The sequence below is a fragment of the Aplidium turbinatum genome, chromosome 1, assembly GCF_918807975.1.
Source record: "Aplidium turbinatum chromosome 1, kaAplTurb1.1, whole genome shotgun sequence".
Taxonomy (NCBI): domain Eukaryota; kingdom Metazoa; phylum Chordata; class Ascidiacea; order Aplousobranchia; family Polyclinidae; genus Aplidium; species Aplidium turbinatum.
In genome coordinates, this window is record NC_137472.1 from 11,376,708 (window position 1) to 11,438,729 (window position 62,022).

At 36.8% G+C, this 62,022-nt stretch overlaps 1 protein-coding gene across 1 annotated transcript; it reads right to left on the reverse strand.

Moving 5' to 3' along the window:
- Positions 1-34,786: 34,786 nt before the first annotated feature.
- Positions 34,787-55,498, reverse strand: LOC145776476 (atlastin-2-like). Its single transcript, XM_082587820.1, has 11 exons — positions 55,366-55,498; positions 53,711-53,913; positions 50,773-50,913; positions 49,105-49,260; positions 48,494-48,559; positions 44,288-44,522; positions 43,302-43,492; positions 38,810-38,890; positions 38,058-38,222; positions 37,599-37,664; positions 34,787-36,636 (listed from the first exon to the last, which is right to left on the reverse strand). The coding sequence occupies exons 1-11, from the start codon at positions 55,409-55,411 to the stop codon at positions 36,124-36,126; spliced, it is 1,863 nt and encodes a 620-aa protein (XP_082443946.1). The 5' UTR covers positions 55,412-55,498; the 3' UTR covers positions 34,787-36,123.
- Positions 55,499-62,022: the final 6,524 nt, after the last annotated feature.

Below are 62,022 nucleotides of genomic sequence, written 5' to 3' on the forward strand. Positions count from 1 at the left end.
CAATGGTTTTGTTGCACTGAAGATGACAACCTTATATTTTACTGATCTCCGGAGCTGACGTAAACCTTAAGGCATAGATCTGTTGACTCAATGCAAACCCTTTGAAGGTTGGGGAGGGGGGCTGTCAATTCAACTTTTTGTATCAACAGTTGTATCTCTAAAACCACTGAGGCTGCGACTACGAGATTTCTTGACTTTTCTTAACTTTTATTCACCTCTATTGAGCTGAAATTTTGAGCGAATAAAGGTTATAAATTGAAAGATATAAGGCATTTCTCAGCACATCCTCTGAAGTACTTCATATTCTATTGTGAAACATTTTCCCATCAGCTGGATGAAAGTAATTAATTTGGCCCATGTCTCGTTAATCCTAACTGTTTCACAGCGTAAAGGGCATTGGCTGTATGTAAAATAATGTAAAAAAAATTAATCACAACATTACTATGCACGTTCTTCATTACTCTACCAAAAAATAATGTGTAAACTCACGCTACAAATTTCACTCATAAGTGACCTCAACATTTCAACGTATATGAGCAGTTCTAAAATTCACATAGTTTTAATTTTCGGATATGCTCAGCGTGAATAATTTAACAAAGTGAATCCCAAGTTTTGAAACCGTGCCAAAATAACAGAGATATCACTCCTAAAGCATAAAAAGAATTGACAGCCCCCCCAAACTGAGCAAGACTCCAGGAGCCCAACCTTCTAAGGGTTAAAAGTCATGTCGACTTATTCTTGATGCCCCCCTTATCGAAAACTGTTCTTTGTAGTACCGCTTTGAAGGAGGATTACGACTATGAACAAAAGAATAAATTTTAAACTTCATATTTGTATTGAAAATACATGACGTAATGTCTTCCAACCTTATCACATTTTTTTCATTACGTAATATTTACCACCACTAAACCATTTTTAACGATCGAATTTGTTAATTTATTATTCGGTAAAATGTTTAGATGATGTCACGTCATTACGGCGATTTGAGATATAATTTCATTCATGACGTCGTATGGATGAAAAACTTTTACAAGTTTTATACTCTGATGAGATTAAAGAAGAAACATAAATGATAAATATTGGATAAATTGAGTCTTCTTTACAACTTAAGAATCGAACAACTCAAAACTGCTGAAACAAAACGTTTTGTTTAAGTGAAAGAATCACTGCAAGCAACCAATGCCAAAATGCGCGCGGAAGAAGTCATGGGAGTGTGAGATATCAAAAATTTAACAGGTTGTTATTTTTCTACATCAATGTGACGTTAGTTAAAACTTTAAATTAGTTAGTTAACTCTTTGCTTCTGTAGAAAATCTTTTTATCTACTGTACAATTTAGTCATCAAGCTTTTTCATATTTTTTTTAAAGAGAGAGCTTTTACCTCCCCCCCCCCACTTGCAACTTGAGTTGACTTACTTGAGGTTGGAATCCAAATATTAAAAAAATAATATTAATATGTATTAATAAAAAAAAGAAAATTAAAAAGATGATGCCCAAAACATTGGGGGGGCAGCTGCCCCGCCTGCCCCTCCCCCCCCCCCTTGCCGGCGCCACTGAGCGAAAGCCATATTCAATACAAAAGGTCTTTCGTTTTAACACGACGCACAACCTTTATGATACGCACAACTTTTATAACATAGCCTATGACTCACAGTGTTCGAATGATTAAAAGAGTTTTCTTTCAAATACCGTACGTGCAAGTAGCGTTTTGGGCTCCTTCAAACGAAAAGAAGGAAGTTCTTTTCGATTGAACAGAAACAGAAACTGCCACAAACTCACCCCATAAACATAACCGTGTCGCTTAAACAAAGCGAAAGCATGACCCCTTAGCTTTGTTTTTACTCATCAATCTATATATATATCAAAAAAATCACGCTTTTTCGTACCGCATTAGAGATTTTAAAGTTTGTTTCTCTAGATTCTCTCATCTCCATTTAGATTTGATGTTTGTTAGCCCTTTCTTTTCTATTGTTAATCTTTATTTACTGCTTGCTATAGTTTATTTGCTTTCCGTTTTTATAGTTTGACGTTTTCTATTTTCACAAGTCTTCAATTTTTTATTATATTTTACTTCTTATTTCAAAAGACGTTTGTCTTAAATAAATCTGAATAATTATATTGGAACAAAAACATTGTCTTTCAATGTAATTATTTCTTCTAAGATAGCAACACATCGAGCACTTTCAACAACAAAAGTAAAATTTTCAATGGCTAATTAAATTGTAACCTATTTTGTTTTTTGTTCAAGAAAAAAAAAAGCATCGATGCTTACAAACCAGCAACATACAAAGGTTGTTAAGAATGAATCCGAAGTTAAAGTGGTTGTAACTTTTCTGGGTTGAACTAAACTTCCTAGCAGGTACCTGGTTCATAGATTCTGATTGTTATAATGTGTTATTATTTTTTTAACTATCTGATACTCCCTGTGCTACGCTAAGGCTAAGAGTGCGAAAACCCAACCCAAAGAAATGTGAGTGGGTCTTTGTTGTCCCGCCAAGAACATTGTTATTGGCTCTAAAGTAAATTTGTTACCCCTAGATTCTCTGGATGCTGTTCCCGGGATAGACGCCCCCCTTTCCCATACAGCTAATCTGACCTTGCCATGTTATCTGCTATCTATGCGAATCCGTCCTCTCAACTGTACAGTAGTAACAAAAAGAAACAACGTTCAAACTGATACTTTGAATGTTATGCTGTATTGAATGTAGCCTATGCTTGTCTCCAATCCACCATCGATTAAATCTCCTCATATCGAAATCAGATAAAACGCTTCAAAATGTCTCCTTCCATTCCTTGTCGTCACAATTCTGTTTTGTTGCATTATCTTATTGAAAATCCCCAATAATGTTTGAAGGAAAAAATCTTAAGTTGCAAAGATTGGAAACCACCCATACCCTATTATAGATGAACATTGCAAACAAAACCGTGTATAAGCTGCAGAAATTTTTAGCTGATTTAACATGCTTGATCATCTGTAACTTTCCGGTTAAAAAGATAAGTCAACACGGGTCACTAAATGACTCTTGTATGGGGAAGTTCCTGTTTTACCATAACTTATTTGAATGTCACAAATAAAGGAAAGACTACTTTCGTTTTAGTTTGTATCTAATATAACAATTACAATCTTTAAGTTATTTACTATTATTTTTGTCGAACAAACAAATATTTTGAGCTAATATTAAAAACAAAGAAAAAGTCCACACCCATAGCTCAGTTGGTTAGCGCGTGACTTCGTGAACGAAGAAGCTTCAAGATCAAGCGGCGCTGGTTCGACTCTCGGGTGTGCGCTTGAGCAACGCACGTTAAGGATTGCTCTCCATTCAGCGGCACCTAATGGATGGAATAATTCCCCGTCAACAACACTTCAACAATCGGCAACTTCACTCTGTCAATCTCGGTAACCGGCCCTGCGTCAAAAGCCTCTACAAGTATGCGAAACTACCAGGAAAAAATTATCAAGGCTTTGTCAGTCCGAGGATAAAGATTCAAAACCAAACCAACCAAAATACGTATTTCAACCCTGCAAAGTGGCTTTAGTTTAAGAATTTTTTCTTATTTGTGCATCGGATTTTGTCATCATCATCATCTTGTTTCGTAGCATCACACAAGCTCTTACTCAATTGTTGGACTCAGTTTAGCTTTTGCAAGGGATATTGATTGCAAACAAGGAATGGAGAGCAGTCCTTAAAATGCGAGTGCGTTGCGTGCACACCCTGATAGTCGAATCAGCGCTACTTGATCTTGAAGCATTTTGGTTCACGAAGTCACGCGCTAACTAACTGACCTATCGGGGCGTTTTTTTCCCTTCTTTTGTAGAACCTCGCTGGTAACAAATTCAAAACTAGGCTTTTTTATATATACATTTACAATAAAATTACAACAAAACAAGCAAATATTTACACAGAGCAAGCTCTTGATGATAATTGGATATAGCATCTCAGCTGAGGTAGGAAACCACATTAGCATAGAACATGGTCATAACCAAATCATAAAATGCAAATCATACCAAAAAGCATTGCCCAGCTAGCCAAACGCGTATTTTTGACATTGGTTCACCGTCTGTAGATGATGAATCAACGTAAAAAGCAAAAGTTTTTCGCGTTTGGTGCAATCGCAACACTTGTAGCAACCACTTTATGGAAAGTTTACTTCAAGTTACAACTCAATGTAGTTTCCACGTTATTTTTAGTTTTGTTGCGGGTTCCTGATTTGCGTATTGGAGCTGGGACAAAGGTTTAAGATCTGACCATGGAGCATAACGTCGGCTTACGTCAACAATGTAAGTAGAAACCTGCCGTCATGGTCAAACAAAGAACTGTAAAAGGAGAACAAAACACAGTTCCCAGAAACCCAAATACGTAGTACACTCTGGACAATGTACTCTTTGTTATCTTTCCATTGTAATTTTCGGAGTAAGAGAGACTAGTATTAAAATAATATATCACTCATAAAAATTAGAAGTAATTTAGACAGTCGAACGTTTTCGGCCAACGTTCTCACCAAGAATCTGAAAATTTGTGGAACAAATATGATAAAATTTTTGAACTTGAAAGTTCCAAACTATTGCTTGAGTAAAAACGTTACGCGTCTACCTCTACGATAAAACTGCTCTTGTAAATAACTTACAACCAGCGCTTTCCAACTGTGTTACTTTTCGTGCTTGTTGATGTTTCTTTAACATATTTTAGGAATTAATTTTGTTCTTTCTTTTCCTCCGTTTTGAATTTTACTTGAATCAAGTGCATTAAACAATTTTGTCCATTTTTGGGATTAAGTAAATTTTTGCTCAAGTTTTTTATTAATCAGTAAGCCATGGTTTGAATTATATATGACGCGTAAAGATTGAAACAGTTAAAGCACTCTGCATTATGCTTTGCAAGTTTTTGAACCCTTGCAAAGCTGCAATCTTAATCTGACCCCGAATATAGCCTACGTGAGTGGCTTAAACTTTACCACAGTGGAACAAAGTCGGCTGATTTGTTATGCTGATTGCTGATAATGTATTTAAACTTACTATTCCTACATTTTGTAATGTGACTGGATTACATTGAGTTAGAGTTTTGGGTTAGGGTACTCGAACTGGGTTAACCATTGACAGCACTGTTGATAACTTCGACCTGATATCCATAAAATTCCCGGGTCTCCAAACCACGACTCCGCTAAAAACAAGACAACCAGACAAGAAATCTGATCAACAATTATCGAAAAAAATCGGCATTTTTTTGTCTTAGTCGCCGAGAGTGGTCTTCAAAACATAGTAAACTGGTGTAAATGTAGGCTCCAATACAAAGAACAAATGACATTTTATTCAAGCTCCCAGAGCTTTTGAAATATTTCGGGGTGCCTAAAATTGCCCTTAGCCTGAGTCAAAATGTACCCCTGCGCTCTATGCCAACGGTACAGAACACAGCGTTTGATTTGTTGGGTCATATGCAGTTTACAAGTTGTCACAGTTGCGTTTGTGTGCATTGGTAGTTAGGTATTGCATTGGCTTAGAAGTGTTTGCTGAAGTGAAATGTTTGCAAATCAAAGAGCAAAAGTACAATAAACCTAATTTAACTACAGTTTGTATGCTGAGCCAGAAGTTCGCATACTTTTTGCATGTATTTTTATCCTTCCTGCTTTTTCGTTTGCAGCGTATAAACAGGTGGCTATGCAGCTGTCGGCTGCATAGCCGAGTGGTGAGAACACTGGAACGGCAATCGAAAGGGCGCCGGTTCGACACCACTCAAGAGCATGCGGCTGTGTCTGTGGCAGGACACTTGAAGACATGCCTGAAGGTGGACACGAAGATTGGCTTCCTTGCCTTCCCGTCCACTTAATCTAAATCTTCAACCACTGGGTGTAAGTCTGGATACGACAAAAAAAAAACATATGGCAGCACATTGCTGGAATGAATTGGAACCTAACGCGGTGGGAAAACATTTACAAATCTGTACACTACAGCATGCTAGAGAGCAAACTACGAGCATTCCAAATAAAGTTGTTGTTTGCGTTTGGTCTGAAGGAGAGCAACCTCTGTACATTTTGCAAAATTGCTACGGAGAATACCTTTGATTTGTTTTGTGAATGTCATATTGTAAAGAATTATTGGGAAGATGTTTTTTCTTGGATATCAGCAAAACTGAGATACCCTGTTATAGCTAATGACCAGTTGATTCTGTTTGGAACTGTGAATTCTAATTTATTGAATTGTTTACTTTTATGCGCACGATATGTTGTTTATCGATGCAAATATGCCGAAGCTAACCCGACAATTTCCCAGTTTATTCAAACGGTAAAAGAATCTCAGCAATCAGAGCGAGTGATCGCCGTGAAGTCTAAGAATTTGAAAAAACACCAATTGAAATGGAACCACATGACATGGATAGTTTGTGAACTAAAACTTGCATGCATCTTGCTGATGTGCTGATGAGTACAATATTTTTGTGTTTGTTATCTGTGTTGTTATTGTTGTGTAATAAAAAAAAAATTTACCTTTTTTCAAACTTTTGTCCGGTTGGTTAGTTTTTGAATTTTTTTTTCGTACTGTTTCTGGCAATTTCACATACTTGCAGAAGCCACTGACGCACGGCCGGTTACAAAAATTGGCAGAGTGAACTTTCCCTAAATGTTGAAGTGTTGTTCTATGCCGCTGAATGGAGAGCAGTCCTGAAATTCGTTGCTCAAGAGCACACCCCGAGAGCTGAACTATGACCGCTTGATCCTAAGTCGAGTGCTTAACTATTTAGCTTAGTGGTTCTCAACCTTTTTAGGCTTACGGCACCTTTCAGCAGAAAAAAAATATTTTGTGTCACCCCGTGGTAGACCAACGATCTTTTACTTCGAATGCAGCAGGTAGTTGAAACATACATCAACCGTTTCATATCAAAGACTATTCAAAAATGGTAATCTATTTATAGCTTCTCTACTTGACTTTCCGCTGTAATGCAATCTGCAGAAAAGCAGGCAAGTTCGCTTGTGCGTGCCCATTGGGAAAGGCAATTACAAGTAGTCCTCGCTTATTAATAATTAATAATAATTGTTTTTATCGTTCTGATTGCTTTCAATTCTTCCAACGCTCATTGTATGTAAATTTATAACAGTAGATAGCCTATTTAGTGACAAATTTCTGCCACTCTTATACGCATAATTGACTATGGCCGACTGAACTATGGTTAAAAGTTGCCAAATTTGTTAACAACTGTGCACAACGATCCGTTCTTTTCTATTATACGCCATCCATTTTTGGGGAGCGTCGAAAATTACGTTTTTTGCGAGTTGTGTCAGCAACAAGCATTGCTTTATACAACCCAACGATCAACATTAAGAACTGAGTTAGCAGCGTAGTAAAACGTGAAAGTGTGGAATGCAAGACAAAAATAGTAAATTGTGACGCTTTTTTACACAATTTCAAGCAAATACAATCGAAAATTGGGCTTATTAAGCGGAGTTTTGGGCTTACTAAATGTTTTTTTATTGTAAAAATAATTAAATGAATAGGAGTAATTCCGGACCGGACCAAATTTGGCTCAATAAGCTGTTAGAGAGGGGAGGGAGTTAATTTTAATTTCAACTTTAGGCCTGATTATAGGATGCAACAGTAGATTCTAAGACCTCTAGAATTTGGCTTAAATGATGTAACAAAAATTTCATTAACAAAAATGAAAATTTCATCAGCAACAATATCCTAGCTAACTAATTGAGACAGATAAAAAATGAATATGAAAAATAGCTGACGGCACCAAAGAGTATTGTAAATGGCACCCAAGGGTGTCGCGGCATCCCGGTTGAAAACCATTGATTTAGCTATACAGGGCAAACACTTTTAGTTATTTATGTTGACGTTGTTACATCCAGCCTTGTACCCCCTGGTTTGAAATAAGTGAGCTGGAATGCAAAGAACAACAGTTTTGTTCCGACCTTAAACGTCACATCGTGCTTGGCTTTTATCTTGTTCTGTATAAAAAGTTCCATTAATCCATCATTTGCCTAAGTACGACAAAAAACGTCCATGAAGTGCCTTGCTACAAAGATGTAGTGATTACATAGTAAATTTATTTGGTTGAGATTTTTTGCTTGTTAAACTACTCTGAAACTTTAAAGTGACCAATCCGCTGTTTAGTGATTACGTAATTGACCAAGGCTGGTTAAAATTTAACAAAAATCATTGAACATAGATGGAAAATTTTTTTTTTCTTCTAGCCGAAAAAGGAAGAATAGTCTAATCAATTAGAAGTGAAAACAGAAACATGTAAACTGATTATATTTTCATTGACCTTTTGTATAATGATTAGTAAGTTTATTTGTTTAATTGCTGAATAGAACTACTTGAAAACTGTGATCACTTACGATTACTCAGTAATAGAACAAGGCAAGGTCTTTTGCTCAACAAAGGTATCGAACCGATGTCTTTTGACAGCGATCGAGTTTTGCGTTATAAAACTGCTCGATTTTTTATTTTTAGTGAAATGATACTTAGTGTTTAGTGCTTAGTGCCTTGGAAACTTGGTGCTGATACCATGTTGGTACTTAATCTTTCTGAATTATTATTCAAATTTTATAACAAACCATTACAAAAGTGTTTTAAATATTTGTTTGAAAATAATCTGGATATTTATGTAACTAAAACTTACTTACTCATAAATTGACCTTAAAACAAACAGATGACGTTGCCAGCTTTGCAACGGCTTTCATCTTACTTATAAATTTTAGAAACTGAACAGTTAAATGTAAGTTCATTCTCCTCTTTACTTCAAAGTCTCAATAGTTTTTTTATTTTTGCAAAAACGTAAAATGTTAAATTAATTTCACGTGGTATATTATATAGAGATTGCTTTGTTTAAAGTTACAGTAATGCAATGGTCATTTGCGAGTTAAAATGCTGCTTTGACACAGTTTACACAATGTTATACAGAAACCACGCCTCTTTCTATAGAATAAACACAATGGTTTGTCGATAAAGTTACAGTAACGATATTACAGTACGTCGGATTTCACATCTCTGTGGTTACTCAATGGTGGAAAGGAAAACAATCATTTGAAGATTTTTTTGTTATTTAATGGATGCTACGTTGTTGTTTGTATGATGTTAACACAAAAAGTATAGTTTGAAGTGTTGCTGCTCTAGAATGTTTTTCACAAATCACTTTTTATGATACAACGTTACAAAAGAAAATTTCATGCTGTAAAAAAATTAGCCTAACCAGTTTTCAGAAGGTTTGATGAAAAATTGTTTGGATCAAGATATTTTACAGATGGAAGATTTGCTTATACTTTCTAAGCAAAGAAATATAAATGTGGCGCAAGGTGCAGGCCAGACAGCCCAGCAAACTCTGCTCAGAATTTCTGTAAAATTGACATGTGATTTACTAAAAATAAAATAAATAAAGTCTAGGATAATAAAAGTCGCATGAGTCGCATAGCCATGGGATTATTTGCTGAAAACAGTTATTTCTGAGGCTGTTTCAACGACCTCAACATAACATAAAGCAAAGGAGTGTGTGTTAGCTATTTCATTGCTGCGCAAAAGCTCTGCCAAAACTTTATTTATGGTTTTATTTTTTGAAATCAATCTGAAAACCTTTAAACTACGGCTTTTAAACGTTCAGTGACGTCGAGTTCATAATTATTCTGCGTCTGAATTAAACCCCATTCCTTCATGATGACATCACAACTTGAGACAATTGCTGAAAAAATGGAATACGAAACAAAAGAGAAAAAAAGAAACGTTTCAAGCAATTCGAGCAAAACTCTGCTAAACGCGAGACAACCTTTTTAGCTGCCATTCGGCACAGTTTAAAATTCAACTTAACCGCATTTAAGTGTAAAAATAGATAGCGAAATCATAGTTTTTTTTGTGAAAAGATTAGCTTATGCATGTTTCTTGAATACATTGAGGTAGATCATACAAATCTAAAGTTTGGTGAGAAGTTGTGAGTCGGATTATGTTGCTTTGCAGTCAAGTTACATCGTGTGCCATTTTTCTTTCATTTCATTCTGAAATAAATTTATGGTTGCTATTGACATTATGTTTGGATTGTGATAAGACAATCAAGGGAAAAAAACTAGAAGTTCTAACGTTGATTCGATTTGAATAAGATATGAAGATGATGAAGCCACCTTTTACGGTGGAGAAAGCTTTACCAGTGTATCATTTATGCTTAATTGTTTGGTTGCATTCTAGTTGATAGATTGCTAGTTACCAAACTTGGCTGAATTTATTACTTGATATGGTTAATCATTTGGTTGCATTCCATATCAGTTGATGGATTATTGCATAACTTGAAATTTTCTGTAATATTAAGAGAACGGAACAGAGGGCGCGAGAAATCAGTATACTTTATTATCAAAGTTTAATTTATCTCTTAATTTTTGTTTGAATTAATTGCACTGCAAAGGATGTGCAAGGAGACAAATTGTTGCAGCAGTTTTTTCGTAATGAGAAGAAAGGGAAAGTCTACAAAGTTGTTTTGGTCACTACTGAATGAGCATAAATGACGAGGAATCGGTTCCACAGCACAAAACCATGAAATAGCATTGACGGCTGTCACATTCCATTGCTAATGTAAAACTATAATTGCATGACTCAATTTCATCGTTTTCTGCTCAGCGCTCTAAATCGGCAAGCCATTTCGCCTTTTATTCCTTTTATTAAACGCTCAGCAACATAACCGCCTCCACAATAGATCGATCAAAATACCATTTAATCGGAGAAAAAACATACATGATCTCGCTTGCCTGGGGTGAGAATTCAACAAAGTAACAAATTAAATAGTTTTACGTAAATGTAATGTTTAGTAACATTACAGCACAACAGCGAAAAGTTTCTTTGTCTGCACAGGAAAGAGAAGTAGATTTAATCTTGTAAGCCGACCTACGCAAATTAACGTACAATTGTGCTTCCGTCTGAATAAATGTATGCCTATTATTTTGATCCAAAAGCAAAGTTCATATCAGACAAAAAATGTCGCAAGAAAAGTTATTCCTTGACCATATGTTATCAAACAACATAGTTTCATTTTTTTTTCTTAATTTAACATTACATTATAATGAAATGTTCTGAGGATTAAAAACAGAAAAACTTATTTTTAAAAAACAAGCTTAAGTATTTGATGTGGACTCAATTGCTACATGGTCCGCAAAAATACAAAACAAGGCAACTTCAACAAAACGCAATGATGTGTAAGTGTACTGTATATTTCGCAATAAATACAATTACGACGACACTTCAAGTGAGCTACCTACGAGCGAGATGAGCATGGATAAAATGTATGTTATAGGTTTTGAAAAAGGTTATATCATTTCTGGATAAGATAAATGCTGCAAAGTATTATATGCAGCATTTCTATAGCATGCACAAAACTGTGAAAATAATTGCCGGGATTTGAATAGGAAAGGTTAATAAAAACATGCCTAATATCACTTTAAAGGCCACGGTCGTCTATGCAAGTGCATCTTGGGATCATTTGCTTGGTTTTCCAACATTTTAAACGTGCTGGGCCTTAAACCTAATTGGCAAGGTTGATAGTTATGAGGGTTCACACTCTAATTACATAAAAACAAGGAAACAGACGGAACACAAGTTGACACAAGCAGAAGTTACCTAGGTACTGCTGTCCAAGATCTGCAGTATACCAAGAGGAAGTAAATGATGGTAACAAAGCGGCATGTAATTTATTGATGTCATGACAAGCTATTTTTATACTGTACACGGAGAGCTTTGAAACAGTTTCTTTGTACCATTATAACGTTTAAGTATTGTTTTCTGTATTCAGATGTACCCTAGGAAAGATTCAAGGGTTTTCAACGGCTAGAAATCTTATCTTATGCAAAGCGATTTCTTGATGTCTTGTAAATGTTTTTGAAAACTATAATCAGGTATATCCTTGCATTACTTTTCATGGTGTTTGACCTTGCTAATGAAAGGTGAAAGATATCGGTTCATTCATACGTGATCCGCAAAGACCTGGGAACAAAACAGGCATTTAGTTTTACAAGCCGAGTCCTAATAGCCGCTTGGTAAACACTGGCTATTTACGCACTGTCCCAGCCAGCAAAACGTGTCATTTTTACATAGATTCAACGTCTGGAGAGGTTAGAGTGTATATGGTAATTATTTATATTATGTTTATAATATATAGTACACTATACATATTATATTCATAATATAAATAATATACATATACAAGCAATTAAATTTTAATTTTATATGTATGGCGCACAAAGTCGTCAACAGCACGGTCGTTTGCAGTCAGATTGGAATGAAACTTTGTGTCACGATTTCTTTCTATCTCTTACCAGGAAAAAGACTTGGAAAGGTTCAATGACGTAGTTTTATGGGTTAAACCGAAAAGCAGTCAATTAAATGTCGAATAAGTTTTACTGGTGAAATGATACTGAAAATTCTTGAAGGACTCGAATGGCTTCTCAAATAACTCTAATTTCAAACACAATTTATATCAGCACTAATTCTCATCTACTTGTATTCAATTACTTCAAATCTCAATCAACAATAAACTCTGCACCTTTTACCAAGCCACAACTCATAACACAACTCTCATAATAATAACAATAAACATTACACAAACTACACCACTATTTATAGTTGGTTGTTCAGTCCAGTAACTTCGAGAAGGTTACGTAAAGTTACATCATAAAGAACCATTGTTCTATCAAGCAGCATTTAAATGTAAACAACAGAAGTCTCTAGAATGTCACGTAGGGAAAATGATTCCAAAAAACACATTTTACATAATACAGATTTCGTAATCAGAGGTTACTTCAGGTCATAACCGATAATAACACATCGCACCAGAATTCTACAACCAAAACAACACGCTCGTTGAAGATACAAAGCAAGCCATCGCGAGGCATTGCACCTTGATTGTGATACTTTGCCACAATTGACCTCATTGATAGTCCGCGACAACGTTTTAATAAAAAATAAACACAATAATGTCCACAAACGAACGACAATGGTCCTTGGATCGTGGTAGAGTTGTAGACCCACTCGATCCAGTGTAAGTTTATAAAGTCGACAAATTCATCATGGAAAGGTGGAGGGCCGTAGGAGTCAAAATATTCACTTTGATGCTCTTCACTCAGGAAAACAGCAACCCAATGCTCACCGGGTTGGTCGCTTTTGTCAGTGTTAAAAACGTAGGCGACAGGAGGGGACACATCTCGAGGTAGCATGTCTCTCGCATAAACTCTTTGGAACACACGCTTTAGACAGTAGGGTGGGTCGATTTCTCCATTTATCATATAAATTTGAACATAGGTGAGGCTTTACCTTCTAAACATTTCCTCAAAGTTTAAAATCGTTTTGTGCACAGCAACCCATTACCCCAATGACCAGCTGTTTCTGTAACAGGGTTGCCAGATTGAGTGAAAAGTTGCGGAAATTTTTGTCATTTAGTCTCATTTTTTCGCCCAATTCGGCAATCCTGTGCAATGAGCGAACTTCTAATAGTTGTGCGGTTTAACACGCCACAAAAAAACTTTGTGAAAATGACTCTTTATCTTATTAATCCAAAAATGATCCTAGTTTCATGGAGAGTGTCTCAACAAGTAGTGCCTACAATACCATCCCAATCCATTGTGTTGCAAGGGAAGCCCATCAAAAGATGGTTTCTAACGAAACAGTTGCTGCTATTGCCACTGCTACTTTGCAGGATGTGTTAGGAAAAAACTTCTCCACAGACATCATTATTGACCCACGGAAAGTGAGACATAGCCGAGTCAAGAGGCGTAGCCTACTGGATTGAAACCAACCCAACATGTCGTCAATAATTTTATATCGCTCCATTTCGATGGGAGAAAGGATGAATCATAATTATGTCTTTGATGACTACCACCACAGGAGAAAAATAAAATACCATTACGTTTTCCTGACACAACCTGGTGACATCTACATCTCTCATGTCACAAAACTAACTGGTCGTTCAGTTGACATTTTAACATGTATGATCGACGAAAATATGAACATGGATGGAATTCGAATAACAGGTTGTGACGGGACAGCAGTGAACACTGGGCATCGTAATGGAGTAATTGCTAGAATAGAAGATCATATCCATTATCTAGTATGAAGTTCAGTGGAATATATATTGGCCTATGCTGCCCATCAATAAGTTACCATTGCAGCATCTATTTGGATTGTTTGGAAAGACATCTGGTCCAGAAACATTCATTGGTGAAATTGGCGATATTCTGTGGTCAAACCTTATAGCCTTGGAGATCGCATTGTTTGATAAAATTGAAACTCCCCATTTTCCAAAATTGGACAATTCAAAGATCTAAGCACAGACCAGAAGTACCTTTTGGAAATCTGCCATGCAATCAGTTCTGAGGAATGCTCTGAAACACTCTTACACAGAGATCCTGGGAAATACAGTATAATCATTCACAGGAGCAAATCGAATGTGCCGCTATTATGTTAGTCAAACCCATCCATCAGAAGCTGTTAAGACATTGACACGATTCATTGCAACTGTGTATGGGCCTGTAATCCTGTATGGTTTGCACTAAGATGGCCACAGATATCAGCGATGCTCCAGCAGTAGGCTACTTTTCCTTATGGTACAACTCAGTCGTGGACTTGAGCCAGTAGAAGTGCAGTCTGTCATCGACAAATCGATCAAGCAAAATTGTTATGCAGCTCACCCCGAAAACTTGCTATATGCCATGTTTCATGACAATAGACCTGCCATTCGTGAAGTAGCTGTAGGCGAATTCTGAAAGCACGAAAGCTTTCATCTACAATAATATGAAGATTCCATCGCCCTGCTGATCAAGTTAATCTTAATGCAATGGATCATATTGATATGATCGACTGGACACAGATTGACGTTACTGAACCTCCATTATTATCATCTAAGAAATGAACTTTGAGATGCAATAAAGTCAGTCCCAGTAAAGTCGTCATACACACCACAGACTCAAGCCGTTGATAGAATGATTCGTGTAGTCGCTGAGGTCAGCCTCAAAACTGTCGGAAAGGAACTCTATGATTTATTCTATCTTAGATGCAAGAAAGCAGCGGCCTATATTTGAATCAAAGAAAGACTCTGTTGTTTAATTTAACATCTAGGTTTGGCTTTAACTCATTACATTTCAATTGTGTTTCGTTTTCACTGTAGCCTACTTATTGAATATAATTTACCGTGAAGTAGAAAATTGTATTTTTCCATACCACCTGGGGTTAGTGGTTAGGAGCACACCATCACATTGAAATTTTAACACTTTATTTAGTATGGCAAGCCTCACCTAAATACCGATTTATGCGACAATCCGACAATTTTATGTGAAAATCGACCCACCCTATTAGACAGGGGTTGTTGTATAAAATTCTTGAAATCTGGTCCGAGTTCATGCTGAATAATCGAAAATGACGCTTTTGTTCCGATCAATTTCTAAAAGATTGTCATGCTCCGCGTAAACAATAATGGTGTCAGGGCTGTCGCCAAATGAATTTCCAATCTTAAGTTACCATGCTTTATCAGTTCAAAATGGTTTGCTCCAGACCCAAGGTCAGGTGTCAAATCAAATGCAAACAGCGTATAACCACCCGAGTATTCCGGTCTAGAAATGTCATTTCCTTCATCCGCATAATATTGGCTAGTCTCAGTAAACAGGGAAAGATTGCTGAGGATAAATTTTGCATTTGCGAAATCGGGTTGTAAACGTCGTGACGGGATCTGTTTACCATCGCGATACAAGCTAAAAAGTTGGTAGAATTGTGCTTGAAATCGAAAGGATTCCTAGTGGCCGAACCATTGAATGATGCATTATCCACCACACCAATGACAACTCTCCTCGGTAAGTATCCCAAAAACAAGTTTTCTTTGGTGACAGAAACATTTCCTTGAGGTACAGTAAAGGCCTTTGTTTCAACACGTCGTATCGGATACTTGGCTGTTCCAGATCGGAGGGCCTTGATGTGGGCGATCCTGACTGCATCGCTTGGCTTAACTTTTCTGCAGAAAAGAACCACTTCTTCCAGTTTGACCTTTCCTTTTCCCAAGAGACAAAACGCGTCGGAGGCTCTAGTCAGCTTGAGCTTCATCTCAACTCCGTTGAGCAAATACCTATTCTGAATAGCTACATCCAGGTGCAGTTTTCCAATCATGTCCAATTGTCCAATGATCGGCTTTCCGCTGTCAATAGCCTACGTTGTCAATAGCCGTGATTTGTTGCAGCGAGCGTATCAAACTTTCCGTGGGAATCTTTGTACTACAGGTTGGCCGATAGCTGTGACGTCTTTTCTGGGCTTCCAAAACTGAGAAGTGTCTCTAAATAGGCACGGAACGGATACGTGTGATTAGACTGAGAAATCTGGGTGTTGTTGAAACTCAAGTCGACTTGAGACCATAGGCTATGCAACCAATTGCAAACCGGAGCCACGGCTTGATCTGCATCCAAATTTTCCCCATCGTTCTTGACCACTTTGGCGCGAACGTAAAGTAGGGTGTTGGCCAAATCAATATAGTAGTCGCCTTCTTCCACAAGTAAAAACTGAACAGGCCCACTGTCGGTAAGAGTAGATTGGGGACGATGTTCGACATAATGTCCCTGTTCTAAACTGGTTTGTGTTGGCGGAACAGAAAACAAATCTAGTTCGCTTTTCAATCCTTCACAAGACTTTTCATGAATCAAACTACCCATTGAAGATGTCCTTAGGAGCGACTGCTTTTCGTTGGCGTTTTTTCAAACCAGTAGACTTTTTGCTTTTTCTCTGCCTTTTAACTGAAGGAGATGGGAAAAAGGCTTCTTGTTGTGGGGGTTGGAAAGTTCTTTTGGTTGGGGCTACAGCTCTGTTTAGTAAGTTCATGCTTGCCTGTTTAGACCGTTGTATGGCCGCATCTTTGACACTTTTTCCTCTCAATACATCCGAGGCGAACTGTGCACCAAACTTTAAAACCTCCTTGCCAACCATTTTGGCTCCTGATTTAAAGAGAGGTAAAACCGCTTTGCACAGACTGGGAAAAATACTCCCCAACCCATAACCGTTTTGATATTGAGCGCCGGTAAAAAGCCTGGAGTTCCATGTCCAACTTGTGAGACATAATAATTTTCATAAGCTTTTGCATTGCAACAAAACGCTGGCTTGTAGGGCATTATAGCTGGTGAAGAAGTCTTTTTCGAAAGTGAAAAGTGACCACTACCTTCCCTCTTTCAAATTGAACTGAATTTTCTTGATCGTCTCGCAGTGGTATATGTATGGTACTAAATTTTTTTCGTTACACAAGACGATAGTGTACTTTTTCACTTCTTCGATAAATGTAATCACCAGTCCTCCCTTCTACCGGTATGACATCCCAACAAGGAGCTAAAGTGTCACCGACTACGCGGGGTTCGACCACGTCACAATACAAATAGATAGAATAAAAACCCTGACGTAGATCTACGCGGTGTTTCGATTGATACTCCCCAGTTCTAAAACGTTTCCTGTTAAACCCTAGCATTTCAGCTAGCCCTTCACCGAGAATAAGACGGACACCGCTGTCAATTGTAAAATTGACAAGCCTCGTGTAAGGGTCGTAATACATTCGAGAAGAATATTCATTTCCCATTCAAAGCTTCAATTTTGTTTCTAACACTTTAAGGATACTTTGAGGGTTGGGGTAGTGACCAGGATCCAACACCACGATTGACACATTACTCCCATTAATATACTGCACCTAATGATTGACTGAATTCTTAACATTCCTCCAGGAGTGAGGGTATTGAACTTCGGCAACACCAACCTCTCAATCCCCTTCTAAATTGATTTCTTTTGGTAGTCTGATCACATAATCCGTCAATGTGTTGGCTGGGAAGAATTTCATAGAGCTGTTACTCGGAAAGGTCAGGTAAAACATTTTGCTTTGGATATTTTATTTTAGGTTGGGGCATAACCAATGCTAAACAGTTGGACAGCAACACGATCCAAAGCTTGTGAGGGTCCTCCACTAAACTCAGGTTGTATAAACTGAACGAGATCACAATCAGAATAACAATCATCTGGAAAAAATAGACTATTTCACTTCTGGGAACGTTTTTTCCACACATTTTCCACTCAACCATAACGTAAAACATTGCTTCGTCAATCCAGCAAGTGAACTTGTCCAGGTAACCGAGCCAATTTACAAAGATCTGTTTCTTTCGACCTTTTTTCCTCCTTCCCAAAATCGCTTCTACCTTGTAGATGTTGTTTGTTTTAAAAATTTTTGAATTTCTTGTTCGTAAAAGGTACCTTGCAGTGTTTCCCGATCTAAATCTTTTAAAATATAAACCTGCGGGTCTCCGGGTAAAGCCTTGTCGACAAGCAACAACTCCTCTGTCCAGTTTAGTAAATATCCTTTTTGAAAATTGCGTCTGTGTTTGCTAATGCGAACTAGGGACAGTAGATTACCGGGACGAGCAACTCTGTTGTTCCGCCAACATTAGAAGGGTAAGTTATTTTGGCAGCCGATTGTAGCATCGAATAGACAGCGATAGACACGTGTTTCGCCCATGAGGCTCATCAGTATCGCACCGTATTCTTGCCACTTGAGTAATCGACCGCCGCTTTACCAGTCAGTTTAACTCTTATCTTTGTGGAAATGTGGTATCTTTGTGGTAACTCTTATCTTTGTGTTGGCTCTTTCTTTCCACAAAGATAAGAGTTAAACTGACTGGTAAAGCGGCGGTCGATTACTCAAGTGGCAAGAATACGGTGCGATACTGATGAGCCCAGCCTCATGGGCGAAACACGTGTCTATCGCTGTCTATTCGATGCTACAATCGGCTGCCAAAATAACTTAAACGTTTAATTGGAGGTCTCAATGGCTGGCGTGGAAGCTACACCGTTCTGGTTAGCGAAGCGTCACTGCAGCTCGCTGTGCTAGTGAGTAATCAGCCTTGTGCTGATAGCCGGGAAGAACGCCTTTCTTCACATTAGAAGGGTAAATTGCCAATTTGACATTTTTTTCACGCTTTGCTGCTGGCTTGCTTTCAACTAAAAACTTTAAATTACTTCAAAACAAACTTCACTCTGTTTATATAACCCATAAAAAATACATTATTTTGTAAATAAAATAAAAAATTACCCTTCTAATGTTGCGGATGAACGAAAAAGCGGATGTAGTTAACAATCCCTAATGCGAACCAACGAACCAACTTCGACTTTCGGTTTTTTAGGTAAAGAAACATTTCTGTAAAGCGTTTGCCAAACAATCTCTTGATTTTCAGGATTCACAGAAGCCGGAGTGCGTTTGATGCTTCGGTGATACGAGTGATTATAGGATTGAACCAACTTGGGTAAAATATCAATGAACCGTCTCGCTTTCTTGTATGTGGAATAACGCCACATACGACTTTTCAAGGTGCGATTAAACCGCTCTACAATGCTGGCTTTTGTCTCCTGGTTATGAGTCGTAAAGAAATGAATACCGTGATTTTTCAAACATTTTAGAAAGATTTTATTTGTAAACTCTGTACCTTTGTCTGTTTGCAGAGTCCTGGGTATTAACTTTCGGATAATTTTAGAGAAAGCCTTGATCAAAGTTTTACCGGTTTTATCTTTTAGTGGCACAACCCATGCAAATTTCAAAAACACATCGATACAGGTCAAGAGATATTTGAAATTGCAGTTTTCTTTTTTCAGAGCCGACACATCAACCAAGTCAGCTTGAAATTGTTCTCCTATACCGCTGACCACCACACGACAACGCGGAAATTGATGACGGACTGGTTTTGTGAAGGGTATAGACATCTTGAGACATGAGCCATGATTTCACTGGCTTTTTGACAACTTTTTGCAGTTTTTCAACTTCTCCAAAACTTGCAGGGTTTCCCGGATCATAGTAGTTCAGTGATGCTGACGCCATGTTACCTTTTTAACGCTAGCCGAAGGGCGGAGCTCTTGCAAAACTTGTTGAAACTCTGTCAACCCCACTGGTTGGAAGCTTTTAGATTTGTGAACAACGGCTGATATCAGATGCTTTATATTGGAATTGGGAATCACCTGTTCGTGAATTGTGATCTCACCAGAAATGTTCCAGCCCAAGGATGATTTCTTTTTTATCAAGTCAATGAGACCTCGACTTTTTCCAAAGTAACTCTTTGCTACTCCAACCAAAATATCGTCTTCGGTAAATTGTTTTTTCTCTTCCACAACAACTTTGGTCGGGATGTTGGCATATTTGTCGCGATGCACAATGTACTGTTGCAGGACTTGATCGTAAAGCCTTACTTTTTCGCTTGTGGGCAGGTCGGGTCGGTTGAGGATTTCATTCATTTTCAAGTCCAAGTCGCTCATCGCTATCACTAGCGGTGGTTTTTGAATATTTTTTTCCCGAATTGCTTCTAAAAGACGCGATTCCATTAGACTCATCTTTTTGACACTTTCCATTTCTTATTTTGAGGTGAGAGTACCAATTAATCCAGCGATCGCCGGAATGACTGTGGATAAAAGTGCTCCTAGAAAACCGCCGTGTTGGATAAGTCGTTGTTTTTTTGTGAGACTGGTCTTGTTTTTTGTTAGCTTGCGTAAAGACTTCTTATGCTTATATAATCTTGCTTTGTGTGTTGAAGAAATAGGAACGTTACCCTTCAGCACGTTGTAGCAACAATCAAAAACACACTTAATCAAGTCGTTCTTTGCTGATGTTATAATCCCCTTGGCGACATTGGGAGTCGCTTTAGAAAGAAGTTTCAGGGTACCGATATGACGTTGCAAACGAGAAGTCATTTTAAAAGACTGGAACGTACACAGAATTTATTTCTCCAGGAAAGACGCCGGTTAGCAGACGAAACTTTTCCGGGGTGCTTTGCTTAAAGTCCAAGAGTAAATAACAGAAGGGCTTGGAAGTCTCGTCTGTAAATGCTTGCTGGAGGACGCTAGAACGTTTCGGGTAAGCTTGCTTCGCTAAATGAAGTATTTGAGAGTTTTCTCTGGGGTTTTTAAACACCACCAGATAATGAGCATTAAGACTAATCGTTCGATGTTCCTTGCCTTTGTGAAAAAGGCTTTGAACAATATACTGTACATGACACTGATGTTGTTATGGTGATTACCTTTGGTAAAAAGATCGGTCACACTGCGGTTTGTGTCACTCATTAAATCGTCAATAACAACCAATGTTTTTTCTGAAGAGTTGAAAGTGTGGCTTGATGGTAAACCTTGCAGGAACTCGACATTGGCGATCGTCTTAAACCTTTCTTGCCACTCTCCATAACACCACAACACCCTATCCGGAATAGGGGACATCATCTCTTTAAGGTGCTCCAAAAATCTGACCACAAACTCAGTTTTACCGCTTCCAGTTGGGCCAGCAATAACATAAGTAAATGGACGTTGAAAACGAACATCCATCTTACTCGACAAGACACAAAATGACATTCGATATTGATAGCATACCCTTTTATTTTGTGAAAAGGCAACATATAAATATCAAACACATGTTCAACGATCAAAGTAGAATGATTAAAGTAGAATATTTAAGTTAAGTAAACTTTTTGAAGAGTTCCAATCACATGTCGACATATAGGACAATTTTCTAAATGTACTACACATCCACTGCAAGCACGTAAATGCCCACAAGGAATGATTAACACATCGATCGCACGATCCAAGCATAGGCTACTTTACATTGCAACGTTTCACAATCTTCAATTGCTTCCGTCGTATCTTTTGTTTCATGCAATATAGACGTTTCATCACTACGATTAGAGATTGTTCTATTCATCTTGAAATAGTTAGATTGATCATTTGCTTTCGCGTGTTCTGTCCAAGGACATTGAAAACCTGCCATGAAAAAAGAGGTTTCGCACCAAAAACAAACAACCTTTCTACCTTCTCCAGTGTAACACAACCCTGCTCTGGCAAGAGAGGCTTTCTCATGAAATAGATCTAAAGGCGCGAAAACAAACGATACAACCCGATGTCTCCACTTTTCCATTGTGACAGTTTGTGGTTGAGTTGAGCGTGGTCGAGGTGAAATTAAACCTCTTCGAAGTAACAGTCCAGCAGGCAAGAATCCACCTACTTGAAAAGATGCTGGTCCATTCAAATAAGGATACCTCCTTACGACATCTAACACAAAATCGAACCCCTTTTTTCTTGGATAAACTTGCAATGAGGGAAATACTTCGCGTGCTCTACGCAAAGAACGGATGCTGATACCCAATGATTCAATCCTCCCCCACAACAAAAACAACGGAAACGGTCTTGGTCGCCATAATAATAGAAACCACTGTCCGCCATTTTCTCAGGACAATGGAGAGAACTTGAAAAATACTTTTAAATTGTTTATTCTCTTGAAAGGTATTCATTCTAGCTCTTTTTTCCACCAAATGAGAAGCAGCAGGAGCTGATTCTGGACAAACAATGGAAGATAAACCACCTGAAAGTGCCACATATTCATTTGTTGTTGCAACACTTGAAGAACCAAAGTTCCTTTCTACTGCCATCACATCAACTAAGGACTAATGATACTCTACTGCTGTACATATAACCTTCAACTAAAAAAAAAAAAAAATAGAAGTAATTTCCAAGAATGGTGCAATATTATCAAAAAATCTGACGCAATGGTTGTGACATCGTGGTAAGCTTTGCACAGATCACTATCTTTCTCATAAAATAAATAAACAAGACCAGGGCAGTGCCAGAACACTGCTTGTACACTGCTTTTGGTACTGCTTTTTCGTACTGCTAAAACTCTGCTTTTTCGTAATGCCAGGTACTGCTTTTTGGCTTTGCCAGGTACTGCTTTTTCGTACTGTCAGACACTGCTTTTTTTTCGTGCTGCCAGCAGATATCGAGAGGATCATACTCTACTACTCACGGTCGCAACACCTTCAGAAAAATTTTAACATATAAAGGGAAAATAAAAAAAGAAAATGTTACAAAAAAACAAAAACAAATAAACAACGTATACTTAGGCTATAGTTTTATTAGCTCACATAGCTTTAGCTGATATAATTAAGATTTGCATGGACAGTTTCTATGAAGATCGGCCATGGTGAGTTATTAAGACTGCTGATGGTCGTAAGGGGAACACGTCTTGATGCGTTTAGCTCATAGCAAAGAAGAGCAAGGCAGGCAAAGAAAACCCCACAAAGAAATCCTACCACGGGCAAAGCCATTTCGAGCGCAACGCACCAGGCCTCGCACGACTCACAAAATAGATAGGCTATAACTTGACGACACGAAAACAATGACAAAAACAAACTAGCAAAAACAACATCATCATCTTGAGTAAATTCAGTTATACCCAGGGAAGTTATGTCTTGAAGATATCAAGCGTGCTTTGATAAAAAGTTGCCTTGATAAAGCGATCATTTTAGACCCCCAGTCAGCTAAACTCGTCACCTATTCAATTCAATTTATTTTTCTTTGTCGGAAAACAACAGCAATGATAAAGTTACCAATAGTTTACGAGAATAGAAATCAACAAACAGAAACGACGGCAAAACCAAAGAAGTTTAAAACGTGAATGCAATGTAAATTTAAAGGATACGTCGATGAAAGTTTACCTTATTCGGACTAACGGGTGGACGAGTTCCGTCCATACCTAAATCTTTCATCGATTACATAAAAGCTACTGGCTCAAATTAACTGAAGTGTTATGACTTTTCCTAAAAATCATTCATCTTTGGTTTAGTAATAAAATGACATTTTTGTGTAGAATAGTTTTTTAGTTATCAGCAGTTTTTGACATCCTACTCCCAAAATTATCTGCAAAACTAGTAAAAAATTATTCAGCGTGAAATTAGAGAGGGATTAAGAGGGATTAACTCCACCGCTGGATTTTGCGTCAGCAGTTGTCGGAAGAAAATAAGTCATGACGTCAAATCTTTGCTCTGCTTGATATCAGATGTGTTGCAATGTATTGTTCAGAAAAATCAGTGAACCATGACAAGTAGACTGGCGTTTATGAACAAATGCAGTTGATCTCGTGGAAATTGTGTTTTCGCAAACAAAAGTGCATGAAGTTTAGAACTCAACTTTGTAATCGGCTTCTAGCAACAATTTCCCTATGTAAAAAAATTGGGCTACAAAAAAAACCTCCAAATGTTATGATAAACAAAATGGTTGATAAATAATATAAAAATGTAAAGAAATATAACGTTGGTATAATAAATAAGTACAAAGATAAAAAGTAACCATAATTTTGCTGCATACTTTTAGTTTATTTTTATGGCTTTACAAAGGTCAAAAAGGAAGACTTTTATGTCATGTCAAACTTGTCATTTTTGTGAGTTGTTTTCAAGTATGCTCTGTGCATTTTAGTTTACACAAAAACAGAAAAAGTTAGTTTCATTAGCTGTTGGAGCTTTTTTCACCAAAAATGGCAGAGGTTGAAACTTCATTAGAAGTTTGAGGTTTGAATTGTGTCTACTGCTAGTAAATTATGTAATATATAAATTTGCAAACTAGGCTACAAACACCGAGTAGAACTGTTTTGCTTTTTTTCATGCAGGATTGTAGCCTAACGTAATAAAGTTTCATGAAATAGTAACATCAAGCTGTGTAAAATAACCCAATCGAGATTAGTCAACATCGCTTTGTTTTGTAATCTTGAAACCTCATTTTTTATTGTTCTGCACGCAAAACAGCAGTTTGAACAAAATAAATTTGTTACAAAGTCTCCTCAGAACGGATTTAGAACAAACATCTAGCATAAAATTAGGTTAGGTAAAAAATACGCTCAAGCTGCTGTGCAAACATCGCTGTGTTCAGAACATATTGATTGCATTCATTCCTTTGTCTGTGCTATAACAATGCCAGAAAAGTTACAATTGTTTCTAAATGTTTTTTTACAAACAGTATGTTGCAATCAATTTCCACATAAATACTCAGAAAGCCCAACATGTACATTCATCTGTGATAAAACTTTGTGCATGACATACAACCACACTTCAAACGCGCAACATGGCTCGACAACAATTTTCTGCAAGCGAAGTTGTCGAACAACTGGAAAATTCTTTTGAGGAAAATATTAACGATGTGCTAATGTCTGATTCTGATGAAGAAATATATTATGAGCCGTCGACAGAAGTGCTTAATTTAGAGCAAAGTAATGTGGAATCAAATGCTGGTAGTAGAAGAGTAACTGTAGCAGTTTCTAAACTAACGAGTTCACGATATTACTTCGGCCTTGAATGAGGAAGACTATGATGACGTGAATGTACTTAGACCACATAAATTGTACGTAGGAATATTAGAAAAAGAAAACAAAAGCAAAAAAGGTAAGAAAATTGGCTGGAAAACTAAGCCACCGCAAAAAACTGGTCGCCAAGCGAGGTCATGTGTTATTGTGGGAAGACAACCAGGACTCAAAGATACTGCAACGCATGCAGACAATTGTGAGAAGGCATGGAAGCTATTGTTTTCTCAACCAATGATTGACTTGATAGTTGATCACACAAACAACCGAATACATTGCATGAATTTAGGCAGAGGCGATAATGATCTCAGAGAAACCAATGAAACCGAACTATTGGCATATATTGGTGTGGTTTATTTGCGAGGTATGCTGGGTCTCAGCGGTCATGAAATAAACCAATTATTCGCACCTGTAGTAGGACCGCCAGGGTTTGGAGCAACAATGAGGAAAAATCGCTTCAAGTTTCTCCATGCTTGCTTGACATTTGATGATCAAGCCACTCGCCAGACAAGATGGAAGCAGAACATATTTGCTGCTATTTGCACACTGTTTGAAAGGTTTCATGATAACTGTTCCAAACATATTATTCCAGCGGAGTTTCGGGCATTGGATGAAACATTGTATCCCATGAGAAATCGTATTGGTTTCAAGCAATTCAACCCAAGCAAGCCAGCTAAATATGGAATGCTTTTCAAATCGATTAATGCAATTAACTACACTTACACTTTTACCACCTATCCTTATTGTGGAAAGCCGCTGGAAAATCCCACCGAATATTATGTTTGTGGAACGGAAGAAACTGTAAAATACCTTGTAAATAAGCTACAACTCAGTCATGATTTACAAAGACCAAACCTATCATATGACACGCTCTATTCAAATATTCCACTTGCTCAGTAGCTATTGAGTCTAAATATAACTTGCGTCGGGACATTGCAAAGCAACAGAAAAGGAATCCCTGCCGAAATTAAACATGTCGGTCAGCGAGAGGAATTGTCTTATCAGTGTTATTGGGAGAGTTCTGAAAATAAGTTAGTGCTACATTCCTATATAGTAAAGACTAAAAGTTCAAGAAAACGCAATGTTCTGTTGCTTTCAACAATGCAACCTCTCATTGGAACTACAAAAGAAGACCCAAAGAAAAAGCCAGCAATGTGCATTGTGCAAGCTTTACGACTTCACGAAAGGTGGAACAGATGTCGTAGATCAAAGAATTGGCTTTTATTCTTGCTAAACAAAGTCAGGACGTTATTCTACAACCGCATTTTGTTATATTCTGGACACATGTAGGGTCAATGCAAGCACAATTTTAGCTATGCAAAATGGAATTGATCCCAAAACTCAAAATTCTTTTGACTTTGGTAGGGAACTTGCAATGATGCTGATCAAACCGCACATACAAATGCGGTCACGGCGCGGTCTTCAAAAATCCGTTCTAAGCAAAATAGTTACTATTCTTGGATGCAATGATCAAACTGATGTTGGTTCAACATCTACCAACAACTTGTCTCAAAATAGGCAATTTCCTACAAAATCAGACAGACTTTGCTATTTTTGCAACTCTCCAACCACTGGCTCACCAGCAAAAAGGAAAAGAAGCAATTTGTCTAAAAGTAAAAACCAGTGCCAGCTGTGTGGTAAAGCTGTCTGCGCTATTTATGTGACGCAGGCTTGTCCAGAGTGTGCAATAAACATTGATGCTGAGGGAGTAATGGATGCAAAGTTTTAATTTATGCTCAATTGTTTGCAACAAAAATATTGTATGTTGTTCACATTCCATTTTGAATGTATTTTGATTTGGAATGATTTGTGAAAAAAAGCTTTTGTAGCTAACTATAACATTTTGGCACCGGTTCTACCACTCAAAAAGTTATACTCTGTTCTTTGTTATTGTTTATTATCCATTCATAACTGCTTGATGCAATGACCGAAGTTCTTCTCAATCGAAGTTCTTCTCAATCAAAGTTCTTCTCAATCCTAGTATTTCCATCAAAGATGCTACAGCATTTCTTCAAAAAGTTTCCATAATTTATTGGAGTTAGTTCAGGAATGTAAATTTTTTTTTGTGGCGTTCAGTTTATCAATAGGCCTACATATGCTCAACTACGAAATCTTCTTAGATCGACCCTTTGATTTTGTTAGCTAGCTACTGTAGATATGTCCGTACTCAACCGGGAAGTTACCGCAGTCCGCAAGTGCAATAAACCAACTTTCCCCAACAGGGCAGTAGCTCACCGGTCCAAACTAGACAACTACAGTTGAAATTTTGAAGCACCATCAAGTTAGAAACTGTTTTTAGAATAATTTGGAGCACAATGAACTCTTAGTGATTTGAATATGAAAACCATACAAATGCAATAAAGCTTGACATGCGAAATGAATTTGTAAAACTTGCAATGCTCTAACTACACAAGATTTTGCTCAATTATTATCAAAAGGCTTTGAAATGGATGGACTCACTTCTCTTTGTAGCGCACTAATATTCTATACGTAATAATATTTTTTTAATATAGCACTTCTCTTATTTTCAAACTCTTGTCAAACCCAAATTCAAATAACATAGGTTTGCTTGCAATAAAGTAACATTTAACAAAGTTGAATCAATATGAACTAATAATAAGCACTTGTTTGATCTCGATCAGCGTCATAAATAAATTTAATTGAATTTCTCTCAATCTGTCGACAACACCAGAAACGATATATGCCAAAACTTTCTTTTGATGGAATTAATTTTGAGAATAAAATATTTTCTCTAAGCTAATATCATCACCTCCCCAGAAAGCCCTTGAATTTGCTATAACTGGCAGCAAAGAGTACCAAGGCCGAATCGGACGTCACCGTACCAACTTTTTACAACTGCTGAGATCTGACACCAAAAAAGCTAGCCTGGGATCCCTGCTCAGCAAATTACATCTCCATCGATAGCAAAACATCGCAAATGACAAAACAGAATGGAAATCCTATCAACCTTGTTGAAAGACTGATCGAAGCCAGTGGATGTCAAACGATTTGGCTACACTGGCGGCGGAGACAGTTACAGTAATAATATCATCTCTAAACTAACATCAGCTTTATGTTCAAAAGCTAATGCAATTGCTTTGGCTGGGAACGTTTTGGTTTATTCGCCATCACAATGTGTTATCGAATTTATTTTATTGCTAAATCAATCTCACCTTAAATTTCCAAACGTTAACGTAGGCCTACACTGTACAGACCTAAATATACTTATGAAAAGCGCGATTGGAACACTCCAGTGGAGAAGTTTTAGGAGTAATGATTGACTGCAGACTTTTACACTGCTCAGTCAACTAAAACATCATCAGGGAGTGATTACATTTATTTTTAAAGCAGATTGGCTACATTTACCAACGTCGTCTAAACGATCAAATGACAAACATTCAAACATTCTTGCATAGCAATAGATAGAGTTTTACTTTTAGCAGCATGATCGTTGATTTCTTCTTCACAAATGTATTTAACATTTGTAAAGAGGAGTTCTTGCATAGATTACTCTAAAACAAATATGGTTTGAAAAAAAGATGATTTTTCTTCATTTGCGTTTTTTAGTTTCCAATACATCACTACGTGTTTTCAATTGTTATATTTGCTGATAAATCATATATTTAGTGGTTTATGGTAGCCTACAACAACACACAACTTTTTAAAAAGTGCGATAAACTAGCTTTCGACTTTGTTTTGATCGACAATCTACAAAAAGACGGAGAGCATATTGCTAAGTTTAGAAGCAGGCCTATGCACTATGCAGCCTACTTGTTTTGAACTTGGCAAAAACAAAGTTTTTGAAATAACAATGACATTTTTGATGTTATTTCTACAATTTTCAAACTAATACAAAACCCAAATTCAGATAAATCTAAAAGTTTTTTTGCTGAATAACATTTAGCAACGCTGAATCAACATGAAGTAAACTTTTTAACAACCCAGACAAAAATTTTGTGCGGCTTCTATTCGGGCCACAGGAGGCCTTTGATCGGATAGCTCGGATATTCGTCGGCGTTACCGAAGGTTACTTACCTCCACCGGTACGCCGCTTGTAATCCGAAGACCTCGAAAATCTATATTCAGTATCTGGTCGGATTACCATCGGCATAATAAGTAAATGTATTTCCGGAGGATAACTTCGGCTAGTGCTTTTCAAGTTAAAGCTGCTGCTGTTGCTTGGGCTTGGCAACATTTGGAAATTACCTATGTTGTTTTGACCTGGCCAGTTTTCCTTCTTGCAAGAATTAGTGATTTTAGCTGAGCAAAAGCTAGGGGGGGGGCAAGCTAAAAGAGTGAGGGGCAAAGCAAAATACTCAACCAAAACGGTCGTATGGAGGTTAGGCTACACCAGTTGTCAATGCATGTAGGCTACTTGGGCAATGGCTAAGTAGTAGCATGGTGAGCAAACTTTGGACTTTTCAATCTCTTGATTTCAATTTGATTGATTAATTTTTGTATTTTTATCCAGCACTGCGTTAAAGCTGACTTGAAGCGCTTCCGCTTCCGGCACGCATCTGCCCCGCGCTGCAGCCGACGCCGACGGCATTTTCTGTTTCAGGTTGTCTACTCAAAATGTGAATATAGGCTAACTTGGAACTACCCATTACTCGCTTTCATGCATCACTGGGTAGAGGCAATCGTCGTAAAGTTTCTTGCCCAAAGAAAGATCATCACGAGCTGGCTGAAGTCGAGCACGTGGCACTGGTTGGAGTCGAACACCCAGGCTCTCGAGTTGGAGTCGAACACCCACGACCTAACCACCAGACCAAGCTGCCTTCTTCGGCATAAAAACGATAAACGTGAACTTAAACAGTTTATCAGAATCCCTAGGTCAAGAGCAGGGGTTCCCACACTTTTTTTTTCATCGGTAGGCCTACCCTTTGGCCAATTTTATAGGTTTACATGTAGGCTACCCCCAAATTTTTGAGAGTATTGTCCTGCTTTGGTATTATGCACGTTATAGCGTCCGCGTTTTGTCGCTTTTACCTTTTTCTAGACCTCTACTATGTTTGTCATAACTTATATTGTTTGTTTTTTTTCGTTGTGATGGTCAGAAATAAAAATAGACTGAAACTGAACAGAAACTGATGTGAAAAACGTGCCACACTCAAATTTAATCAATTACACTCACAAAAGAAAAGCTGGGTAGGAAGAATCTCCTAGACTTAATGTACCCCGGCCCTTGCAAAGTGAAGATGTAGGCCTAATACTGAGGGTATAATGTTTGGAAAGATTGGAAACCCCTGGTTTAGAGCTTTATGGTAGGCCTATGCCGCCTATGTAGGCCTACCATGCATGCTAAAAAATCTTCATTCAATTTGCTGAATGTATTTGCATTTGAAGAAAAACGGTTTTTCTCTCGAAAGCCCCAATCAAGTTTTAATTGTTGCTTTTTGCTTTCTCGTAGAGTCGTTTCAGCATGAGAGTTTCGCGATCGAGACGCGTTACGTACGCGTTACGCTGACCAATTCAAAGCTTCTTGCGTAATTCACGTGACCACTTGAACTGAGCGCGCTTCTACTGGCCAGAGCTGCCAATTGGTATATTTACATACTGTACCAAATTCCTAAAATCTAGTATATATGTTTTTCAGGCTTGGTACGGTATGTAAATTTTTAGTTTGGTACATATTCAAACACTGGTATATTTTTAGTAGCCTACATATTTTAAATGTCTAAAAAGTTAGTATTTTTAAGCATTCACCTCTGGCCTGCAAGAAAAGTGGCGCAACTGCTTAAAGAAACGAGATAATTTTTTTCTTTGACATTTTCATCATGACTTCAAGAATTAATATCATGACTTTAAGAATTAAAGAAAACAACATTGCATTATGTTGTTGAACATAATGCAATGTTGTTTTCGTTAATTCTTCTAACCACTCTTTTTTTTGGTATCCAGTTTGGTATATTTTTTCTTGATCTCGTATATTTTTGAAGAAGAGTTGGCAACCTTTCTACCGGCTACTTCCATGTTTTCTGCGACTGCGAGGTAGCGGTCATGTTTGCTAGGCTTGGTGTTAGGTAGAATGGACTGAATGAACCACGGTGAAGATAGTGTTAAGAAAAAAGGTAATGGTGTGATTGTTTTGGGTTCTTTTGCAAACTCTGCAATAAAGATAAATGATTGATGTAATTGCCAAGGTTGTTGATATTGTAAGGTGTAATGAACATTGTTCAGAAATACACAAAAGTGAAAGATTTCTTTAAATACCCATTTAGTTCTTCTAAGGTAGGTATACATTTAGTTTCAAAGCTGAATGAGAAAGTGGTTTTCGATGACAGTATCATCAAATGTGTAATTTTGTTGTTAAAAAAGAAATTTGTTGCCATTGAACTGTTGTAACGTTATCACCAATTGTTTTTGTTTATAGGTTTTCACATAAGTAAACAAGGTAAAACAAGCCATTAAAACTTTTGTTGGTGTGAGTGGCAAACATCGGGGAGATACTGGAATGATATAATACCAAAAAAAATGGTTGCTTAGTGATAATAAGTGTAGATGGGCAGCACCCAGTGGTGATGTTCAAGATCTTGTAAACAACAAGTGGAACCTGATTTATGCTGGGAAGTCTGTGATGTTAGAATCATATGCCAAGCAGGTATGTTCTGCATTCATTTCTAGTGTGTTGATTGCACTGGTGGATTTAAACTCTATATGTTTGGTTGAGTACTGTCTTTGTCATGAGTTGCCAAGGGGGGGGGGGGGGGGGGGGAGGGGGCTTGTATACCAGCTCCGAATATTGTTCTACTTCAGTATCAAACAGTAAGATTGAGACAGAAAGTGAGACAGCTGAACGAGAAAAGCAGACATTTGTTCCTCCTACATTAAAACAAACAGACAGCTGCCGATTAACTTCACCAAAAACGTAAGTGATATGCACTATGCAGGGGATCCACACAGTCTGAAAAGTAGGGAATTTGAAAACCCCGTTTTCCAGACCAGTAAAAGGTCGGGAATTTTCTGAAACCTCCCTCTTGATATTGAAAAACTATGGAAAACCTTGATGACTAAATTGTAGATACAGAATCTTGCAACATGAACCGGATTAAACCGGTTTCAGTTTGGGTCTTTTATAAAAAAGTTTTTTGTTTGAACAGGAATCTTCTACATTATTGTTTTTTTCATACTGGTTCAAATGTAATAGAGTCAGGATACACAATTTAAACCTGTGCAGTGTGCATGATTGTGTTTAGAAATAATGCAGCACAGAATTTCCATTGATTAAGGACTGTTAAATGCGCAATTTAGATCGAAACTAGATAGCAAATTTTTTTACTTTGATATTGCAAAGTAGGGCATTTGTTTATAAAAGATGTATGGGAACCCTGGATATGCAGGTGTTTGGTGGCCACTAAGCGAATTGACATAATTGCTGCATTATTTTTTTTGTGCAGGTTGTTTGTGAAGCCAGCTTCTCCAGCTCCAAAACGCATCAGAAGTATAGATCATGTTCCAGCTACTAATGCAACAGTGATGAATAAACTGTTTGAGCTACAAAACTCTTTCAACAAAGTAGAAAAAGAAGTTGCCACTGTGAAACATCTGCTGCTGGAGAACGTCGGCAAAATATTGCCAAATAGTGACATTACATTGTTCAAACCGGCAAGGACGTTATTGGATCTGGACAAACTTCTCGATGAAGTCAAGGTAAGTGAAATATTGAGTGTACTGGTGGAGTTACGTTGTCTTAAGCTAGTTGAATTCTAAACCCCGACATCGTAGTCACTGTTGATTGTAATTCACTACACACTACAGCCGGGGCGGAAATGGGAGACGGTTTTGCTTTCCCCGCCCCCCACCTACCCCAAGAAAGTTGAACAGACTATCAAAATAATTGAGGTCTAGAAGAATTCTATATGTGTGGCGTGGGTAACGCCGAGAAATGTCAAGAAAGCTCTTTTAAACGAATAGTAAGCCTGTTACTTTTTTAGATCCTGACGATGACCAGTTTAGGACATAAGGAAAAAGTTCTCCCCTCTCTCATTTTTTCTTTCTGGCTGCGCTCTTCATTATAGCTGCAGTGCCTTCCACTGCTAGATTATCTGAGTAAAAGTGCGTTTTGTGTAGGATGTGACCCTGATTGCTACCCGAGTAAACTGCTCCACTCTTCAACTTACCATCAAATATTTCATGAAAACGTTTATGAGTACCGAACTGATTCAACAGTTTACTTGGACTGGAATGACCGATAAGAAAGTAAAAGGGAAGGAAAGTTTGAAAGACTATGCTATTATTAGCACATACTTACAAGGTGATGTTGTTTTCAGTCTAGCTTATGAATTTAATGTAATGAGTAAAAGAGACCTGCAGCATAGTCCTTTCACTTTTCTTTAATTATTATTTAGTTCATATGTTTCTGTAGAATCTGTTTGTTATCTTCTGTTTGAGGTTTATGTCGCAGCAGGGCCGCTACGACAAGCAGATACTTTGGGTCCGACTTCATTCCAGAGGCTGCCTATCACTCCACCACTGAAACGATTTAGCTGTGTCCAAGTTTCTTGCTCAACAGCAAAACAAGAGTTATACAACTGGTTGGACGTGGAACCACGGTCCTTTCGATCATCAAACTGATGCTTTCACCTTTTCGCCACTCGTGTCGACTGTTTAATTATTAAACTACCGGTGCTGAGAATTACATTATAGCAAAATGGTAATTGTAGCTTGCAAGATATTAATCAAAGTTTTTTTGTAATTAATCAGAAACCCTGAAGGAGATTTACGGAAACAGCTTCTCGAAAACTGATGACATCAAACCCTACGTGCAGACCATAATAAAGAACTCACTCGATTGGGATGGGAGGAGAGAATTAAGGCGAAAGAAGAGTAGAGAGTCAGAAGATACAAGTTGCAGTAGTCCTAGCAGCAGTGACACTGTGGAAGCAATTGGATCTGAAGAGAATGAGTAAACAATTCATGAAAAGTAAACAGTTGCCATTGCCATGAATGATTAAAAGTGGACATTTGTTGTGTTCTTTTGCATTTTCTGATTAAAAGTGTGTATATGTGAAAAGTGAGTGGTGGCGCAGCATCGGCTGCGAGGCGTCTGGATGAAGGTTCGGCTCATGTGTAGAAACTGGTAGGATATTGTATGGCGATTAGTAGGCTCATCCACGCGTGAGTAGTTCGGTTACCCACTGGTGGGCCGCTGAACTTTTCCGAAAGCGACCCAATCGTAGGCCACGCATTATCGAGTGGCTGCGGGTTGGCTGCCACGGGTGGCTATGGCGCGGAGCCACCCATACTGCGAACGTGGGCCGCCACTAAATTTCTGTCTGGGAAATACGTTTATTTTTGCCATTTAGTGATAATGCAGAAAAAGATTAAAAATATGGATCCAAAACTAAACAAATTTGCATCCATGGAACCAATTTCGTTTTGACTAATATTTTTGCTAAAGCAACATTGCTTTACGTTGAAAGACCGTCTCAAACTGTTGTCGTATTGATTGCTTCAGGCTGTGGAAATTTACGTAATTCATTCATCACCAATTTCTTACTTTAATTTTGTGCTTTTGTTACCACACACATCTATACTTCAAATTTGAAGTAAGTTTCACTGTGAAGCATGAATTGAACTAAACCGCTCGAAAAGTCTTTTGCGTGATTTTAGACTGCATCCTTCCACAGTATTCAGTCAACCGAAACACCTTTATTGTCTTCATGTGCTTGAGACATTTCGTTTTATTTACAAAGCAGGTTGGTTACATAATACGACATTGGGCAACGTCGTATAAACAATGGAATGATTACTCACAGAAAAGAAACCCTCAAAATCAGCAATTTACTATGGAACCATATCAATTAAATTCAAAATAATAATAAAGTTGAATAGTTATCGAGACGTTTGTTTGTTTGTTTGCGCCGTAATTTCTGACGACTCTCTTCATAATTCATACATGTTCCAACGCAAGTCTAAAACAATTTCATTTCAAGTAACTTATTCCTTACAAAGTCACAAGTAGATTGAAATCACAAGAAAATCAATAGCCAACGCAAGAACTAAGCATTCTCAAAGTTGAAATATTGCTTGTAAATGCAGCGTAGTGATTAATGTTTTACACTAAACAACAAATGTTTTTCGAAGCATAATATTGATTGGTGAAAAGTTTTGTGCTGGTTATCTGGAAAACTTTATCTTCTTGTGCAAGCAAGTTAGCAAACATTTGTATTGTTTCGTGCGTCCAAGATTTACTGCGTGACCTACATGACTACTGACCATTTCGGGTTACATGCATGACTGGACCGTGCGTGCGTTTAACGAAGAGATTAGCGATTTCGAGGAGATTATGGCGGAGACATCAGACAAATTTTTAAAAAATTTACTACTTTTAGCAAAAAAGCAATAGCAAAAAACTGGTAGAGTGTGTGTGTCCACTTAAAATTTTAACATGTTTGTCAATAATTTTGCTTTAACTTTGCGAAAAAAGCAACCTCGTAACGTTTTTATATCAAAAGTTATTAGAAAATGAAAGTGTGGATGGAATAAGTCCACACGTCAGGCCATTAGCTCACAAAAATCGCTTAGTCCGAATACGGTTAAGCACAGCCACTAAACCTAACTGTTTAAAATAGATGAATTAGTTGAAAGAATCAGTTGCCTCCACATACCTAAAGCAACTGGAAGTCTGAGTCTGACAGTTGATGAAGCCATGCGGGGACGACTGAACCTTACAACCAATACAAAAAAAGAAAAATTAAAAACACGAGCATGTAAGAATAAACGTACGGTGAGCTTATTATACAAAAAAACTATGTAACAGTGTTTCGTTTTTAAATAAAATGAAGTGTTCGCAGCAACGACAGTAGTGCAGTTTTAAAATAGGAATCGATAACTGATGGGTGATGATGACTGATGACCTCAACACCGATCCAACGTTAGCAAACGTTGAATTAATGCAAAAATGACAGGCATCGCTAGCTGGGATGTAATAGTGACATGTCACAGTAATATGATAAAATAAAAGTCAATCAAAGTTACAAAAAAAAATAACATTTCTTGATGTCATTCAAATCAAAAACCTTACTTTGCCAAATTTAAGTTGAAGTACAACTTCAGTTTTAAATTTGGTAGAATAGCCTTTCGTGTTGTCATTATCAACTCCAGCATCGTTGTCTGAAAATTCACGAAATACACTGCTTGCCAACTGTACTTCATGATCCTCCCCGCTACTTTTAATAGCTGTGGTAGCCGAAGCTGTAGCAGCTGCAGCAGCGAGACTACCACTTACGATCCCAATAACTGTTGTGGACAATGGGCCAAATACGATCAGAGGTGGGCAGGCAACTGCTGCTACTGCGGCTGTGGCCCCTAAACCCACTGCAGTCCGTATCATGATCTTTTTTGTTTGCTTCTTGTCTGCATCATCGATCAACTGTTTTCCTTCTTTGAGGAAATATTCGTAGCATTGATCTGAAATATCTTCCTGAATCTTCTTTTTCAGGTCTTGGGCCTTGCTCTTAAGGTCATCAGTTGCTTGTTCAATGAGGTTTTTGTACATCAAGGTGTGTTCAGGTGTGATCTGTACATTGTAAACTGAATATAAACGATGTACAGTAGAAATCCAATATGCTTTGATATGTTGTTTTTTGTTGTTGATATATGACAGCTACAATTAAAAATACGATAGCATTGAGCTGCATATCAAATTATTAAACCATTGTTAAAACAACAAACATTTCAGTGAGAGCCAGTAGGTTCAAACATAGGAATCACAAGAATTGAGAATCGTAGACAATCCATTTCAAACGGCAAGGACGCGTAAAGAAGTCAACTTATCAAGTAACAAATTCCGATATTTAATCTTTAAACTCACAAAGTTTCTATTAAAATTATCGTTGTAGATAGGCTACGATTACAAAATATGAGTTAAATACTACAGGCTGCTTTTTAATGGTTATCGTGCAGGCATGATGGAACACTAAGGGATATGAGACCATAAAAGAGAAGACGGCAAATCCGATTCAACACCGTTTTATTGATTATTGTTTTTCTACAATGGACAACATACAACCGAGGCTGTTTTTGCCAACCCCATAGGTTGGTCAAATTTCATATAGCAAGATATCAGGACAATAGATGGACTAAAAATTTAACAACATGGACACCACGAGAAACCAAAAGAAAGAAAGGAAAACCAAAAGTGAGATGGAGGGACGACATTGCCAAACAATGCAATACAACCAATTGGTACCAACTAGCACATAATCATGTAAATTGGCATGAAAAGGGGAAGGCTTACGCTCTGCAGTGGGCTCTCACAGGCTGAAAATGATGATGATGATGATAGGTTGAGGTGCGTAAAATCGTTACGTTACGCTAGTGGAGAAGTTCATTGACAAACGCCATGATAAATAAGGCAGCTTATAGCACTCAAAGTGCTCATGGTAGACTAACCAACCACCCTTCTGAGCTTCAAAGAGAAATGACAATTAAAATTAAAGTATTTTGCATTGAGAAAGAATCACCATTCACAATACTCACTGTTGTTAAATGGCGTTTGAAATCGCACATTGCTTCTTCATACAAATCTTCAGCATTGAAACCAGTCTAAAAGTAATTGAAAAACAAAAGAATAAAATAGAAATATTATTTCACTTAGCTTTTAAAACATTGATTATTTTGTATGGATTGGAAATTATGTTTTGAACTCTACCCATATGATAGGGTGTCTATGAAATTGCCCAGTCCTCAATTTTTTTAAGCTTGTAGTAAAGTTTGTGCGACTATATCTTTCCTTTTCATTTTATACCTAGCAAAAGTATCATAACGTTGTTAGCCATCAATTAAAGCAAAAGTTTTAAGTAAAATTTTGGTGCGTTTAGAGAAACATCATTTGCAAAGGGTGGTAAAAAAATATAACCTAGGATACTAAGACTCATACGAAAACGGTTGGTGACACAAAAGAAAGCACGGTTAAGAGATCTATTTTATTAGACCAACTTGAATAGCTTCGTAGAAACACTTGAATAAATCGTGAAGAACTTTTTTAAACTTGTTGATCAACTGGGGAACTCCAGATGTTGTAGTTTCATCATAAATTTCCATCATATCTTTGTGCATTAAATCGAATATCGATTGATGGCTCTGTCGGTTGTTTCGCTTAATCTGACAAATAATAAAAAATGTTAACAACAGATTTAAAGGTGTCTATGTAGCATGATATTACTAATGTTACAATTTTCTGATAAACTAACCAGTTACATCATTATCCAAACTAGGTTTCGTCCCCACTATAGTGGGGGCTGGCATGTTGGTGCATCTAACCTTAAGTTGAACCATACACAATGACTTCATGTAATTACAGTGCAACAATGCAGGACAAAAACTTCAAAAACAATCACTCGATGACATAGCACCGTGGTTATGATGTCACGTAAGTGAAAGACAAATAATTATCTTGAAGAATTATAATTTTTACTTCATAATGCCAATATTATTATTACGTCATAGGTAAGCTACTATTTTTGGAGACAATTAACTGCATAATAGAATCTTTTTCTGAAAGAGAACGAAAGTATGATTACGTAATATTAAATTCTGGCATGATAGTCTAGCAAAACTTGACTTCAGATTTGAACTCAGCACACTAGAAGCAGGCTTACCTACTAACTTTATTTTGAAAAAAATTCTTAATGACAAGTGTTTTTCTTGACCAAAGGTGAAACGTTGCTTATGAAATTTAATAAACTTACAGATAGGTTATTCCACAAGTTCTCCATAAAAATCTTGCTGTGTTCCTGAACCAAGTGATTCATATCCGTTATTGCAGCAACCTAACAGAAAATAATAAGCAATATATAACGCTTTTTATCAGTTTGTGGGACTGGGCAACACACATACTAGGGTCAGAAAAGCTTCAAGAATTTTGAGATATAAAGCTGTGTTAAGTACTTTGTGAAGCCAAAATGACTTCGAAAAAGAATGATGTCACATTTCAGTACCAAATTCGAAGCATCATTTCAACGTAGTTATATTTAGAAACCACGTTTTATGTGAAATTTTATTTTTATGCTCTAAAAATAATCCTTTTAGTTTTCGTTTTAAATGGAAGCAGGTAGCGAAAGTACCATGGGAAAAAATAATGTCGTTACAGCAGCTGTTATTCTAACAAAATTGTAGGCCCAGCGCCGCTACAACTTCCAAAAAAGTAGCGGTTTTGCAAAAGCGGCGCGCTACGGCCAACTTGTGTCTATCTCTGAATGGCAAAGCGACATTATTTTCTTCCTATTAGGCTGAAATCATTTAAGAAATTTTATGTTCGACTGAATACGAACTAGTGATGATATGAGCAAAGTTTGATAACCTTGATCTATTTATTTCCTAACGATCACATATTGAAAAGTCTTGTTTTCTTCCAGTTTATCTATAAAACATTTTTTTTCTTTGCAAGTAATGCTAAAGCAAAGGCTCAACACTTTTAAACAGTATCTACAAAAATTGGACTAGTAAAAAGATAACCTTTTGTGGTTTGCCTTATGGGATCATCACGTTCAAAGGCCTCCGAGCTTCTCACTTACGAACCCTTGGTATACCTACGTGTCACAATCAATGTGCAAGGCCTTGCGTCGGGCTGCTTTGTATCTTGACAGAACGTGCTGTTTTCATTATGGAATTTTGAGCGACGTGTTATTATCGGTCACTGACCTGAAGTCATGGGCTCTATCCAAGGGGGGGTGAGGGGGGTGATCACCCACCCACTCATTGTAGTGGGGGGGTTAGCAATGCAAAATCACCCCCCCACTCATTTGACTTTGAAAAGGTTGTGTGATATTTTAGTGATCAAATTTTTTTAAAAAATATTTTGGCTGTTACTATTCGGCTGTTGTTACTCATTTAGCGTTGAAAAGTTTTGTGATATTTCATTGATCGAATTTTGAAAAAAAATATTTCGGCTGTTACCACTTTTTTGAATTTTTGATTTGACAATCCTGAACTACGAGCCAGGCGTTTACACTGTGGAGTTTTAACTTAGTTTGCAAACCCAAAAATGCCCTTCCGACAGTGATTCCGAAGTTAGTTGAGAATTGGGGGGGAGGGAATAAATCACAATTTTATCAAATTTTAGACGATTATGAACATTGGGGGGGGATGCATACTTTTATACACAATTTTAGTGGTAGGCTACTGGTATTTACTATTAAATTTATTAAACAATCACCGGACCTTGGCAGATTAGCTGCTAACAGCATAATATAGCCTACAGATAAAAAATTATGGAGATAAAAGTGCAACCAGTGCCCTTGTGAATGACTGCTGCAAGATTAAGAAACAAGCAAAGAAAAATTGGTACCTCCAGCGGGATTCGAACCTATGACCTTCCAATAAACACTTGGTTTTTCCAAAAAAAAAACCGAAGATACTTTTCTTCTTGCCCTCTCCTTCACTGGAATTATTACACTTAGTGCACTATAGGACAAAGTCACTAGTCAGGAGATTGAAAACAATAGAAGCTACAGAAGAACATCTGCAAATTGATGACAAAAATAATAACTTTCAAACACATCACAAGAACTTGTTACAACCGAACATTTTGCGTCTTACGGTAGTGCGCATTGAAAACTCATTAGCACTGTCATTTATGCTGATGTCATTAAGAATATTTTGGTGAATGTTGCAAACAATGCTAGCATTCAACCTTTCCTGTCCCTAAGTATTTCTCAGCCAGGTTTCCAATCTACGAAGATTAGAAAACGACCTCTCACAAGCACCAGAGCTTACAGGCAAACTAAGAAGATCATAATCAGCTGGAGTAGTTGAGTATAGAAAGATTTTTCCAACTCGGACAATGCCTGGTAAGCTCTTTTAGCATCGTACAGAGATTTTGCTCCTGTTGCCTTGCTGAATAAATAAATTTGATAACTCATCGATTGTCTATTCAGCTCTGGATAATTTTTGACCATTTCAGGAACTAAGCCGGTCTTGAAAATTCGTGTAAGTTTTTTATAATTTGCCGAATCGGAATTCAGGCTACTTTTAAATCGTTCCGTCAGTTTAGAGATAACTCTGTCCATGAACTCATTGTAAAGTATTTTATAATGCAGTTGAGTGTCTGCAGTAGTTGCCACCGAGCCTCCACCCAATCTTTCAGGGACTCTTCTTTGCCGTGGTGCTGGCAAAGGCGTGATAAAATAAGCAGCAAATTTTTCCGGAAGTGAAACTGCATTTTTGTTATTGTTCTCAAACTTCAAATCACAATATTTCTCTCGAGTGATTTTCAAGGTTTAAAACAGCTCTTCACAAGAGTCAATGTCAAGCTTTTCTTGCAACGTGATACTATATTGCTCTATAAGTGCAAACGGCTTCAAAATCAGCACAAGTTCCAAATATGTTTGTGCAGTTTTTTTCATTACTGCAGTGCCGTGGCCAGTGGCATGGTCCAACTCGTCCTTAATACCTTCAATGAAGGTCCTGCATTGTCTAGCATCAAATCCAAGACAACTTAGAACTGTGATCAAACATCAATAAAAGAAAAACAACAGCAATGCAAGATGATTGCAAACAACTAGATCGAAGTAGCCTACAACTTCATAGCAAATAATTTTTTATGAAATATTGGGAGAGAATGCTGCCAAAATATTGGGGGGTAGGCTATATCCCCTCCCCCAACTTCGGCACCACTGTCCTCCGAAACATACTTTTTGAAACGAATTGGAAACCCTATACACGTGGGTGATCAATGAAGCTGATGCTACAATGGGGGGTCTGGGGGGCGTAGCCCCCCAGAAGTTGAAATGACTATGACGTTTTTAGCCCACTGTCCAAAAATCACCACCCCAAATTCTAAAAGTGGATAGAGCCCCTGCCTGAAGTAACCTTTGATTGCGAAGTTTGTATTATTTTGTAACGTGTTTCCAGAGCATTCGGGACATTCATTCAGAACAAATCTGGAATGTTCTGTTGTTTTTCACAATTGCCGAATCCCGTTTGTCATGATGTCATGAGGTTGTTTACCAGTAGGTGTCTGATTGCAAAATCATTATTATGTAACTTATTTTCTAGAATCGTCTACCCTACGTGACATTCTTTGAACTTCTTTAAGCTTCTGTTTGTTTACATTTAATGCAACTTGACAGAACAATGTGTGATGTAACATTACGTAACTTTTTCGATGTTACTAGTCCGAACAACCTTCTATAAATAGTGGTGTAATTTGCGTAATCATGATTATTATGAATTGAGTATTATGAGTTGGATTATTATGATTGAGAATTATTATGAGAGTTGTGTTATGAGTTGTGGATTGGTAATAGGTGCAGAGATTATTGTCGATTGAGAATTGAAGTAATTGAATGCAGGTAGATGAAAATTGGTACTGATATAAATTGTGTTCGAAATTAGAGCTATTTGAGAAGCCGTTCGTTACAGTCCTTCAAGAGTTTTCAAAGCTTTCATTATCATTTTACCGGTAGAACTATCCGACCATGTAATTGACTGCTTTTCGGTTATATTCCTTTAAACTACGTCATTGAACCTTTCCAAGTCTCTTTCCTGGTAAGAGATAGAAAGATATTGTGACACCACGTAACTGGCAAAAGTATTTTGACACTAAATTGGACTGAATAAACTGCAGGCTTGAGTAAAACCTCCCAAAAAAATGATCATGGTTATTTCTAAATAAAGAAGCTTTCTTAAGATTGGACGAGTTTCCAAAAGCCGATAAAACTTTTTTCTGTCGGCAGTTTCCATTTGATTTGTGCAAAGGAATGCATTTATCTTCACAATGTAGATATTAACAACCTGTTTCGCTGTGGTAATAGCGAATTGCACTAGCTTGCGTTCTAAGCATTTTATGCTTGACAAAGTGCTTCTAAACAGTCATCATCATTTGCCCGTCTCCGAGACGAAGGTTGGCTATCAATTGCTTCCACATGTCACGTTCTTCCGCTACTCTTTTTGTTTCTTCGACTCTAGACAAATCAGCCCACTGTTTTACATCATCTCCCCAAGTTTGTCTCCTTCTTCCTTTGCACCTCTTTCCTTCCACCATACCTTTAATAACCAATTGATGTAGCTGTCCTTCCGATCCTCTTAAAATATGTCCAGCGAATTTCATCAAGAGTGCAAGATAGATGGATAAACGATTTAGCAAAACAAAAGATAAAATTTGCGATGAAATTTAGCTGTCCATCACAGCTTCTATTTAATTTGTGCACCGTCTACTGAATGAAACATGTTAACATATACCTCCAGAAAATGTTGCATGTTTTCTTCCAAACCGTCTTCCGAGTTAATTATTGGTGTAAATGCGTCGAGATGGTCGTAGAGTTGGCGACATGACACTACTTTACCGTTGATCTCTTTCAGAGAAATTCGTTCTGGTGCCAGCAAGTGGTGAAAAAGTTCCTCTGCCATGCCAAGAAATTTTTCACCAATCTCTATAAAATAATGATGAAAAGAATAAGTTTTCATGGTTGAAATATTCATTATAAATGAGTTTCTTGTCATATTGCAGGTGCAAAAAATGCGACAAACAAAAGACAAACTTGCATAGAATATACCATGGCCACCTTGAGATGTCACATTGGCCTGATTTGTCACATTTTTCAGATTTTGTTTACCGCTACTGCTACTGTCTGACTGACACATTCTAAAATTTTTTTACTTTTTGCTGTCTCTGATATAAAAGCCTTTTGTTGCCTTGGGGAAGCAGTAGCGAATGATAAAAAGTAAGTGGAAAAATGCTCAATCAGACTGTTATTGAAAATTTAACAGTCTGACTAAAATCTTCGAAATCAAATTGTCTTTGTTTTTTAACATCTGAAGATGTTAAAACATATTGTGTCATCTGGGGAAAACAGTAAAGAAAACGTAAACATATAATTTTTAGAAAAATTCATTTAAATATTCGCCCAAAGTTGGCAAAGTCTGGAAATTTCTGCAAAATGTGACAAATCAGGCCTTTTCTTTAGGTGGCCATGAATATACGTACGTTTCGGTCGATTTTATAGGTCATAAGATCGTCCGATAAGTTCTTTATTGCTCATTCCTAAAAACTAACTTGTCATCTTCCAGCCAAAATATCAGACTGTATTTTTAAGAAACAACTGATAGGCCTATTATATTTTATACTAAATACATTCTAAAAAAGTTCTAATTGTTATACAATATAGAGCTGTCACCAATGTGCTTTAAATTACTGTACTACATTAACTAGCCAAACAACAACTTACCACTAATCAAACAAGCATCATCTTTTTCGCCCATTTCTCTGATTTTACTTTCCGGAGGTGGCAGCAGATAACACAGGATTTCTCCAAATGTTTTCTTCAAAAGTTCTTTTTTTAGCTGGTGTTCAATTGCTCGAACTTTTTTCCCTTCCATTCGCTTCTCCAGATATGCTTTTCCGCCACCAAACCCAATCTGAAAGTCTTTTATTTCCCAATCACGAACAGTAAAAATCAGGGACTGTGAGAAAATTAAAAACACTTACTGAATTTATTTGTGGAATCCAGGCTTATACCCGGTGGTTGAATATTTAGATTAAGTAGAAAGGCAAAGTTCTACACAGCCGCATGCTTTGGAGCGGTGTCGAACCGGGGCCCTTTCGATTGCCGTTCCAGGGCTCTCATCACTCGGCTATGCAGCCCACAACTTACCAAGATGATGATGATTTAAATAAAGTACAAAAGTTCATTGTATGGAACTTTTCAAAATGTGGAAACGGAAGAATTTGGATAAGTTTTGCTTGAGTAGTTCCTTACTTGTAAATAAATACAGTAGTCAGAGTTATGTTGAGCATGTGGTACTGGTTGAATTACAGTGAATACTAGCTATTTCTTTTTCTTGTCAAAATCTGTGTCACCAACGCTTAAATAAAAATTGATTTTAGCGAATGTTATCTATAGCTTTCAATTCTAATATTTAATGCAAGTTTATAGGCTATTATTAAATCTAATATGTTAATTTTCACTACACAAGAAGAAGCAATTGCAACCATCGTTGAATATTAGACGACAGTGAATATAGAAGATCCTGCTGTTTCAAATTTTCAATTCATTCCTTGTTAACTCAAAAAAATTAGACCTGCATGAAAATGTTGTGAAAAAAAACAAATATTTTTGTAGTAGCTTTCACTTAAAAAGCAAATTAAAAGTAGCTAGTTAGCTTCTCAAACATTGAAGTTGTTTTTTTATGATCATGATGGACCACTACATTTTTTTTCCAATGCTCCACTTATTGACTTGTTAGCATTGACAATTTTAAATTTTGTATGAACTTAGAAAAGTAAGCAAAGCGTGCGCTAATGTTGTCACCAGTGCCTGTCAAATCATTTATGTTGCAGTATTTTAAAGTGAACTTCTAATTTTCAAATTGCAATTGTTCAGCAACAGAGATCCGCTACCCATAAACGTTTGTTGACAAAATATATTTGTTAGAAATGATGCGATTTTTCAAACATATTACACCATTTCCTAAAATTTCTAAATATCCTGATTTTTTTAGGGTAGACATGATCGTTTTGTCTTGTGGAAATATAACTTTCTGGTTAAAGATTGGCCATCTAATGTTTGGTTTTAAGTTGAAAAAGGGAAAGTTGCCAAACTTTCGCTATTAAGTGAAGCGTCAAATTATCTCACAACTTTTTGAATGCTGTGAGAAAAGGAAGTTTGTAAAACATCTTTCAGGTTGTAAATGACACCATGCAAATTCCAATCAGAAGAAACGAAAAGCAAGATCCAAATGCTGGCTTCTTGGGTTGTAATAAAGTTCTGCTTTATAGCATACTTTATCACATTCTAAATGCTGTATCTTGCTTCATACGATAACTTACATAACCACATTCTGGGTGCTTCTGAACAATATGAATATTCCTTAGTTTACTGCAAGTTGTACTATGTGAACATTTTAAAATTTGTTGTATATGTGGTTTTGTATCTCACCATCAAGGCGATTTCAGGGTTTAAAAATTCTAAAATTGATTTTCAACACCTTAAATTTAGATTATAAAAAGACTAGTAATTTCTTAAAAAAATATTTTGTATGCTTATTACTCTCATTAGTTGTAATTCAAGCTAGGACAAAAATTAAATCCAAAATACATGCAAATACATTTAGTTTAATTATTGTATGTTTTCTTCAAAATTATTAAATGCAAGGCGATTTTTTAAATGAAAATTGTTATATTTTTCTGCTATAGGTACATTTAACCCAAATGAGCTGAAATTTATACTGATCAAGAAAATTAAAATATCTTTTGACAGGTGCCAAACCCACAACAATGCTTGATTTGAACGACTCGGCTACATGTCTTGTAATACAAACAAATTTATTTTCACACGAGTTAGTTCAATCATAAACAGCTAAACATCGATTTCGATAAGCTAGCAGCTAGATTTTTCACTCTTTCGCACCATCATTTGATTTTTTTGTACTGTTTATTTCAGCTTAACTGAAGATTATCTAGCTGCTAGCTGATCGAAATTGATTTTAGCTGTTTATAATTGAAATGACTCTTGTGTAAATAAATTCGTTTGATACAGCTTCGGTAGAGAGTTTGTCTTGTTGAACCATAGGCATACGAAGCCGAGCAACGTTATCAAGTTTAACATATTAAAGATTATTATATTTACAAAAAACACAAAACTACGCAAAAATTAAATATCGAACGTTTTCGACATCACAAGATGTCCTCTTCAAGAATAATATATACATAACTTAACTACATCTGAATAAAATGCAATGATTAACTAAATCTATAAACAGGAAAAGACAAAAACTGCACAGTAGCCTACTTCTGACTAGCTCAAACTCAACGATGGGCTCCACGAGAATCAAAGGTAACTTAAGGCATATGTACCTTGCCTTTCTACCATATCATGTGATCTGTTTAACACCTTTTGATGCAGTTACCTTTGATTCTCGTGGAGCCCATCGTTGAGTTTGAGCTAGTCAGAAGTAGGCTACTGTGCAGTTTTTGTCTTTTCCTGTTTATAGATTTAGTTAATCATTGTACTTTATTCAGATGTAGTTAAGTTGTATGTATGTTATTCCTGAAAAGGACATCTTGTGATGTCGAAAACGTTCGATATTTAATTGTTGCGTAGTTTTATGTTTTTTGTAAATATAATAATCTTTAATATGTTAAACTTGGTAGCGTTGCTCGGCTTCGTATGCCTATGGTTCAATAAATTCGTTTGCATTCGAAATTTAAACTGAGATGTTTTTTTCCTGAGGTGATTTTTCATAAAACCACCTCAAGAAAAGAAAGGTAGAATGGACCAGACCAAGTTTAATTTTTACGGGAGAACCTGCAGCACCCTGGTGTCTATGTGTGAAATTTTCGTTAAACTTTGTATCACATCGCAGTCGAACTAGAGACAACATTAAAAGGAATGTAAAACTCAATTTATGCTGTCAAACTGGAGGAGTTATTGTTCAATGCGATAAATGTTCACGACTTGTTGCAACCCTGGTTCTGCACGAAAATTTTCTGTTCCTGCGGCTCAATTGCCCTCTCCACAGTATTGAATTTGTGCCAACGTTGTTTTTTTGTTATCTCGCGTTTGTTCTCAAGGACGCGGTCTGCCTGCGGACAACATTCATTTTCACTCTGTAATCGATTTTTCTGTCTGCCAAAGGCCATTATGCTTGACAAGCCAAGTAACCGTTTTTGTAGAAAACTCAGTATGTTTCTGAGCAAGAGGATGCAGGATGCCTTTCCAGACATTTGTGATATTAATTTGATTTATGAGAAGTCCTTAAACGTGCAAAAAAATAGTTTTTTTTCCCCACTTACAGATTCAAATAAATCAAAAGTAAGTGATTGCAAGGTATGTGTGTGGCAGTGGAGCGAGCGAATGACGATTGTAAAGGAAAGCATCAAGCCCCTAATATTAAAAAAAAACACTTATATTGCTTTAAATCTTACTTCATTACTTCTGCAGTGTATAGCCTACAAAACGTGCAATATTTTGTAAAAAAATAAAAAAAATCTACTTATATTACTGTAGAATGGAAAAGCAAATATAGCTTCACCTTTATCCAGACAACCACTTTGGTGCAGATCTTTACTTACCAGATTTGCCAAATCTGTGCCCGATTTGGTAAAGATGTGTACCAGCTAAAGTGGCTGTCTGGGCATAACTTGAAAATCCTTTAATCGAACTTATTCTTCAATCAATACAATATTTCAAGCCATCATCATCATGTTATTATTGTTCAAAAGGAAAAAAAATACTGTCTGCTTGTCCAGGAGGCAACGAACGTTTCAGCTCGCAATTTGTTTTAAATGATAAACTATATTATGAAATAAGTATAAGAAATAAGTAAGAAATAAGTCTCACAATCGAGGCATTACGAATAAAACATAAACAACGAAGTGAGATTTAAATGCTCAGGCTATCACATCTACAAATAGCCTACTGCTGATACCGTACCTGTTTTTGAAACGGAGTGCACTCTTTTTTCTTCTGACGGATGTCTTCAGCCAACTTTGCAAACTTCTGATGACAATTAAATTAAAAAAAACAACATTTAATTGATCATATTATAAAACTAAACTTTAATCTGTACCACACGTATACATACTGTATAATAAGCATATTTAACTAAAAGCATACAGCACTAAAAATTGCATAAAACTAAAATGACGAATCAAAATTGTACGATTGTGTTTAAATATGCCAAAATTCTACTTTACTTCTGTTTTACACTATACCAATCTTAACTTCTTCTTAACGATCACGTCTTAACTTATTTGGCAAGAAAATATGAGATTCGCTTTGCAAGACAGTTTTCACCCTAATGAAGCTTCCTGGTATTGTGTTAATGTATTTGAACCATGATATGTGCACAAAGTTTTAATGTGGTATCAGTTAAACTAAAGGAGTAATCACACGGAAAAAGTGAGTTTGGAGGCTACCACACCCCATGTTAAACAAAAGTTTAGCAGCATTGAAAAATCAGCATTGAAAAATTACACATCAGCACATCAGCATTGAAAAATTATACAATATGTAACTACAATATACAGCAATGGTCTACTTACCACAATATGTTCCACATGAGTACTTTCAATGCGACTTTTGACGTTAAATATTTGCTTTGAACTTATTAAAAAACTCAAAGCACCCATCATTCTGTGTGTCTGTTCTGCTGTATCCATGTCAAAGAATCCTTGTGTGTCCATAAAAAAAAGAGCACCCTGTAGAAAAGTAAATATTGCCGGACCCTTCTTTCCTCGTACAATATTATACGATATACTGTATACGGCTTTACGATATATATTTTTAGTTGTTTCATAATATTGATATAAACTATATCATAATAGGCTATACATGATATTATGATATATTGTATTTGTATACTATTATGATATTCGATCAATTTTATGCGTCTATCTTAAATAAACAAACCCGTTTCTACTATTGTCTGCAGTGGCATTTCCCAATAAATAGAGAAAATTAACACTCTTAACGGTTCGCACACTATCACAGAGGACCTTTATGTTATTTTTGTTGTGTATTTAAATTTTTTGAAGCGGAGTACATGAAAGTTAAAGCATTTAATCTATTTTTTTTGGATTAGTTTGGTATGTGTGTTTGAATGAAAATAAATTGAAATGTTTTTCATAAGTCGGGTTCATGGGTTTATAACATGGTTTATAATAAACAAGTGAAAAACTTTGTAATCACTAAAATACTGGATAGAAATTGAAAAGAACTACATCTGGAAAAATGAAAAATGCTTTAATCAATCAAACTATTTATCAATTCGTCAAAGAATATTAAAATGCTATATCTGGTTAACCCTTTTATACAATTCTGAAACTTGGATAGTGTCACAAAAATTGAGAAACGGATCGATGCCTTCGAGCTGTGGACATACAGGCAAATATTAAAAATTTCATGGAAACAAAAGATCACTAACGATGAAGTATTATCCAAATTCAATTCAAGTAAAATTCTTTTACAAATAGTCAAAAGAAGAAATTAAAATATTTCGGACACTCAATAAGCTAAGGCAAAACTCGTTACAAAGATCAATAATAGAAGGGAAGATAAACAGTAAAAGAAACAAAGGCAGACCAAGAATGATTTGGACAACAAACATCACTAAATGGACAAAATTAAGTTATGAAAGTGCAGTACGAGCAGCAATGGCGCATTGTATCCAACCCTCAATATGAAGAAGGAACATAATGATGATAAAATCACTGGAAAAGTAAGTTACCGTTTCCGTTGCTCAGTGGCACAAAATAGACATTTCGCTATGTCTTTTTATACACACGTAGGCACTGTATGCTAAAAACAAATATAGTCGGCTAATAGAAGCGTTTAGATTAAGACATCTGAAGGGATGCTATACATTTCTGCTTTTCTGATTTGGCTTGAAGATCCAATACTGTACTTTTTGTATTATGGTTAAAATCAAAAGAATAGAGGAAAGATAACGCAGCATATAAATCTGCACGAAAAATAGATAATCTAGAAAGGGTCCAGCAAGGAACGCTTTAAAAAAAATGTTTAAAATTTGTAAGAAAAAAAAACTAAAATTACATAAAATATTACATACTTACAAATAGTTTTAATAGTCGAACGTTTTCGGCTTAACTTAAGCCTTTATTAAGAATCTAAAGTTTTTGAGAAAAAAATAAGTTTAGCATTGAACACATAATTTTAGTACGTAGCTGATCTACAGTAACTGGTTAGCCTACCTGATTGCCATCTCTGTCTTTGAAAGGAAATGGTCTTTTTAGGATATATAGTCCTTGTGTATGTGCATCAGCACCACCCTTCCATGAGAATTTGTTTTCGAGCATCTCAGATTCAATACTCTCTAAATCAGATTGGGCCATCTGAAAAAAAGCGTTTGAAATAGTTGGAAAGGCTAGAAATTTTAATATCAAAAGCAAAACAATGTTTGATTTGACAATGGTTAAAAGGTTATTTTAATGCGATTATTTTGACTACCCCCAAAGTTAAAACAAATTCAGGTTGCGAAAACTGAAACAAAACCAGCGTCCTAAATATTTGACTCTTTAATTGAAATGAAGTGAGGTTGCTTCACTCCAGGCAGAAGTCTGTCTATGTGCAAGCATGAAACTTGACAGCAGGACCGTTGAGAAGACAATTTGGGCTCGGTAGTGATTCAGATAATGATTATTTTTATTTGGTTTAGCATTACAGCACGTGTGCAATAGGCTAGTACTAATATGCTATAGCACGCAGCAATGAGATCCTCGGGCCCAAAACTAAAACACTTAAAAAAAAAGGGCAATGTATATAAAAAATACGAGTCGGTTAATTTAAGTTCCTGGGCCCCTTGGAAAGGTTGAGGGCCTCTTCAATCATCCTGAACTCAATTTCAAAAGTGCCAGTGGATCTCTCTGTCAATTTCTTCTTGTGTTTGAGCCAGTCACAAATCACGTTGCTATATCCAGGCACAGCAGCCAATGGGTTGTGTGTTCATTGAGCGTTGTTGTGTCTACATGTTTATCATTTGGGTTGTTATACAGGACATTGGTAGAGAATGTGGTATGCAGTCTGAAAATTTGAGCCACATGCACAAGATTGTGAGTCAGCCAGGCCCCATTGCATTGGTACATGTTGCTATTGAAACGGCCCACTCCAGCTCGCAAGCGATTAAGCTTCACCCAATCCTTCCAAGTTAGTTCTGCTCCTGGTGGAGCATTGATATAGGGAAGGACTGTGAATTGAACTGGTTTCGCGGCTTTTTTCCATTCACTATTCCAAACTTCGGAAATGTGGAAGTTTGAATTGCAGATAGCTGTAGCATGGCGGAAAAAAGGGTGTCGAGATTTCAAGCTTTTGGAGGTACGATTTTATGACCATCTGGTTGAGGAGGTGGTCATCCCTTGAAATAGCTTGTAAAACCAGCCAATGTACGTAATTTTTCCAACGGAGTCTAGCTGACATCATGCCTGATAGTACCGGCAGAAAGTCAGTGGGTGTTGGAAGCATGCTACCGGTGATTATTCTCATGGTGGTGTTAAAGTGCCTCTTACAAGTAAATAAATTCGCTAAAATACCAACAGGCTACTAAGTTACACGCTTGCGAACTTTCGTTAACTTTTGGCGAATCTGGCACTCATTCAATTGCGAAAATAAAAACGGCAACAGCGCTGTGACGTCACCATAAGTGAGAAAGATACATTCTTTCTCTGTGTTGACTTGATAATGTCTAGTACGACTACTGCAAAACGTGAATGTGTGGAGCTCTGTTGGTCTAAAGCATCTGCAAAATAAGAACTACCAAAATGAAAAAGTGAACTTATTATTACTATCACGTTTAGATCAAATAGGTTGAGTTTATTTTTATCAAACAGCATCTCAAGTCAATTGAAATTGCAGTTTCGTAGGGCTACAATTTTGATAATTTTTTATTTGTCTTAATCTGGCTATAGCCATTTGCAGTGTAACAACAGGATCCAAGGCCTATAAGAAGGGGGTACGGCGTACCCTTGAGGGCCCAGAACTGTGATTGTTGGGGGTAGAGAGCTTGACTTATTGTAGCCTACCAGATACCGTACGCATAACACTCAGTAACGTTAACGGATTTAACATTTCCTATTAAACACACAAAAAAAAAGAAAAAAATATTAAAACTAACGTTTTCGACTTTTCGACACCACATAGTGTCCTCCATCATCAGGAATGACTATAAGATACATCAAAGAGAAATAAATATATGAATTTGAAAATGTTACATTAAAGCTGTTCAAGCGACACCTCTCAACAGCACCATCAACAACTGACACACGAATTCAATGCAGGATACACAAATTGGCGAGGGACAAATCGCATGATATGCACAACACAAAGCACTAAATAATAGTTTATTGCAGCCTGATACTATTATTGCGCACAGATGTCCAATTCTGCAGTAAAATGTTGTATGGTGTGCAATATGCCAGGCCCCATTGCATTGGAATGAAAACTTTGCAATAGTATTAAAACATGTTTTGAGGGTGCAAGATAAAATTTTGGAGAGGCGATTTGCCCCAACCTGATTCCAATTTGGGGAATTGAATAATGGTCCAGAACAATGCAGTTGTGTCGTCCTGCAGACATTGAGAGCATGCAGTGTTGTACGTTGACGCTGAAGCTAGCGTCGTTAGTTTACTTTTTAGTTGACGGAAGTGATAGCGCCGTCAACTATTTTGCCGATTTTAAGCGTCACGCGCTATGCGTCATTTTTCGTTTTCGAGTATACGTTTTCAAGACTTGTTTTTGAAATACAACACACCAATACCATCCAGCGCTGCTGTGGAACGCATGTTTTTACTTGAAAAGGACATTATGTGTCCCAAACGCAGCAGATTGTCAGACAAACATTTTGAAATGTTTGTGTTTCTACGGCAAAATACTTCCGTTTTGTAAGACCCTGGTTAAAATAGCGCTAGAAATTAGCGCTGATGTTGACGCCATCAAATTCTTTAAGAGCTGACGCAGTACTTTACGGCGTGAAGTTTTTAGGCAATTCGCGCTAACGCTGACGCCGTCAATTTATTTCATTGACGCGTGCCGTACAACACTAAGAGCATATGTATAGTGCAACACTACTCCTAGCATATCGTTGACTGTGACTTTTCAAAGGCTTTACTTCTTTAACTTTTTACATTATGGTTTTACCTGATAACGGTTTTGGTATCGCATCATCAGATTCAATAAAAATGACTTTCCTGTCCTTGAGGGTCCAACCACCGAATAAATTGCAACAGGAAGATCGGCAATATCTTTTTGCGTTAAAACCTCTCTCAAAGTATTAACATCCAGATGGATCTGATCTCCGCCATTAACAGTAACAATTTTCGTGATGCAAACAACTTCATCATCTAAATTAAAACAGACAATTTATTATTGAATTATACTATGTTACTTTCATGCCTTTTTATGATTTAGTACCGGTATATCATGGATAGTTGGCGCAGTCAAAGCGCTCGCTATCGAATCACATAATCTTGGTTGTACTCTCGACTCTCGGTTTGAACTTAAGCTTAAACTTAACCTGGTTGCTGAAAAATACCTTTCACCTTTACCCAGTGTGTAATAAATTGGGCAAGCGTAGTTGCTGGAGAAAAGTTGGCCGATAGAAAGGAACTGGCCACCCTACTCTCGTTAGTGTCAAAATCCTAGTATAATGAGAACCTTGTTTTCTCATCCCTCAACGCTTGGATTCAAATATGGGACACACCTATACTTTTTACCGGCATATGCAGCATCTGACTATTACCAAAAAGTAAATCCAACGCAGTGTTTCATACTGTAGGCTATTACCCAGCAGTTGTGTCACCATTGTAGTGGTGCCTTTTGTTTTACAAACCACAGCTAAAAGTATTTAGTTAATTGTTGTGAAAGTTATTACGATACGTCATAACTCATGATTAGTCTATATTGCATGTTGAAGACTCCAATGCGGTTCATTTATAATTTTTGTAGCTTATACGATAATACCTACTATAAATAGTTTAAAATGCTAATCGTAGCAGAGACTCTGTCTGCAGTTATGTTTTCCTATTCAAAAGCGAGAGAGGAGATAATACAAATCAGAAAGTAAACAAAATACACATATAAATTGTCTACACTTGTCCATAGCAATGCTTTTGTTTTGGTCCTTCTAGGAAATTCCAAATTTTTGTCCTTTGTGACTTATTTACCGTTCATGTTAAGTGAAGATAGAAAACATAGCAAATAAATATTGATCACTTTTGCGTTTTCATGGACTTGGAAATAATGCCACAAAAAATGCAATTACTTGCAGGTTTTGCACAGTGACTTACAAGTTTTATACTGCCTGTAGCTTCCTATAAAAAAGCTAAACCATCAATAGATAGCGTGTTGTGCTGGTGCTATATAGGCTATGACTCATATATAGCACCTATGGCTTCTGGTAATTCTAATCATTATAGTAATCAACACCTTTTTATGGCATGTCGACATTGATTTGAGCTGATTGAAAGCATTAAAGAAACCTACTACATGCAAATATCCATTGAGAATAAATATTTTATGCTTGTTAATATCGGAGTTTGTTCTATTTGTTCGTTTTACGCACTTTTTAATTTTTCGTGTTTACATGTGCTAGCTGAAGATGCTATAGAAAAATCGATTATGCATTAATTACGCTAAGAAGTTGGATTGTTGTGCAAATGCCAACGTTTAATTAGCCTCAAAATATTAATACCGGCAATTACGGTTCAAATGTAAATCAGCTACATAACGACACAAGCTTTTTATTTTATTTCTTTAAGAGATTTTAAATTTTGCCACTAACTTCAGCAACTTACCTTCAGTCACTCTCATGGTATCCATCATTTCAATGTTTTCTTCCATTAAATTGCAATAACTATTCCCAGAAAATTCAATGTAAATTCATTAATTTACTAAGTTTATTCTATCAGAAAATAGAATACCTTGTCTTAAAAGAAAAGTAAAGAATATAGGCTACTTAAAGAATATAGGCTACTTAAAGAATATAAGCTACTTAAAGAATATAGGCTACTCAAAGAATATAGGCTACTTTATTATTGTCCAAACAGCATAAATGTTTATCTTTTGTAGGGTGTTGTCAGGGTGTTGTCCACTCTTGGGCTAAGCCATTTTTGCATAAGCCTACCGTTCATCTGCAGCAACATGTTACAGATACAAACCACTCGGTGGCATATATTCAGGGTGTTCAAGGTGTGCACTGCACTCCCCAAGAAATCTAGAAAAAAAAAATTTCCATCGGTTGTCGATGTTCTTTACTTTCATGATATTCTAACATCTTGCTGCATGCTGATTGCTTTCTTTTCAATTGCAAAACTCATCCCCTTCTAATTTTAATACTCCAACGTTTGAGGTCATTGCCTTTAACTTTTTTCGGTCATTACCTTTAAGGTGGGTGTGCACAGACAGCTTGGCGAGTGCTATTTAAAATAAACAATTTAGAAAAATGACGTCACTAGGCAGCGAAAACAGCAATGGTTTTAGGTCAGCCAGGCTGTGCACTCGCTGATCTGCACACCTTGGCGCGTCATTGGGGGAATCCCAGGCAATAGCAAGTTTTAGCTTGTTGGATTAGAGTTTGAGGTGATCAGCGTTGTAAACAACTTTTGCTAGAACTGAAGCAAAAGCAAGCTTCCTACGACGATGTAATTCAAAAATTTATTGCACAAACAAGAAGAATCGAATTATGCTATCTTAGATGAATTTTCCTTCTGTAGTCGAGATGTTAAACATTTTCGTTTTTACTAAGTAGTACGGCGGATAAAAGTACAGACGACCAACATAGCAATCGACTTTCTTTTCTTGTTTATTATCGAGTTGCTTTGCTATTGTTTTTTGTTTTAACTTTCACCTGTTTGTTTTTAATTTGCTTGTACATTTCTCAAGGTGTTGCGACCGTGCCTAATCCTTGCATGAAGTAGCCGAAATCATTTCCATCTCGAGCACGCTTTAACTTTCGCGTTTTTTCAGACTCCTGCTGTGTTATGGCAAGTAATATTGTTCGTTTTGATGGTCGGAAATTAAAAGTGAACTGAAGTGAACTGACTTTAAAAATGCAACTTAATGTTTAATATTATTAAGTCTTTCATTCAATGCGCTGTCAAATAAATATCTATTTTGTATTCTTCTCCATTCCGACAACATTATTTTTGTCAGTTCTGTTCATGTTCAGAATTTGTGCTGAAAATGCTCTCTGAACGCACCAAATTCAATGTTAATTTTAAAAATTTTCTGGGGGAGGCCTCCCAGGCCCCCGCTGTTGCTTTGCCGTTACTGAACACCCTGTCAAAGTGGTCACGGTACGTCACTGAAACCACTGAAAAGCGTTTGTGTGCTTATCAGAAACAATACCTTTGTAGTTTGTAGCCTAACAATACTTCATCTTTTGCTCATAGGCTAACTGTTGATAGATTAGGATTGTTGCTGTAAAAGGTACCGGTAATAAAATATGTGTTGTTAAGTTTGCTAATTTTTACACACTGTTCATAATTCTGTAATAAAATCATTAGCGAGATCGTTGCAAGCACTATCAAATCACACTTTAATAATTTTTGTGGTGTCAAACATTCTTTGATAATTCACTCCCACAACCTGCCAAGCACAGTTTCCGCAAAATACGCATATACGGACAACCTGGTAATTCTTCACTCCACAAAGCCGTGAGACAACCAAAAAGACACCCTGAACCAGAAAATTAAAACTCTCTCAACTTATCTCCGGAAATAGCGATTGAAACTCAGTGAAATCAAAACTATGGCAGCAGCTTTCCATCTACAGGGTGCGGACAAAATCCTTAGACTGCTTGAAAGTGTCATGTTTCTGTAAATAGTGAATAAAATTACGAATCATTTTAACGGTGTGTTGCCAAGGCAATAGCTAACAATCGTACAAAGTTTTATTGAATATGTCTCTCTCTGGCCTGAACACTCAAGTCTACTTCTGAAACTCTCCACGATTTTACATGTTTTTTTGGGGGGTATTTTGCCCCATGCGTTTTTGAGAGAGCACTTCAACACTTAGAGCACTTTGACAATTATCTCCGAAAAGTTTAGCCTTCTGATTTTGTGCATTCATTACTACTTTCTCATTAACAACGCCAGAAATAATAAAGTAAAACGAAGAGCTATAAATAAAAATTATGAAACTCTCTTAACAAATATCTGAAATGAAAGCTTTTTAGCAAGTTGTATCAACTACAACTAATGCATTCACAAAATATTTCAGTTAAATTGTTTTTTAAAGATTTATTTCTGCATTTCGTTAAGCTGGCTCCACGATATGTTAGTTTGAAAATTTAGTGTTCTTTTGCATTTTGCAACACATCTGCAGCCAACGTTTTTAGTAGCCACAGTACGATCGTTGACCCAAGTTTATGCGCTATGTCTTGAACAAACTATTGCTATCAATATCTGCTAAACTGGTGTGATAACTTGCGATTGAATTTGTTTTTGTGACAAAGCTATCCATACTTCCTTTTTTCGCTTTTTTCTTTGTTTGAGAATGGACCCTTTGTTTGCTGCGTCATTTACGTAGAAACTACCGCTGGTAATGTTGAAGCGATGAAAAAACGAAATTTATAATTTACAGTTACGCTCTTTACTATGTAAATGAAGAGAAACGATACCTGAGCTGGAAGTAAACATTGCTCCTTGCACAATCGGAAACAGTTAACTTTTTGACAGCGTAGCGAACCTTTTTGTTGACAAAGCACAAAGCAAAGAACTTTTTCTCAAGACGAGTTTCAGAAACGGTTGGAAAACTACCAACTTTTTTGGTCATTAAAGAAATAGACGCTGAAATCTCTCAACCTCTGTTCAGGTTTCTCGATGTTATTGATGTTGAAAAGTTATACAAGGATCCTTCATTTAGGATGCAACCAAACAATTAAACAATATTAGTAAACAAAATCAGTCAGATTCGGAAACTTGTATAATTTATTGATGAAGCTTTCGCCACCGTAAATGCGGATTCTTCAGTATCTTATTCAAATAGAACAAACATTTAAATAAGATACTGACGAAGCTACCTTTACGGTGGATTTATCAATAAATTATACAAGTTTCGGAACATGACTGATTTTGTTTACTTATTACTGTTTCTTGGATCAGATCGTATTAAAACACACTTTGATACGTAATAGATGGACTTTTGTGTTTAGCAGCATGATCGTTGTTTGCTCCACAAATGTAGATGATATGCTATTTGATATGCCTTCAAGAAACCATTTTTAATAGATTGTAAATTGTTAAAAACTATAAGGTACGTACCATTGCAAGCCAGACTTCAAAAAGTGTTTCTGCAAACCCATGAAAAGTTTACGAGTCTACTTATAGTAATTAGTCCTAAAATAAATTTTACTATTGGAATTTCGGAAAATGACCAATTGTTAGTAATGCATTTGTAAAAAAAGTAACACTAACAAGCTACAACACAGTAGTAACAGCAAAACAGTTCAGCAATTAAATTATTAATTAACAAAATAAACACTAAGAGAGCCACAATCAGCAAACTTTTAAAACAAAACCCGTTTGTAGAATCAAAGAATAATTAAAATACTTGAAGCAATAATAAATTTAAAAACTACCAATTTAAGTTGTATTTTAAGGAAAATAAACTTCAAACAAATCTTTTCTTGTGAATTAACGTTGCAAATTCAAGCATACAAATCCAATTAACTACCGGATTCAGTGTGTTTACGGTATTTCAAACACACAAAATTATATTGAAATAAATTAAACGTTTTCAACACATCACTTGACTCTTCGTCAAGAATGGGTGTAGAATTCTGTTTTGTTATCTGACTTTGGTGCTGCAAAATGATCTCTACTAATGATTTATCACTTTGTGACATCCTACAAGGCACGGCAATCGCACGGGTACCTTTTATGTGAAAGGCTACAGTTTGTTGTAAGTTATATTTTTCCACTCAGAAATAAGCTTCTTTCAACAAAGTGATGATTAACTCTTCCAAAGGAATCGAACTTATGTCTTCACCTTAAAAGGACGATTTCATAAGCTGCCACATATGTTACAGTAAAAGGTCAAAGCTACATTTACAAAAATGACATCTTACTTAGAAGCAATACAATAGAACTATCTACTCAACTAGTTCATTCTTGTTAGTTTAAATTAATTATTTATATCAGAACAAGTAATTCCGTGTCATAGAAGCAGCACACTGTCCTTGCGTCCAAAAATGCACCAAAGTAATGCTAGACTGCATGACAAGGAGACAAAGAAAATAAAGTTTTCCATCCTGCAGATTATTAACACGTTCTTTCATAAGATTGCATTTGTTTGCAATTCGATTGTGCCATGACTGTGCAAACAAGCAAATAAGCTTGATTTTATCAAGAGCTGCTGGTATCCAGGTGGTATACGTATGTTATTGTTGTTACTTGGCAGGAATTACTTGTTTATCAAAGTGTTATCCAATTATTCAAATTAAAGAAAAGAAAAAAAACGAGCTTTTCTGATGAACAAGCTAAAAAAACGTTCTGCTGCAGGATGTAAGTTCCAAAGTACTTCCCGGAAAACAATTTCTCGCTACAGCCACAGACGCCAGTGGCGGCTGGTCTTATGATGCTGTGGCGCTGCAGCACCACCAATTTTTTGGGCTCATTCTGCCCGTAAAACACGTCGTGAGTTATCATTATTTTTGTTAAATTTGTTTAAGTTTGCAGACCTTTCTAACTGTTTCGCTTTATTGACTGGAAACGCCTTCTCAGAGAGGGAAACTACCTCTTTGTCACATGACTTCCACTCAAGCTTGACCGCTATGAATTCACTATGTGAGTTGCTGCAATTTTCCTTGAGCCAAAGCGCGAGCGTCATAAAAGCAAACAAACCAAATCAAAGTCACGTGACAATGACATAGCTTACCAGTCTGGCAATGCATAACGTTCGTCGTTTTGGTGCTGTCTTGAACAGCGCGCCTAGGGTTGCCATATTGGCGGTTTTATCGGCAAATTCAAAAAAATTGCCTATTTTCAAAGGTGTTTGTCTACATATTTGGGGTTTGGTTATTTGGTTCTTTTATTTTTTAGAACCGATTTAGTTTAATTGATTGTTTTTGGCGATTCCCCAACCTACATTAACTTACTTGCAGAACAATACATTGCAAAAGTGTTTAGCAACGCTTTCTGTCACAATAATGGCTGCAGCCAATTCACTAATTCAATTTATTTTCCCTTGTCTTAATAAAAAAGAAACGATATAGTGGAAATAAGACACAGCAACGAAACCAACAAAAGGAAAAAGTTTAAACCGCAAAAGTTTTATCTCAACTTTTCATTACAATTTAGAGCTGAAGATGCGCACAAAATGCACCAAATTAAGTGTCATTTTTCAAATTTTTCTGAGGGAAGCCCCCCAGACCCCCCCGCCGTTTTACTCGCCTTCGGCGAAGACACGGCCGGGCTGCGCCCGTCCGCAGCACCACCACTTTCACACCTCACTAGCCGCCACTGACAGACGCTGTAAGCGAAGACACCAACTCAGAGAGACATTTCAAAGCAATGGTAATGAAGTTTGCGGAGTGTTGAGGCAACTCTGCGTTCGTTGATTGGCTAGTTTCTCATGGGTGTTGTCTGGAAATAAGAATGTCTGAAACAGACGAACTCAGCCGTTTTACTGCATTGTCTGCTTCCTCACATCTAGCTTGTGCTACTTGCAACTGCTAACTACAAGTTACCAAACAAACAATATAGGTGTACTGAAAACTCAGTTTACTTTTCAAGTTATGACTCTAATAAGTTTTTGCTAACGATGATACTGTTTATTTTGTCGTTACGTCACCATCAACGTGTTTCAGCGAGTGAACGTTTATCCATTTTTATCATATTTATAGTATTATCAGTTTATAATCTCGACTTTCAATAAACATTATGAAAGAGCCCCACCGGTAGCCTACCACTGTGAATATGAACTAAAAAGTCTATGATAGTATCTGACTTAAATAAGAACCACGGCTTAGCAATACTAGTTGCAAAGACGAAAATTACTTCATCACTAATCTGATGCGTTGTGGTGCTGCTTTATGTTTTGTACACGCTCTTTTATCTTGTACCAGGAAACTTTAGAATCTAGATCAAGAGGATCAAATTGACGATGCGCGGGCTAGATGTGGCCTACCGTACCATGACTGTTGTCTGAGTATTTCAAAACTAAGGTTAAACACATCCATGGATATTTGACACAAAATACATTGAAATATCTTGACAAGAAAACTTGTTGAAGTTGCCACAACAGAAATCTTGATGGATCGGCCACAATGTGCTAATTGACAACGGTTTTTAATTTTTCTTCTGTAGTCAAGCATAGTCCTAAAGAATGACTCGAGACCGGAAAATTTTTCTCAAAAATAATGAAAATAAATCAGTCATCAACGGGACACTTTGTGTGTAACGATAAAAACAAACTGTAAAAACTTACAGTGCATTTTTTCGTGCTTTCAA

What these genes read in the sequence shown, in the direction of transcription:
- LOC145776476 (XM_082587820.1), bottom strand. Translation starts at nt 55,411, where the DNA reads ATGGAAGAAAACATTGAAATGATGGATACCATGAGAGTGACTGAAG. An exon ending in AAGACAGAGATGGCAATCAG is followed by an intron (nt 49,261 to 50,772) that starts GTAGGCTAACCA and finishes ACTTTTCTACAG; the next exon opens with GGTGCTCTTTTTTTTATGGA. An exon ending in ACATGCAACATTTTCTGGAG is followed by an intron (nt 38,891 to 43,301) that starts GTATATGTTAAC and finishes ATTTTCTGTTAG; the next exon opens with GTTGCTGCAATAACGGATAT.